At 39.5% G+C, this 59,431-nt stretch overlaps 2 long non-coding RNA genes across 2 annotated transcripts; both read left to right on the forward strand.

The window, feature by feature from the left end:
* Window positions 1-24,042: 24,042 nt before the first annotated feature.
* Window positions 24,043-25,554, forward strand: LOC143617046 (uncharacterized). The gene is made up of 3 exons (XR_013150765.1): window positions 24,043-24,095; window positions 24,952-24,986; window positions 25,125-25,554. It is a non-coding gene; the product is annotated as an uncharacterized LOC143617046 (long non-coding RNA).
* Window positions 25,555-26,405: 851 nt separating this feature from the next.
* Window positions 26,406-27,450, forward strand: LOC143617045 (uncharacterized). The gene is made up of 2 exons (XR_013150764.1): window positions 26,406-26,508; window positions 27,008-27,450. It is a non-coding gene; the product is annotated as an uncharacterized LOC143617045 (long non-coding RNA).
* The last annotated feature ends 31,981 nt before the right edge of the window (window positions 27,451-59,431 follow it).

Here is a 59,431-nt window from a genome sequence, read left to right on the forward strand (position 1 = left end):
TAATCGTAATCCCTTTCTTCAGCTGTGCACGGCTGACTGAATAACAAGTACACGTATCAAACAACTATCACTACTCGTATCATCTTTCCAGTCTTAACTACTACCCACAACGAACGGGGGTCCGGGGGCAGCGCCCCTGGCAGCGGGGTCTAGGGGCGGCAGCCCCTAGCAGGGTCCAAGGGGCAGAGCCCCTGGCTGGGGTCGAGCTGCCAGGTCAGCTTGGAAAAATTTTATTTACATTAACTGTCTTAACACATTTTCCATTAGGTTTTTAATTTATTTTCTAAGAGAACTTAACTTTAGGCGAAGTTAAACCTTAAGCGAACTTAGCTTTAGGCGAAGTTAAACCTTAGGCGAACTTAGCTTTAGGCGAAGTTAAACCATAGGCGAACTTAGCTTTAGGCGAAGTTAAACCTTAGGCGAACTTAGCTTTAGGCGAAGTTAAACCTTAGGCGAACTTAGCTTTAGGCGAAGTTCATCAGGCGAACTTAGCTTGCAGGCGAAGTTCATCAGGCGAACTTAGCTTGCAGGAGAAGTTGTCGTCTGCAGGTTCTGTTCGCTCTTAAATCCTTCGTTCCTTAACCAAATAACTCGATTTAGGTACCCATGGAATCGTCTGACCAGCGCCTACAAACCCCAACTATCAAATCGACCTAACATCGATGTTTAGAGGGTGCGATTTAGGCATATAGGTTACGGGTCCTTTTTATCAATCGATTAACCCATCAAATCATAACCATTTTCAGTAAGTTTAGCTTTGTTGGATTCGTTTTTACCATACAAACTCAGATCTACCATTTCTCAAATCAAACCGAACCTATACGAACGATTTCTAACCATAAACGTACCTTGAACGAGTCGAACTTACGAACACGAGCTGGTCTTGTTGCTTTGGTTCGTCACGACGATCTAGCACCAACTAACGTTTACTCTCTCTCGGATCCTGCTCGTTTATGGTGTGTGTGTTTTTGAATGTGTAGAGATTAGAATGGAAAGAGATGAGGTTTAGGGTTTTATGGTGGTTTAGGGGATATTTATATCCCTTAAAGCCCATGGACCTAAGGCCCATTCTCATTTAACCCATCTCAATTAATCTAACACTAGCCCGACTCATACCAACTCCTACTCTATTAATTATTTCCCTAACCCGAGTCAACTTTCCCTCTATTATTAAGTAATATAATTAATATCATTTTGGAAATTTCGGGATGTTACAGTTGTTTAAAATAGTTTAATAATTTAAAGACCATTATAAAAAGTAATTACTGAAAATTACATTAATAATGCAAAGATCCTTCGGCTAAGGAACAAGACCGCCAACTGCATCCCCGACTGTTCGCGCATCAAAGATTTCATGAGGTAAAAATGTTGCATCTTGTATCGATCGGTCAATCGACACTTTGTAGCAATCGTCTTGGACTGGAACATTGTGACATGTTTGTAGACCTTCGGACAAGTAAATCCTACCGGAAGAGAGTTCAGAGAAAGTATCTCACCAACCAATGAGCCTATAGTGGAAGGGAGTTCAGAGAAGAAATCGAGAGAGGTTAGGCCATCACCACTTATTGATCATGTGCGTGTCCCGTTTCTCGCTCTCCTTAAGCATTAAAAGTAGGAGTACAGGCAGTTTTTTAATATGTTCAGACAGTTGAAAATTAATCACCCATTCATCGAAGCTCTCCAACATATTCCCAAGAATGGGAAGTTTTTAAAACATTTGTTGAAAAGAAGATATAGATTGGGGAGGTTTCATATATTGCTCTTAACGAGGATTGTTCGGTGGTTGTGTTGAATCGGGTACCGGACAAGTTGTCGGATCTGGGTGTGTTTACTATTCCGTGTTTGTTTGGTGGTGACATGAGGAGTCAAGCGTTGGTGGATTTGGGGGCAAGTAGTAACCGCATGCCATATTCTTTGTACAAAAAGTTGGATTTAGGAGAGCTTACACAAACTCGCATGACTTTGTCGTTGGTCGATTGTTCAATTAAGTACCCACGTGGGATTATTGAAATTTTCTAGTGAAGGTTGAAAAGTTTGTTTTTCCGGTAGATTTTGTGGTGCTTGATATGGAGGCCAACGAGAGGGTCCCTATTATTCTTGGTCGTCCGTTTTTACGTACCGCTAAGGCGCTTATTAATGTTTGTGACGGAAGAATCACACTTCAAGTTGGTGATGAGAATGTTACATATGATGTTGCTAAGTCCATAAGATATCTGTGTGGTCAAGAACGGTCTCATTGATCCATGTCATTCAGTTTACTCGATAGACTCATTTATCTCGGGCATGGATCCACGTCTTGATCTTCCGTGAGTTCTGAGTTAGTTTGGAGGAGGACCGAGAGGTTTCGCGTTCTCGACATATGGTGAAATGTGAAAGACAAGTTGGTGGTGGAGCGAAAGTTTGAGAAAGTTCGAGGGGCTAAAAGAAGAAAAACATGATTGATGAATGGTCGGATCGTGATTCAATATCTTTGAGGGCACTGGAATTTTACCGAGGTGGATAAAGCTCCACTCAGACAGCCAAGTGATTCACATAGCATGAGTTCTTGAGTGAAAACTCAAGTGTAGAGTTTCTATATTTTATCATATTTTTATTTCTATTTTCGTATTTTTCTTTGAGTACGTTACAATAGTTTTCATAGTTTTGTGCTATGTCATTGAGTTATTTCAAGGAATCGTCACCATCATGGAGAAAGGAATCTATGAAAAATCAGAGTTTCAAGTAAACTTTGCACGTAAAAATGACATAAATTGGGTTTATGAAGGCTTGGTAATTTTTTTGAAAATTTTTCTAAGGCAATTAGGCTTCCAAAACTCAAAACTTTCTAGAAAATATGCCTCACCGCACCGCGCGACGAGGCTAAGGACATCTAGCCGCGTAGCACGGCCAGCTTATGGTCAGATAGGGGACACGTCGTCGCGTGCGGCCAACACCTAAAATCCAGTTTTTTTTAATTTTTTTTGTGTTATCATTCGGGTGTGAGTTAGTGTACTTAGTTTGGTATTTTGAGTCATATTTTAAGGGTTAGTTGTTCGAGTTTGTATACGTCATCGAGTCACTAACGTGGTTTTTTGTAGTTCTTCTTTGTTTTTGTTTTTTTTTTCTTAGTTATGATGGTTGAAGAAAGATTGAGTACGCTAGAGAAAAGATCGCTAAGGAAGAATTTAATAAAAAAAAAGACAAGTGTGGAGATGAAGTAGCATTGGAGCCGTATACCTTATGTTTATTTATTAGTTGCTAATTTTTCATGTATTATATATTGGTTGTTTTGGTGAAGTACTTTGAATGCATAATATCTATTGGCTTGATAATATATATTTTTAGATATTATATTATTGAATTTTGCCTCTTATGTTCGTGTATAAGAGGAGGTACTATTTGCTGAACACGTTTGTAGTTGGAGGGCATTCATTGTATAAGACTTTGGCATCATGTTTCATGTGCATGTTACCAGCTAAGTCTTTTCCTTTATCTATCTTATTTACTTTTTATTTTGTTTTTTTAGGTTTTTAGTTTTTTGTAGTCCGAATTTATTTTTTATTTTTTTTTATTGTAAGTCGTCATTATCCTTGCATTAAGGACAATGCAAAATCTAAGTGTTGGGATAGAACATTTGAGTCGTAGTTTAATTTAACTTAAAAAAATTGAAAATGTCCTTTGAAAATAGTGGATTTTGCGTTAAAATGGCAGATGATGATAATTATCGGAAATTGTTTTTTCAAACTACTAATATATGAGATAATATAATAGAAAATGTACTTAACTTGTGATGTGTCGATAGGCTCAGCCTTAAAAATGAAAGGGCAATTTGATAAATGGGTAACGAATAGATATGATTTTTAGTGGGATATACGTTTTGTCCGCGGAAAATAAGTAATGAATGGTCGGGCCATACTCACGCCTCAATTTTTTGTATGAATATGAAAATATTATAATATTATGAATTTTAAATTTGAATACGTTATCATATGATGCTTGGCTATGTTTAACGTTAGAGTATGCCAAGTAGCCGGTGATATAAATCTTAAACCGTCTAACCTTAGTGTTTTACATTTCACTGGCTTATGGTTTTATAACCTTAAGTCTTGTATTGATGGGATGCCTCGGGTCTGGAGACTATGGGTCTGTTTGCTCTTTATCATCTGGGTATTCACATTTCCCAAGTGGATTTGTGAATATTAAAAGGCAAAAAAGAGCAAACACGCAGTTTTCTGCCAAACATAAGTCATTAAACTTGATCATCTCGTACTAAAAGTACAAATAAACCACAGACTTGATCATCCACTCTGTTAGCCATGTGGGATCCCCTTGCTCGCGTCTCATTACCATTAAGAAACGGACCACAAGAGACACGCCACATGTAAACCCTAAATATGAATTCATTCATACTCACCTATGGTGATGGGTTCGGGGTATTGCTTGATAACGTGGGTATGTCATGTTATGTGGAACACTTGAGAATTAATTATTATACCTTAACCATATCTAATGGCTTCTTTGGTAAACTCCGATGCTTAAATTTATGTAGATAAACAATACCCTTGATCGTCTTAACGATTCATGCGAAAAGAGCAACAAAATTTTAAATCTGCGACTTTGAGGTTTAAGTCAAGTTGGGGTGGTCTGCTCCGATAGAAACTGAAAATAAACGGGTCTTAATTGTGGAAACCACTGATTTATATAAAGAAAGAAATTGTTGGATCTTATTTGTTACGGTAAAGATCAAGGCATGGGTTTAAGTCGACAACAATATCGGTGATCGCGGTTTTTGCGTTTTTTCTGAGCTTTAAAATAGTCTACATGTTTTTAAGATTATATTTTCCGATTTTGATTCCATTGCATTAAACTTTTTCATGGACGAAAAAAGAGTAAGTGTGGGGATTTTTGATATACTGATATTTATATATATTTCTCTTGTATATTTAAAGTATTATTTTATTAGTTTCCGTTCGTTTTAGTTAAGATTTGTATACCACTAACATATTTGTGTTTTGTATGTTCCGGGAGTTGAACGTGGTTAAAAAGGGCGAATAACGAGTTAAAATGAGCTAAAACGAGGAAACAGGACGGATCAGGATTGAACTAGAAGAACCAGCCGGTTGGACCGGCCCTTTAGAGTAAGCCACGCCGCACGGCCAACTTCCCCTTACTTGGTCGCGCGGCGCCTTGAGCCCATAATTCCGGAAAACTCCATGATTTTTCAGGTTTAAGGCTCTGTTTCACTATATAAAACCCTTAACCTTAACCAGAAAAATACCCTACGAATACCAGCCAAAATTAGAGTTTCTTGGAGCTTAGAATTGAGTTAATTGGTGGTTTTTAAGGCAAGGAATCATCCGGTGAAGCGCTACTTGATCAAGATCGAAGACTACGGCGTTTATCGCCTTTAATCTTTTATTTCTACTGTTTTCACCATGATTTCTTTTATTATTATTTTGTGTGATTTTTCGATGCTAGGCTAAACATTATAGACCGCCTAGGCTATCGATGAACATTTGTTAATGTTTGATTTTACTTGGATTATACTTTTCGTTATGGTTTTATGAATCAGTAAACTGTTTGATTTTATTAATTGATGCATATATGTGCTTGGTTTTGATTGATGAATTTCATTATTCCACATTATCCTTGGTGATTGTTTCATATGATAGGATTTTCTTAAGTCATTTACTGTGTTTTCTTGACTAGTTTATGATTGATTTTCAATAAGATCATAGGAATAATATTATTAGTCAAACGAATAAAAGTGTGCTGCTAACCTAGAAAGTTGTAAGGTGATAGGTTATTTGATAGCTCTTTGTTGATTAAGATTGCTAGTTAGTTTTTCGTAAGGTGTCCGTCTAGGTTTAATTGGTTAACATTGTCTATCGAGTCAATTGAGTTTACTAAGATACCTTTAATTTCTGCGTTTTAAGGTAGGATTTCATTTATGAAGGTACTCGTACATAATTATTTAAATAACCGTAAGTGAGTTTAATATATAAAATTGGTATGTCTTAATACTTATTAGAAACCCATGGGTGTTTTCTTGAGAAGAGTCAGGGTCCTGCTTGGGTTTTCTTTTAAGTGTTTATTTTATGATCTCAGTTCCATAACAAGTATTTTCCAATTAATTGGTAACTGTAACTTAGGGGATTCAAGCCTAGGTGGTTTTTCATCACCATCTGAATCAGTTGAACTAAATCCTCCTGTGTTTTATTACTTGTGTTTTTTTAATTAGTTATTTTATTTGTTTAATATTTAGTAATTTAAAACCCCCTGTAAACAAATATAAAAATACATAGTCGTGTCAGTTTGTCGAGTCTAATTAGTTAATTTACGTAATTTAAAGAGTCTCGTGGGTTCGATATCCAGGCTAAGTTAGCTTTACTAGAGTCAATCATTTCACTTGCCGGTTAGTAGTTTAGTCGAGTTTTAAATAGTCTAGAGTATACTTAGTGTCTAGATTAGCGTAATTTAGTTAATAATTATTTGAGTACTTTTAACACATCAAATAATTTGTATAAAATTGAATAATACGTATTATACATATATGTATAACTTTGCTAAACCGATATTTAAAAAAACTTTATGATACCGGGATGAAAAATAAAAAAAAATGGTTTTTTTACTTTTTATATTTTCGCGATTTTTTTGTTATATATTTTTTTATTTTTCTTAATAAAAAACTTTTGTGGTTCAAAATGGTTCTCAAAGTTCTCAAATTGAAAATGGTTCTCACAATGATCCGAATCCTATATATATATATATACTAGCAGGAGTGCCCGCGCGTTGCCGCGGTTTCCAGAAAATTTCCTATCTTGTTGGTTTATAGTGTTTGGTGTGGTGTATAATTGTTATTGTGCGAGCGCGAGTAACCAAATATTAGAGATGAGTGATAGGTGATATTGTGGTGAAGACCTTTGGTATATGACTTGTTTGGTATATGGATTGACATTTCTATTTTAAAATGGTTAATAAGTTGAACAACAACTTATGATTTATGCGCATTTCATCAAATTGATTGTTATTACTGTCGTGTTTTGAACCATTACACCGATGTGATGTAGTGTAACATTCTATGATAATATGTTTGAATCATAACATTATGGAAGGTTGGTGATATAAATTTTCCTTTCTTTCATAATATTTTTCATTTTGTTAACCCTCGAATGTTATAGTAGAATAGCGATAATAATATGCTAACTGGATTTGAGGGGTAAATGTAATGAGAAGACAAGTGATATCATTGTGAGGGGCATTAACGGGTTTTGTTTTCTATATTATTAGGCATTCTATTTTTGTAAGAAGGTGACTACATAGTAGAGTTTTCTTCATTCCATATTAGGTAGAAAAATGTTTCAATAGTTAACCCTTAAGAAAATATAAGCACTTATTATACCGCCTATTACAATTGTAATGCCGAATTAGATACTAAATATTAATAATTCCATAAGTATCTCAAAAGAGGATCACTTGGTCTCGTAATCTTTGCAGGCCTGGATGACAGTGTATAGATTGGTTGGCCACCATGCATCATCCTAATCATTGCCATTAGTTGTGCAGGCTGGTATAATGGTTACGGGTGCGGGTGGTGCGTCAATACATGCAATGTTATTGCCTTCTTCATTAGTTGTGTTGCTGGTGGGTGTGGATGTTGCTGAGAACTAACAATGTTATTTTTTATAATAAAAACAAAATGTATAATTTGTAGTTAAATCATATCAATAGTGAAATATGTTGTGGGTGTCCAAGTGTTTGGTCCTTTTGGACGTGTTCTTATTGAATTCTTTGTTGGAGGAGAACCCGTGTTTGTGTTACCTGTGGTGTATGAGTTTTCCTTTTCTCATAGTGTTTTTATAGTGTGGGTTTTGTTTCTTCATTGGCACCTTGTCAAATATGTGAATAGATGAAGGTATCTAGCTAGTAGAGCTTTGTACCAACCATTTTCTGAGGGCTTGGTTTCTTTATCTGTTCCTTGGACCCGGACTGAAAACATCGTTTTTATGAAACGTTGTGATGTAGCTTTAGTAATGTGATTTATAGAAGTAAATCGTAATCGAAGAGAATTTTGCGCTTGTTTAATGACCAATATTATGGTTATGGACAAATTAATTATGCTTGGTAGGGCGTTTAGGAATCCATTAACATTGAAAATTGTCAGCCAATAGTTGAAGAGAAGTTAGGTTTGTAAATTTTAAGGGCAAATGAATTAACTGGTTTGTAGAGCATGATTATATTGAGTACCATGTAAATTTATTATTTATTGAATAAAACGTAGGGTCGTTAAGAAAGCAATAGGGACATAATGGGCTCTTTTTTGTTTTGTCAGCTAGGATATATATATTTTTAATTAATGCACGACAGCAAGAATCAGGATAGTTTAGTGATCGTGTACAAGAAAGTTAAGTTTTCACAAAAATATTTTGAAAAGGATAATTACAACCATTTCTATACTTTACGTTGATATTAGGGCTCGCCCCTTCATTTTTACATGAAGAACAAATGAAACTCATTCATTCTTAACTTTTAAAAGTCAAATAGCCAAATATTCAATAAAAGTATGCCCAACAACCTGCAACTCCTACGCATATTCTTGAGATACACTCCGTTGCATTATGAGGCTTCACAAAGTCTTTAACTTCCACGTCAACATATATTGGTCTTTAAACAACAAAAGTTTGTTGATCCAAAATAATCCATGGTCTCAAGATTATCCTACATGTAGTTTTAACCCAGTTCAAAAGATCCTTCATGAAAGCTTCAACAAAATTCAATTTCATGTTAAAAAGTTTTTGAGCCTGCAAAAACATAAATATTGTATTCATTAACATGTCACAATTCCGCCTATAATAATAATAATAATAATAATAATAATAATAACATTAAACTTACATTATTTAGAAATATTAACCTCCCTGGTTCGGGGCCACCAGAACAACCATGTGTATGTAATCCAACTTCGTATGGTTCTTCATTTACAACACGTCTAGCTTCCACACAAGCTTTCAACCCTAATAAAGAAAGGCCACATTTTTGTTTTATAGAACATGTGAACCGTAAGATAAGTGGCCAACATAAAAAAAACTTACATTCCCTTTGTATCCTTTTTTAACCTTCCCCGACCGGCATGTCATATAGCAATGGCAACGGATTTTGGAACAGACACCTAAATAAAGTTAAGAGGTTGATCAACACAAGTAGAAATAATTGTAGGCGTAATTAGGTTGTGCCGGTGCTGCTGTCAGAGAGGAGTTGTGGGTTGTATCAATACAACATAACTGATTCTAAGGTTTGTGAAATTGATTTGTAGAAATGATTTGTTTGGTGATATTTATAGACTCTAAAGGATGAAAGGTTTCACTCCACCCCTTCGAATTAAAACGAAATAGGATGAATGGTAACAATTAATTTAACATCTTCAAAAATGGAGACTTAATATTGAAATTATTATTAAAGATTAAATGTTATGACCCATGATCATTCTTACTTGAATGAATGATAAATGCCAATTATATTGAAAATTATTATTATTATTATTATTATTATAAAGATTAAATGTCATGACCCATCACCATCCTCACTTGAATGAATGATAAATACCAAAGGAGTATAAAGTAATTTAACAAAACGTGAAGCTTTATCAACTTGTACTAAATGCTTTAACAATGAATTCATGTCTTGGCAAATTACTTTTTTTGCCCAATTGTGAAAAGTCATTTATGTCCTTGTCCCTGAATTGTGAAATTACGTAGATTGCCCATCTGTCATGCTTAATAATATATATATACATAGACATATATAAGCTAAACAGTTAGCCGTGCACAACTAAGAAAATGGATTACCATTATCTCCAAGCGTAACTGGATCGAGGTGAGTTTCTAGCCCCTTTCTCTATTTATGTTTTCGAGATTGTATGTGTACTCAATGTGATAGTTTGATTAGTAATATATTTGGCATGTAGAATGTGTACACCTATGAATTATTTATGTTGGTACATTATATATATATATATATACTATATGCGGTACGTGTAAGCAAGTATCAGTACGGTATGTGGACCCTACATCTGATATAGTAAGTTAGGATGACAAATCCATCTAACTTATGTTGGACATAGACGTGGCATGTGATAGCGTAGTTAAGGACTGTGGACCTTATACGTGATATAAATGATAAATGTCAACATGGATAAGTACTATGGACCTTATACATGTTTTAGATATAAGTGTCAGCATAGGAAAGGACTGCGGACCTTATACTTGTTGTACATCTAATGTGGTAGCATTAGGGAGGACTGCGGACCTCGTACGTGCTATGATATAGGTGACAACATATGGAAGGACAGTGTACCTTGTACGTGTTGTTAATGTATGATGGTATAGGGAATGACTGTGGACCTTGTACGTACCATGAATGGTGAACAAAGGTAAGGACTGCGGACCTTGTACGTGTTCATGACCTTGAGTATAGATATAGATGGCGGACTATGAACATACTCTTGGTTGGTTAAGGTAAGTGTTGAACGTGAATGTGCTATGTATGTATAGTTTGAATGTTAATAAAGTTTGTATAAATATATGAATGTGGAACAGTATAAGAATGTTATGTGTATCTTCGGATATGAATTGTATGAATATGTAAGTATGACTTGTTGCCTGTTAAAACTAGATATCACTCAACATAGCTGATTTTTAGTATATACGCAAGTAGTTGATTACGGAAAGAAATGGAGCTTGGAGTGCATGCAGGGCTATTCATACGGTGTTGGCATCCAAAGAGTCGTTTTAGGAAGAAAGCATTATGTAAATGTAACAATATTTCGCAAAAGATTTAATAAAGTCTGATATTTAGAACTGTATTTAAGTGTAAATCCAACTGTTAGTAAGGCGTCTGGGTTCGAAACCTTACAAATGTGTAATGATATAATCATCATGTGGTATCAGAGTAATGTAGGTTGATTATATCAATTTAATCACGAAATCTTTAAAGTGTAATCACAATATGTTTTCAAATAATTAAGTTCCCTCATGGATTTTCTCAATTTCATCTGACTTAGTTTTCAAACTCGATGCAAACAAGAAACAATTTTGACTTTAAAATTGTAGTTTTATCAATAAATTGCAATGAGAAATATTACAAGAATATAAACCATCAGCTTATTTGTTTTAATTGGTTTAATTATTTTCAACATATCAATATTGCAAAATGTAAGAAAAATAAATAACACTTATGTATGGTCTTACTTTCATGACCCAACAACTATTGATGCAATTTAACAACTATTGATGCAATTTAACTTCTAGAATTGAAACTTTCTTGTACTATTTTGATCAACTCTAACTGTATGTGAACTTCTTGAAAATTGATTACGGCTTAACTGATTTTCGATGGGGTTACTAATTTGTGTATGAGATTTACAATATAGGCATGGCCCATTGAATTCGTACGGATTTTTTTTTTTTTTTTTTTGAGATAATGACCATAATATCCATTTTTATCAATCCAATGACCAAAATGTCCATTTAAATTTTAACTTCTACACTTTGTCCATCTAAAAATCTTCTGAACTGCCCCCTTTTTTAGCCAATCACACGCCATCAAGTGTTATTCTCCTAACAAAATCTGTGTCCACTTTTTAAACCATGAGGCTACCAGATTTGTTTTGAAATCCGATAGTGAAGAAACACTAACCAGACCCCGGGCAGATTACTGGTAACCTGGGGGTTGGAGAGCTGTTTCCCACGAGGGGTTAGACCCTTGGAAGATGGTTCTTCTGATAACCTGCAAAACAGACACCGTGAGCTCGTCACTGAGAAGGGGGGGGTTCCTCCTTGTGACCACCCTCCGGCGTGAGAATCAGACTAGATTGCTCTTTAAATATAAAAGTATATTAAGAGATTGCTAGAGCAGATATCAGGTATATATGATAAGATAAGATGTTCTAAGATGATCATACCATTGGGGTATTTATAGCCGAAGGTAGGTTTCCAAGGGGTTTAGCCGGCCCAACACGCTACCAACTGTAACCTATGCACGTGCCTTGCCTGTGAGTGGTGGATAGGTAGCGGCTGACACAGAGCAGGCGTGTCGTGCACTCTTCCTCTTCTGCCAACTACAGGCTAGGCACGTGGTATGGCAGGAGTTGGTGGGTAGGCGGCGGCTATTGGTCACAGTGCTGTGGCGTGCTGTCTGCCATGCTGCTGTCAGTGAGCTGTCGCATTCTTGGTCAGATCTTTTGTCTGTACCTCGTCAGGTATCACACAAAAGATCCTCCATCATACGGACTGGCTCATTTAGGCGGGAGTTTTCCCCCTCCCGCCTTTGCTCATTCCTTCAGGTGACACTGGGGAGAGTTAAGTGCCTTGTGCGTGTAGCCATGCTGCGCGGGTGGCCTTCCCTAATGGCTTGTATCCGAGGCTGCGGGGACAGGCGGAGTCCTTCACCATTGGGAGGCATTTCCTGCGGGACCAGCTTGCGTACTGCGCGTAAGGACGTTACGTCTCTGAGCATGGTTGGTCCTGCGGATCCAGTTGGTCTCTGCGCAGACGTCCCTGTTTAAGGTGAGTCTTGCGGGTCCAACTGGGCTCTGCTGGGACCTACCTCTTCAAGTCCCCCCAGTCCAATGTTCTTCTCATGAGTGTTTAATAAAATGAGGTGAACTTTTGGACTTGAGCAAAGGGTTTTGAAAAGGGTTTTGTAAGGTTTTCCATGGGGATTCTTTCCGCGGAAGTCCTTGTCACTTGCAGAAATGCCCGAGTTTCCTGCTTGGTCTTTGGGTATGATGCGGGTAGGTCTGTAACCTCCTCGCAAGTCAGGAGCATTGAGTCCCAGTTGTATGTATTTTCCATGAGGTTTTGGTAGTTTTGAACATAGTGATCAATTATGTTAAGACCACCAATTCCATCTTGGAGCTTCAAACAACGTAGTTCTCGACGTTCCCGCTATGCGGGGATGTTATTTCCGTTTCCGCAAGCATTGCCCAGAAGATCCTTCTTGGTTTCAATTCCCAGCGGAGCGCTAGGTATGTGAAGGGTTTTGCCTTAACACTGTACCTGTGCTCGTCTTACGGTTACTTTACTTCCAAGGTATTCCTGGCGTCAATTCCCTGCGGGTGTTAGGTATGTGAAGGGTTTTGCCTTTACACTGTACCCGCACCCGTCTTATAGTTACTTGGTTGCCGAGGTACTTGGCTTCAATTCCCTGCGGGTGCTAGGTATGTGAAGGGTTTTGCCTTAACACTGTACCCGCATCCGTCTTACGGTTACTTGTTCACCAAGGTTTTCTTGGCTTCAATTCCCTGCGGGTGTTAGGTATGTGAAGGGTTTTGCCTTAACACTACCCACAGCCGTCTTACGGTTATTTGTTTGCCAAGGTTTATTTGGCTTCAATTCCCTGCGGGTGCTAGGTATGTGAAGGGTTTTGCCTTTACACTGTACCCGCATCCGTCTTACGGTTACTTGCTTGCCAAGGGGTAAGGGGTATTTTCCCGCTTACTTTTTAATATTTTCGAATTTTGAATTTTGAAATTCGAAGAGTTGGTGAAAAGATAAGTCCAAACCTCTGAAACGTCGTGCGACGGTTTCTTCTGACTGTGTCAGGACGTGCAGGGAGTTATGGTGACGTGACAGAACATGGTCATTCCAGTTGCTTTTTCAGGCGCGTGGGCACGGGATTTCGGGCGCGTAGCCGCGAAATCTCTGGCATACGTCCTTGTGACAGATGTTGCCAGCTTGCTTTTGCCACGCGTCATAGTTTCATTGCACCTTTGATTTCTCTCTCTTCCGTATTAAATTCATCGCATTAATTGCGATTACTATATAAAGGGGGAGAGGGTTATTTGCAATTCACACTTTTCACTTTCATCTCTTCTTCTCAAGTAATTTCCGGCGAATTTTTCTGTTCAGTAAAGCATTACCCTGAAATCTCTTTTCATCTTTCTTCCACCATGTCTTCTCATGATGCTGATGACCAGAAGACTGCTGGCGAATGCCAGTGCTCTCTTCCTGTCGATCTGTACCAGTATATCGTCAGGAAGTTCATGCTCGAGTCTCTCGAGCCTGAGTTTCCTGAACCCCACCATACTGTGTACGATGCCCCTAGTGGCAAGATCGGGGTTTATGCTGCATTCTTTGTCTACGGAAACCTTAGGTTTCCGTTGACAAAGTTTGTGTACCGTGTCCTGGAGAGGCACGGTGTGCACCTGACAGAGGTGCACCCCATGGCCATTGCCAAGGTCCGGCACTTTGAGTGGGTGTGCCGGATACTGGGCCTTAAGCCCCTCGTTGACCGTCTGATGACCTTCTACACTTGGAGGTGCATCCAGGGGTGGTACACTCTTACAACCCGTATCAAGGGTTTAAAGATTTGTACCACCGAGCGGAGTCTTCGCTCATGGAGAAGAGAGTTCTTCTTCATATCCGCTCGCGCCATCCCCATCGCCATGAAGTTCAAGAATGGCCAGGCGCTTCCGAACCTTCCCGCCCTCAACTACGAGGAGGCGGAATGGTTCTCGAAGATATCCCGGGTCCAGTCCCCGGTTTTCCGTTTTCCGGAGTCGGCGATGGTGATGCTGGGGATGAGCCGGGTGTGGAAGGCGGCGAATGCGGATAAGGTTCCGATCGTCCTTGAATATGGTTCGAACTCTGTCCCTTATGGTACGTCTTGTTTCATTTTGCTGACTTCGATTTTTTCTAACTTTCTTGTTGATTTCAGAGGGGAACGATCTTCAGTCGCTCCTGAACCCGCGGGAGGAAGATGGTCCCGCGCGGATGGGTACTCGTGCTCTGGACGAGAACGAGTTGCCCATCTTAGAGCAGACCGCGGGTCGGTTCGTGGAGGTTTACCCGCCAGGCCAAGAGATCCTGAGCCACCGACGGCCAGGTAAGCCTATCTTCTACCCTGAACCTCTCAATGCTGTGCCTGCTGCTGGAGTTGACATTTCTTCTTCTGAGGAATCCGCAGAAGGTCCTCCACTGGTGCGGAAGAAAAAGGCTGCCGTCGGGAAAGGCAAGGAGAAGGTGGCCTCTACGGCCGACCCGGTAGTCCTATCTGACTCGGAGTCAGATAGTGCAGAGGTGGCGGGGAAGCCCGGTGGTGAGGAGACCACCGCTCCGGAGGCTGTAGCTGTTACCTCCGGGGAGGCAGCGACGACGACGGTTACCGGTGTCAAGAGGCCGGCTCCATCGGGTTCGCCCCCGCTCGTCCGTACGTTCAAGCTCAAGAAACCCCGTAAGTACCCCCATAATTCGTCTAGATTTGTTGTTTCAAATAAATTTTCTAACACTTTTGCTTGTGCAGGTGTGGATGCTGACGCATTCCAGGGTGGAGTTGGAGCAAGTATTCCCCCGCCAATGAGGGAAGGCTCGGTCAGCCTTCCCGAGGCGTCGACCCAGGCGTCTGCGCCTGCTTCCGTTGGTTCCAGCCTTCCTGAGGCTGTTCCAGCTGAGAAGGTGTCTCCGCCGGCCGTGAGTGCAATTTTTACAGCATCTTTCACGGAGCCGGCGGTTACTGTTGCTGAGGAGGCGACGCCAACAATGGCTACCACAGCGGCTGCCACTATACCTGCGCCACCGGCACCGACGGCCGGACCATCAGGTACGCGCCGGGCTTCCCGCCGATCTATGCCACCTTCCCGTCTGCCTGACCTGTTGGATGGATTTCCTTTAGGTTCAGGTGATGGGTTTGGCGGCTATCGGCCTGTTATTGACCCTACAGGTACGTAGGGTTCTTTTTCCTTTGTATATTTTTGTCATCTTTTCCTAACTGCCTTTGTTTCTTTTGCAGTGTCGGATTCCAATGAAGTGTATGTTCCAAGATGGAACATACGCCGAGGAACAACCCTTCGCACCCCTGTGGATTGCGTGGATTGGGCTCGCCACGCTGCTCCTCATGGTGCGTTGGGGGAAGCCATGGCTAGCTACCAGGAGGGTAGGCTAACCAATGAGCTTCGGGTTCTCCAAGCCCGGATGCAGCCCCGCGTCGAGCTGCTTTGTCGTGAAAACGACAAGTTAAAAGCAGCTCGCGCCAAAGAAATATCTGAGACGCGGGCTCTGCGGGAGGAGAACCGGCAGTTGGCCGCTGCCGCCGCCGAGAAGGAGAGAGCATTCAAGGCCCTCGAGGTTGAAGTCCAGGCGCGACTCGAGGCCCGCTCCAAGGCTGCCCAAGCTGTGAATGAACAGCTTCGGCTGGCTAAGGAGACTGCGCGAAACTCAACTGAGAGGGCTGCCAAGGCTGAAGCTGTTGCTGAGCCGCTTCGCGAAGAGAATGGGCAGCTTAAATGCAAATTAAAGGCTCTTCAGCATGCTCATGACGCCTTGGCAATGGAAGATGCCAAGAAGCTGCAGGAGATCCTTGACCAGAGGGGGGTGCTTGACCGCACTGAAAGGAAACTCAAAAGCGTCGAAGAGGCTGCCGCCAAGGAAGTTCAACTTGCCAACCTTGATAAAAGCGGAGCCGAACGTGCTTACAAAGAAAGTCAAGCTACCCTCCAATGGCTGCTTCGAGAAGCGTTGCCTCAGGTATCTTTATCTTTTTCTTTACGCTTTCCGCTCGTAATTAGAAAATGTTCTAACTTGTATTCTTTTGTAGGTTGTGCGTCGGGTCCTTTCAGAGACCTCTTATGACGATGCGATGAGCGCAGCCCTCAACGCTTCTCATGAGGATGGGGAGAAGACTGGCTTCCTACTTGGTCTAGGGTTTGCTGAGAGAGGCTTTCCGCCCTCCAACTTCCCTTTATTCAATGTTAATACTGAAGCTGCTTATGACCAAGCTGTGAACCAGTACGCTGCCTTCCCGCATCCAGTGGTGGAGAAGGTGAATGAAGCTGCTGCTGCTGATGATGGGCTAAACATCCTTAAGGCTTTCCTTGGGCAGCCGCTCTCTGACGGTGCTGGTCCAAGCGGAGGTGGCCCTGAAGCCTGATCCTGAAGATCCCTTCCCACTGCTAGGATAGACTTAGCTTTGTATAGATTTCTTTTAGGCGGGTAGTTACCCGGCCACTGTTGTAATATATCATTGAAATATACGATTGTTATTCCTTTCATTGGATTCTTTGCTTTATAAACTTATGACTTGCATACTTAGTTTAAAATAGCAATTTTCCAAGTGTTTAGAATAAGAACCTTTGAACGTGGTTGATAGTGGGTTAAAGTTTCGCTTCCTCCTTCGTGATTGTGCGGGTAGAACCGTCCCTTGCACTTGGTAGGATGGCTAAACTTTAACTTTTATCTAACCTGCGTGTAGGTTTTTCTTACTTTTTGAGGATAAGTTAACCTTTGAACGTGGTTAATAGGTGTGAAGTTTTGCTTCCTCTTTCGTGATTGCGCGGGTAGAACCGTCACTTGCACTTAGTAGGATGGCAAAACTTTACCCATACCTGACCTGCGTGTAGGTTTTTCTTACCTTTTTAAGAATTTTGTTTTGAACCGTTCGACGCGCGGTTGTCGATAGGTTAGTGTTCATTTTCCTTTCATGATTCATGCGGATAGACCGGCACTTTCATTTAATGGAATAATTGAACTCTTCTCCTTCAACTGACCTGCGTGAAGGTTTGCCACGTTATTGGGTTCGTGCGGGTAAGACCGCTTCCCACGCAACGACTTCACGTAATGTGAATGCCGTCACCAGTGTTGGATAGTTTTAACCGTTCGACGCGCGGTTGTTGATAGGTTAGTGTTCATTTTCCTTTCATGATTCATGCGGATAGACCGGCACTTTCATTTAATGGAATAATTGAACTCTTCTCCTTCAACTGACCTGCGTGAAGGTTTGCCTGTTGAGGATAAGTTAACCTTTGAACGTGGCTGATAATAGGTGTGAAGTTTTGCTTCCTCTTTCGTGATTGTGCGGGTAGACCCGTCACTTGCACTTAGTAGGATGGCATAACTTTACCCATATCTGACCTGCGTATAGGTTTACCTTTTCCTCTTAAGAATTTTGAACCGTCCCACGCGCGGTTGTTGATAGGTTGGTGCAGTTCCCTCGAACTTTTTTCCCCTTCAACTGACCTGCGTGAAGGTTTATCATGCTTTTTGGGTTCGTGTGGGTAGGACCGCCTTCCCATGCAATGACGTTTTTTGTAATTATGCGGTGAAAACCGGCATATTAGTGTGTACAAAAGTATAAATGTAAATCATCAGCTTCGACGTTTGAAAGAGAATCATTTCCATTAGAAGTGGCTCTTGGCCTTTTCTGTACAAATTGGAATTGATTACATGCAAACTGTGTAATTGAACTCCCTTCCATGTTGGGACAGGAGTGCCATCGAGCCGACACGCACCTGTTTCGGGATCTCGTTCTTTACGCAGCATGTAGTCTCCATATTGAAGCTGATTTTTTATTCGTGTTTACCCCAGCCATGGTTCCACACGCACCTGCCTGCCTGCTTAGCTTTTATTTCGCCGAGGTGCGCGAGCGTCCCATCTCTGACGAATGTTTCGACCATGTCTTTTACGTCTATGCATTCTTCAGTGTTGTGGCCTTTTGTTCTGTGATAGTCACAGTACTTGCTCCGATCAGCATCGTGACGATGTCGGATTACTGGAGGCTTTGGCCATGGGAGCTCTTCAGTAGCAAATATGTCAGTGACGCTTTTGGTAAGTGGCGTCCATCTGGAGTTCCGGTGCAGCTTTACATTATCCCTATCACCCAATCGGTGCTGTAAGCCGGATGAGGTGTCAAAGTTTACCCTTGACTGCCAAATGCCTTGCTTCCGTTTTTTGTTCAATCGGGCGGTGAGGACGTTGTCCTCTCTCGTCCTCTGGGTGTAAAGGTTTGTGCTCTGCGGAAGGTCTCTACCCAATTGCTTCTCCGTTTCCGCATAGCGTTTGGCTGCTGTCATGATGCCATCCCATGTGGATGGCATTCCATCTTTACCCGTTAGGGTGCGGATAAGCTCTGGGTCCTGCGCGCCTTGGATGAAGGCTGCGCGAACAAGATCCTCGCTGATATTGCCCAAACTTAACTTCTTTGAGTTGAAGCGAGTGATGAAGTTTGGCAGAGATTCATCTTCTTCCCGTATGCATTTGAGGATTGTCCATTGCTCCTCGGTATACTTTCGCTGCTGGCTGAAGTGTTGGCTAAACTTCTGCTGGAAGTCTGCCCAGTCGTAAATGTGGTTAACCGGTAAACGATCAAACCAAACCCTAGCAGCCCCCACCAGCGTCATTTGAAACATGTAACACCACGTGGGTTCCGTCCAGTTGCTGACGGTTGCCCCTGCTATGAACCTGTTCAAATGGTCGTCTGGGTCGGACATACCATCATAAGTGCCTATGTTGGGCATTTGTTTGGCACTTTTTGGGGCAATTGCTTCCGCAATGTCCCTTGCAAATTTGGACGTTCCCGCATTTGCAACGTTCGGTCTGAACGTTTTGGAGAAGTCTCGTGAACTTCCACCTGTGCTTTTTGGTTTGAAGGCTTGTCCAAAATGCCTTCTCGGTTGGGAGTCCGTTTCCTTACGCTTCCCTTTTGCCCTATGGCGAGGGTTCGCGTCGGAGTCGGATTCCTCCGAGTCATTGTCCAAGTATTCTTCGAATTCGTCGGCCTGTTGGACGGAACGCAAGCGTTCGTCCAACTCAGCTTGGAATTCCTTTTGTCGTGCCTCCGCCCATGCCTTAACTTCATCGAGAGTTTGGCGGGGGAGTCTTGTTCGTTTTTCAAACTGGGTATCGGTGAATCCCAGTGGGCGATTATTTACTGCACTTGCCCCAGCTTGGGTAACTGGGGTAGTGTTCGTAAAATTTACTTCACTTGCCCCGGCTTGGGTAACCGGGGTAGTGTTTGTAAAAACTGTGTTGCCGGTATTCCCTCCAGTAGCTGGGGTTGTGGTTACCGGAGTTTCTTTAACCATCTTTCTAGAAGTTTGAAAAAACTGGAGAAAAATGAAGTTCTAGCTTTATGCACGGATGGCGCCAATGAAGAAACACTAACCAGACCCCGGGCAGATTACTGGTAACCTGGGGGTTGGAGAGCTGTTTCCCACGAGGGGTTAGACCCTTGGAAGATGGTTCTTCTGATAACCTGCAAAACAGACACCGTGAGCTCGTCACTGAGAAGGGGGGGGTTCCTCCTTGTGACCACCCTCCGGCGTGAGAATCAGACTAGATTGCTCTTTAAATATAAAAGTATATTAAGAGATTGCTAGAGCAGATATCAGGTATATATGATAAGATAAGATGTTCTAAGATGATCATACCATTGGGGTATTTATAGCCGAAGGTAGGTTTCCAAGGGGTTTAGCCGGCCCAACACGCTACCAACTGTAACCTATGCACGTGCCTTGCCTGTGAGTGGTGGATAGGTAGCGGCTGACACAGAGCAGGCGTGTCGTGCACTCTTCCTCTTCTGCCAACTACAGGCTAGGCACGTGGTATGGCAGGAGTTGGTGGGTAGGCGGCGGCTATTGGTCACAGTGCTGTGGCGTGCTGTCTGCCATGCTGCTGTCAGTGAGCTGTCGCATTCTTGGTCAGATCTTTTGTCTGTACCTCGTCAGGTATCACACAAAAGATCCTCCATCATACGGACTGGCTCATTTAGGCGGGAGTTTTCCCCCTCCCGCCTTTGCTCATTCCTTCAGGTGACACTGGGGAGAGTTAAGTGCCTTGTGCGTGTAGCCATGCTGCGCGGGTGGCCTTCCCTAATGGCTTGTATCCGAGGCTGCGGGGACAGGCGGAGTCCTTCACCATTGGGAGGCATTTCCTGCGGGACCAGCTTGCGTACTGCGCGTAAGGACGTTACGTCTCTGAGCATGGTTGGTCCTGCGGATCCAGTTGGTCTCTGCGCAGACGTCCCTGTTTAAGGTGAGTCTTGCGGGTCCAACTGGGCTCTGCTGGGACCTACCTCTTCAGATAGGCTACCAAATTTTATTCGACGCCTATCAGATTTTTTGAAGAGAATCTAATTTCAAGAAAATCTGGTAGATATCGAGTAAATCTGGTAGCCATCGATAAAATCTGTACGTGGACGATCGGATTTCAAGAAAATTTGGTAGCCTTCTGATTTAAAAATTGGATAGAAAGTTTGTCAGGAGAATAACACTTGGCGGTTTTGAAATTAGCTAAAAAAGAAGAGGACGGTATTGAAGGTTTTTAGATAGACAAAATGCGAAGTTAAAATTTGAATAAACATTTTGGTGATTGGGTTGGTACGAGTGGACATTCTTGTCATTTTCTTCTTTTATTAATCCAACAATGTCATATTATTATGGCATGGCCTCAAAGTCAACTTATTTTGCATGTATGTATGAATTATGTGTATGGCCCATATAAATCAACAACCCATTAGTTTCAATCTTTCAGGGAGAGAGCCAGAGAGGTATGGCTGCTTCATATATATATATATATATATATATATAAAGGTCTTTATCCTGGGCAGATATTAACAACAGTTGGGGTTGATGCTAATAATTAATAGGATCTACCCTGTAGCATTTGCAATAGCTGAATCGGAGTGCGCCAGTTCCAGAGATGGCTTTAACCAAACCTTGGAGATGATCATGGCCTAGCTACTAACTCCAACTTCACCTATACCACTGCCAGACAAAAGGTTAAAAAAATTAAACATTCATTCTAAAAAATTGTTTTAAATACCAAGTAACGTTTCATTGTAGGAAATCATGCATATTTGCAATTGAAAACCCGTATCATGCTGCTGAACGTAGATACGATCTGAGATGCATTCACAAAAACATGAAGTCTAAATAGAGAGGAAACCTTTTCAAAGACTTGTTATGGAAAAGTGCTAATGCAAAGACACAACATTGCATAAGTGGTTGGAAGATATCCCACCTAAGCATTGGACCAGATCCCATTTCAATGGTAGGTTAATGTAACTTTATATATATATATATATATATATATATATATATATATATATATATATAATGTTCGATCTCCTGAAAAGTTTATGTGAAGTTTTCAATAAACAGCTATTAAGGGGCAGGGATAAACCGATCATAACTTGTTCAGAGAATATAAGAGAGATCTAGTATATGATAAGTTGATAACAGATAAGAAGACTTAGCGTGGTAAACATGATGATTAGAAAATGTGAAATGTGATGCTCCTTTGACACAAACTGCCGCAAATTAAGACATTTAACCAAATCAATAATGAAGCTTCTCAATACATTTTTATGTTTATGTTTAGTGTGTGGTCAATATGAAGACTAGGACCTGTGCATGTAAGAAATGTGAACTAACAGGGATGCCCTGCAAGCTTGCAATGGCCGTTAACTCGGTTATGTTAAGAAATGATGTCCAAGTTGGTTTAGCAGATTCATAGATATAGATGATGTATATTGGTTAGACACCTGGAAGAAGGCTTACAAGAACACCATTGACACAATGGAGTTATGGACTTCATCATCTTGTCCAACAACATTTCTACCTCCCAAACATTGTGTTCAAGTTTGAAGGCGAAGGAAAGTTGGGAAAAAAGTTTGTAGATATGGGAGACTTCAAGAAAGCCTTAGTTATAATGTTTTCGTTTGTTATTATTTATGTATGAACCAGATATTATGGTTTATTTTTGGGTTGATATCTATGTATGAACCATATTTGATGGGGTTTTTTTTATATATTAATGCTATTATTTATGTGTGAACCTGTAAATGATTATGGTTTTGTTGGGAATATTGAAGTGAATGATAGTTGATCAAAACAGCAGGTCATACCATTTCAGAATGTATCAGTTGTTTATTTATGTCCAGTATTGATGTGTCTTAATTTATTTCATGTTACTGTGACGAAGAACTCATCTCCATGTTAGTGTTAAGACTTGAGACGTTGGTGTTTATGTTTACTTTTATGTAAAATTCAATATGCTTTATCTATACTATATATAATACATATACTATATATAATACATAACTCAGAGGTAAATTAAGACACTTAGATTTTAAGTAATTTATAACTTAATTAACAAATTATACAACTTACATAGCATATGAAAGAAGGGCAAAATAGTAAACTTCAATTTTAAACATGGTTACAATATTGTCTCCTCAACTTTAATTAACTTTTGTAAATTTAAGTAATAGTTATAACCTTGGTTATTTAACTTTTAACTATATATTCTTTTTAATTTCACATTTAACCAACTTCCACCCAAGACTTTTAAACGGTTATAATTTTTTCGTAAGCTAATATTTAAAAAAAACGGCACCATAAAAACGAGAATTCTATTTTCTTTAATTTAAATATGATATCACCTTAGTTTTTTTAGTTGAAAAAAATAACATTTACGTAACGGTGTTTGCGATCCGCTTTTGATGATTTTTAAATAAACAATTAGTAGTAGTTTATGATCATGTAAACTGAAACATAACCGCTAAAAATTGAAACCAAACCATTATCAACGGTCTATATTCCTGCTGCATCGTGCGGGCACCCGTCTAGTGTTACTAAAACAAATCCAATAAATGCTCAAATGTTTCTTATCCTTCGTGGCCTTTAATATGGAGTGAATGGGCCATTGAACGAAATTATTGAAGAAATAGTTGGAAATATCCAACCTTTTAAAGGATAGTTTTGTAATTAAGGTTTTAAAGTTTTTTAACATTATTTCAAATAATTTCGATTATTTGTTGAATTGACGCCTGAGTTGATATTTTTTCCAACACGTACAAAATGCATTTTTCAAACATAATTTCATATTTAAGCCTAGACAACAAATAATGCATGCAAAGCAAAGTTCGTTTTCATCGCACCTTAATTATATCTTTATCTTCAAAATGTGGCCTAAAATTGATGATTGCAATAGCCGACTTCATCCAACGGTCATAAATCATCTGCATAGGTTTGTCACAAAGTTTCGTTAATTCATGCTCACCACTCCAGTTCAGTTCAGTTCAGTTCACCAATCTCCTACTTCTATACAACCGCTATGGATGAGGAACCACACTGGAAAAACGGTGGTTATGCTTCTCGAATAGGCTACCGTGGTGATTATCGATGCTTAGGTTTTTTACAGTTAAATAAATTGTTCACTCAAACATCAGTTTTACATATCAAAGGTGGATTTGTTACATTTGTTTCTGTGCTGCATAAAGCTGAATTTTGAAATAAAATGCTTGAACCATACTGACTTTTATTTCACGCGATTAACCAGTCTTTCGTAAGTTATTTTTAATGGTACTTGTGATCTGTTCATCTGCACATTCCTCTATGCAAACCCAATCTATATACATATAATTATGATGTTTTTTTTACTAACATCAATTATATATATCAACTGATGTTCTTCTTGACTGATTGATTATATGTATTTGGGTAATTTTATTTATATGGTATTTATTCAGGTTGTATTTCACTAATATTTGGATTGGGACACACACTAAAGGATTATCATGTGCAGATTGATACATGGAGTGACCTTTTATGGATTAATTGTGCAGCTACTAAGTGTCACAAGAAAAAGTGACATTGGAGTATGTTATTCTTTTATTCTATTAACATTTACAAACTCATCAAAGCAGTTTTCACAGAACCTCAAGATCAATTGTTATTACTTAACTTTTTATATTCAGTATGCTCAGTTGTTCAATAATGAGTTTGTGCTTATTAATGATAAATAAGTAGAGTTTGTTCTCTGCACTTTACACTTTAGCAGTTTGTAAGGACCTAACAATTTGTTTCCTTGCTTTTAAGCAGGTAAAGGTGAATAAGAGGAAGAGTGAAACGGAATCTTAGAAAATGAATGCTTTGTACAAATGCCAAACGAAGGCATACGTCACCTTTAAATGCTTTGTACAAATGCCAAACGAAGGCATACATAAACAAGTTTCATGTATTATTTTACTTTAATTTCATACCAGCAATTAGATGATGGAGACTGCAAATTACATATGTATGTTATCTTAATCTTTTAAAAGAGGTCGTTTTCGAGCCCGCCGCATCACGCGGGTAATTTTACTAGTTTAAATTAATTAGACATACTTTTATAAGGATGTTGATTTTTCTTTGGTCTTCAGGTGATCAACTCTATGCAACACTACAAAATTACATTGTAAGTCACCAATAACTCATTATCTAATTCTTTTAGACATCGAAAGTGAATATATATCTGTTTACTAAGCTTCACTTGGGATGCATTGTCAATAGTAAAATTGACATGACATAAACTTTGATTTCAAACTTTTGCAAGGGTCGTTTATTTTAGAGGATCATGTAATCAGAATATGTTAAAGCAACTGCTGAGAGAAGGGTCAACGAATACAGAAACCAAATGTATTCATTCACTACCAGGTTCTAATGGGTGATATTTGGGAGCTTATGCCTATATTTTGGTGGTTATTACTAGATAAATAAGTTATATATTTAATTCTAATGTGATAACGCTTTGTTTGGTTTGAATGTGGTATATAATGACAGGTAAAATGACTTGAGTGAAGAAATGGAAAGAATAGAGAATAGAAAACGAGCTTAAGATCTTACGATGACTGAGGAGAATAGGATTGAAAATATAGCCCCACTCGTGAGCAAATATCGTCAACTTACTCGAGAACATGATGTTGCAACTTTTAAAACAACTTAGGCATTCGCTGAATTGAGTATATGTACTCTCGATTTGTATATAGCTGAACAGATTTTAGTATAGTTTGTAATAGATTCTATCTTGTAGAAAACTGTATTTTGATGAGCTTATATTGTAAAATTCTAGATTTAATGCATTTTGGTTTATTTTGTGATTTTATGGTGGATTTGGATTTGCTAGAACTCTGCAATGAAAAAGAATTAAATATGGATTTGGCACTAAATTTCAATTCATTTTTTTAAATGTTAAATATTCTAAACCGCGTCTAAAGATGATTAATAGAAAATGCCATACCCTTTTTTGACGCGGTTTGGTGTGCATTTGACGCGGTTTTCAAACCCGCGTCTAAAACCAAGCTAGCTTTTGCCTCACTATTTTTTGACGCGGCTAAAACCGCATCTAAAAAGTATTTTTCTACTAGTGAAACTAGTGGTTTTGGATTCTATGATCTAGTATAGCAGATCTAGTGCTTTTATAATTGTTTAGTGCGTTGTTTTATACATTGTTTTACTATATATGTATGTGTTTATTGTTTGATCATACGATAAAAATCGAACATCTATTTCTATTTTTTTATGCAATCTTCAGATTAATGAATATAATTATAAATTATGTATTTATATGTATATATGAATATAGCTTCATCAAATATTATATATTTTTTGTGTGCTATTATTTATCAAATGTTAGATGTATTTATACGCATGTGTAACTTTTGATTTTTTACCTTATATCATTAATTATTGGAAATGAATTTCTTATGAGTTCTAGTCTCAATAAGACTACTAATTTTTAAAGTTCATATCGAGACTATTAATTCTTAATGTTCATATCGTATGATATGAATATACCACATCAGTGTGTTATTTCATTGATACAAGGTATATAAGTTTTGCAGGTAAAAAACAAGCTACCATGACTCATCGCAAATTTGAGAAACCAATAGATGACTCGCAGGGGGTTCTTCCTAGGGCTGCTCGTCACAGTGGAGAAGGTTTAAATAACAAATGCAGTCCACTATATACTCACAGTATATCATCTCTCATAGTGTTTCAAGCTGCCATGTCGGACAGCCGATTTAACCAAACAAAGTTTTGATCATGGTCATAAGGGCCAACCAGATATTGGTTGGACGACCGTGTTGACCAACTTTTTTTCAAAGTTTGACCCCTATGGTCAGTCAGAACAACGGTCCAAATATTGTTCAAACAACCGTTTTGGCCAATGATTTTCAAAGTTTGGCGCTTTTGTTCAAAACGTTGTCTAAGTGTCTTGTGTTTTGTGGACGGCCGTTTGATGGTGTGAAATCAGATAGGGGGTGGTGTAGCTATATAGCATGACCCACAATAAATATATGTATCTGTATGCTTAACCTACTAATTTTCATTGGTTGGTTATTGTTCAAGAGATTGATGATATAATTTTACACTATATCTACTATCTTTTTAGTAATGTTTTGATTGCTTATGTTTATTTTTCGTTGTCCTATGCAGGTGGTGTGACCCGTTTGCCCCGCAAGACCCATCGTGGGCTCCGTAAGGTTGCATGTATTGGAGCTTGGCATCCGGCCAACGCTGATTTTGGCGTGACCCGTTTGCCCCGCAAGACCCATCGTGGGCTTCGTAAGGTTGCTTGCATTGGAGCTTGGCACCCGGCTACTGTTGCCTAGTGTCCCTGGAAAGTTGTATGATGCAGTTTATTGTGGTTTGTGCTGAGGATTTGGCCGTTATGTTATATGGCTGTTAAGTTTTATGTACTATGTTCCTAATAATGGATGGTCGTATGCTACTAGTGGATGGTTTCATTGTAATTATATGATGTGATGTTGGCTGGCCACATGTGTTCCTATTAAATAATTGTAATTATTTGATGTGATATATTGTTATTGTGTTATTATTATGTGCTTCATGTTTTAATAAAAAAAAAATGTTTTGATATATTTGTTTTATATCATTAGTAGCTTTAAAACCTATATATGATAAAAGTATAATCTATAATATATATAAACGAAACCTCAAATATATTATGTGTCGTGATATGGTCGATCCCACCCTTTATGGAGCCACCAGATTGTTTTATTTTTAAATTGTGAGCTCTCATTGATTTAACCCGGCTTAACCCTTATGGACAATTTACTTTTAATTGTCCATTACGGTTATCCAATGTAGAGTAGCGATTGCATCCCCTAAACCAGTCAGCTTTGGCGGGTCGCAACCTTTGAACGATTTGTAGTTACACCCACCTCGGCCTCTTTTTCTTTCATCAACTTTCACATACCTAACCTCACTCGAGTCACCTCTCTCTCTCTCTCTCTCATCATCCTTTTTACCATTCTCCTATGCCCTCTCAGCGGTCCTTGCATGGCTTTCAACAGACTTGTTAGGATGCAGATTCTTCACTGCAGCAGCTACAGCCTGAGTAATGGCGGCTTGAACAGCAGGATCCAGTTGATACCCTTCATTGTTACTTGGTCCTCGCAGAGTTTCACTCCTTTCCTCTCTTGTGTTAGTAATTGGTTCTATAGAAGGTTCTTGGACAATATGTGGCCTGCCACAACGTCCAGTACGACCTCATTGACCAACAACCTTTCTTGCTCCAGCCATTCGTATTCTATAAGGAAACACAAACGTCATCACTCAAGGAACTATTTAGTACAAGGATAATAAAGCTAACAGGTAATAACGGTGGCCAGCTGTGATTAGCTGATCATGTTACTCTCCATGTCGTATACACGTCCCCTTGTGAGTCCACTTGTGCTAGTTCTACTTAAACAGTTAAGCATTCAACCACAATCCACAAACAATCAAAAAATCTTATCTCTAGCAATAAAGCTAACTTTCTTACATATTCTTACATTATACATGAAATTAATCATATACTTTACCTTTACTCTAGCTTGCATAGGTGACACGTGGATTCCTTGAACTGATATCTTTTTTCTTTTTTTACTTAAGTCTTATTCTCTGTCCGAGTCTAAGCATGTAGGATGCTTAATTCCCTCGAACTTATGCTCTGATACCATCTGTAACATCTCAGCTACCACCGCACCATAATATTATCCGCTTTGGCCGGGACGTACCACCATCGCCTCACGGATTTGCTTTTGGTTGCCCAGGTGGTCACCCATCCTCATACTACTCCCACCTGAGCACGCTTAACTATGGAATTCTCCTCTCATCTACTATCATTAAGCGCCCAAAACACGTTATGATGGGGCGGGTATCCACCTCCTTATAAGAAGACTTAGTTCCCCTTCCCAACCGATGTGGGATGTCACAATCCACCCCCTTAGGGGTTCAGCTCCCTTGCGGGACCTAGCACCACCGGTCCAGCCCTGGCTCTGATACCAACGTGTAAGGCCCCGGTCCCGGTGTCCTACTTGGATGTTGGATTTACTCATAAACACAGTTCTAAATATCAGAGTTAATTAAAAACTTTTCTCGGAATAAAAAAAGTCAACCATTCAATACAAAACATTCAAATCTTGTCTTTAAACATAACATAAAACGTAGTATTAAAATATCATGTCAATTCTTCTTCAGATACCAGTCTCTTCAGATCATGCCATGTGTCCCCCTCAAGCCTGCTGCTTTAGTCAATTTCATGCGTGCATACTAAAAGTCAACTACGTTGAATAAGTTCAAGTTAATCAGATAACATGCATTACATTTTCATACTTCATACTTTACCTTCTTTTACATTCATAAGTATATATCTTCATTCTTATCCTCTTACTTTCCTTCTTTCATACTTTCATATTTTATCTTACTTTACATATTTAATTATATGTTTTAAATAGCCTTTCGCCCTATAACCTCTCAGATATTATAAGGGTCTGGTCCCTATCCTCTAAGATATTTTAAGGTTCTGGTCCCTAATTTCTCAGATATTATAAGGGTCTGGTCCATATCCTCTCAGATATTATAAGAGTATGGTCCCTCCTTTCCATTTACTCATACCTTCATACATATATTTCTTCATACTATCCTTCATACATACTTTATAAAACATTCACATAGCATACACTTACCACTTAAGGTAAGTGTATTAACTAATCACACCGAGTATGCACACAGCCTCGAAAACAAAACAAGAAAGTGGGGCTATAAACTCGCCTATAAGTGATTCCTTTATGAATTTACGGTAATGCCCTTCTTGAGCTGTGCAAGGCTAACTATGTATCAATTGTGACATCCCACATTGGTTGGGAAAAAGAACTAAGCCCTCTTTATAAGAAGGTGGATATCTTCCCCATTATAATGTGTTTTAGGCGCTTAATGAAAGTGGATGAGAGGAGAATTCCACAGTTAAGCGTGCTCAGATGAAAGGAGTATGAGGATGGGTGACCACCTGGGCAACCAAAAGCAAATCCATGAGGCGATGGTGGTACGCCCGGCCAAAGCGGACAATATTATGGTACGGTGGTAGCTGGGCTATTACAGATGCCCTACAAGATGGTATTAGAGACAGGGCCGGACCGGTGGTGCCAGGTTCCGCGAGGATACTGGACCCCTAAGGGGGGAGGATTGTGACATCCCACATCGGTTAGGAAGGAGAACTAAGCCTTATTTATAAGGAGGTGGATACCTTCCCCATCATAACGCATTTTGGGCGCTTAATGGTAGTGGATGAGAGGAGAATTTCACAGTTAAGTGACGTGAGGTCGAAGACTCACTTAAAAATAAACCAATTATAACTAATTAGATAGCGGTAAGTGGGTGTCTAAGACAGAGAGTTTGTGGAAAATGTGTTACTAAAGCTTTGTAATATGACTATATTCTATTAAATGCAGAACATAAATTCAAATATTTGGTTGGTTGGTTGATTTGATTAGCAAAAATAACTGAGAACAATTTAACAAGTTTAACTGAATCAATAAAAAGAATGCTCTCTTTCGATTTCAGGTTTCCAATATTGATAATGTTAATTTTTACTTTTGTGATGAACTACATATACATAGTTCGTAAGTATGTGTTTGATTGTGATAAAAGAGGACTAAGTACTTGGAATGTAAAAACGCAAGGTTGTCACTCGATAATCAGTTTTATATAGCCAACCCTAATTCCCTTCTAATAAATCCCGATTGCCAATAGCACCAAGAATTGATGGTCAAGAACACGAATTACACTATACTAACAATTACTAATCAAACTCACAATCACCATAGCAAACCTTACAATTCGGGAGAGAACACAAAGGATTTTGATATGTCTTAAAATATATATAATTTATATAAATATTTCCTACACTTTTGAGTAGTTTTGAGCCGAGGTTTTATTGAATCTTATTCTAAAGTGGCTCACAATTTGAATTTTATTGGTTTCATGAGTCACGAGCTAAATTGGAATAACTAATTAAACTTGAGACCAACGAATGAACATTCGAATAGATATTATTATTATTATTAAAATTTATTGGTTTCTTTTTACTTAAACTAGATAAATTAATAGTTTATTGTCATGACAATTGGAATTATAACTTATATGTCTACGTTTTTATGGTCAGGGAATAAAAAGAAAAGGCTGATGGGTCTAACTGAATTGTGGTCATCACTTAATTATCCAAGTATAAAGAAAAGTTCACACAAGCCCACGTGATGGCGAACATATTAATAATTTAATATAATAAACGTGCACATGAGCTGGAGATTGCAACAAACATTGTGAGCCCAAGAACATGAAGCTAGTAGGGATGACCGTATGACTAATTAGTATTCGTGAAGGAGGTGGGAGACTGTTTTTCATTAAGTGGGGGCAACTTACTTTGAACAGAAGAAATATAATATATTCACATTAAAAAGGTTCAAGGGGGTAGCAATTGTGAACGTGACGGGGTGAAGGCAAGGATACTTTTGGAGCAGAAACGGAACACTGTGTGATTTGTCTATTATTCGGTTTTACTTTTTAAAACATTATTTTCTTCATTCAAGGATTGTTAGAGATGAGTTTAGCTACTACTTATTTTGGTTTTTTTATTATTATGAGTAGCTAAACTATTTGTACTACCTAAGTTGAGATGAATATTGACGTTGTTTGACGGTTTATTTGGTTTTAATTTATCAAATGGCGTATTATTATTGAAAGCTTTATTTAATTTGATCATTGGTGTGTTAAAATATTGTTTTTATATAATTATTGCTTGTGATTCCGCTTATGACTTTGATTGATTTTGTGTCGTTCGTTTAGGGTCATTCGGTTAGGTCTTAGACTTGGTGTTTTCGATCTATTTGTGGTTAGCGCAACCATAGGAATCTTGAGTACGATTAATTATTAAAATTCAATAGGTTCACCTTCCTTGCGACCGAGAGGTAATAGGGAGTCAGTTTTTCTCGTGTCTTTATTCGTTTAGGTTAGAATTGCGCGAGAGCGAGTTTTGGTTTTATCCGGTTTAGTTTTGCGTGCAAATATGTGTCTTAGATTGGGTTAGATATTGTTATCCCTTTATCCCTATAACTGCTAGTACCAATTTTTAGCGGGTTTTGTGTCGTTGAGTCAGAGAGGAGATGCGTCATTAGGGTACCTTAGTAATCTTTTTCTCGGTGCATTTATTCAATCTTCTTAGATTTGTGAGGGTTAGTTGGTGAGACCGAGAGGTGATCTAGCGAACTTTAATGAGCCTTAGTTGATTATTTTAAGATCCCGGTGTCGTGTGATTAGTTAATTTCGTTAGCCGTTGAACCGTCAATAGGATTCTTGCCTAGGTAGTCGTTTCTCCCCATTTGTTAAGAGCTCCGTAAGTTTTGTTAAGTTTTCCAGTTAGTTTCATTGAGTTAAGTAAGTTAGTCAAATTAATTAAAATAAAATAATAAAATCAATTAAATATTATTAGGTAGGACTTGGATTAGGGTTTATAATATAAGCCGTTCTCACGTGTTTTCGAGTTCGATATCCGGAGTTTCCTCATCTTTGCTATACACGACCGGTACACTTGCCTTTTGTGTGAACTAGGATAGACTGTTTGGTTTTTAAAGCTTAGTTGCGATTCGTGTTTTAGTTTTATATATATTTTCGCACATCAAGTTTTTGGCGCCATTGCCGGGGACACGGGTTGAGGCGATTAGATAACGACCCAAGTTTGGGGACTTACCTGTTTTCTGTTTACTTGCTTATTTGTTTTTAATTGTTTTTAGTTTAATTTTAGCTTAGTTAATTTTAGTTTTTCTTTATAGTCATATGCGTCATACCCGCTCACAAGGACCACCGAAGCTTGAAACGTCTGACGAACTGAGAAAGTCCAGCCCGAGAGAGAGCGTTATGTTTCACCGACAGGTTCTGATTCTTCTTTTAGTTCTATTTCTCCCGCATCTTCTAGGGATGGGAACATGGGTGACCAACCGCCTAGGAGAGTAGTAGCTGACTATGGTAGGCCGACAATGAATCCTCATTTAAGCATCACTTTACCTAACGGTGCCGCCGCTGACAACTGGTCCATTCCTGCCCACGTCATGCAACTCATCATAACCGCACTCCAATTCGAAGGGCTAGAGAGCGAATATCCTTCAAACCACATCAACATGTTTGTTCAAATTTGCGAAACTTTCAATATCGGCAACATGAACGATGAAGCCATCTATCTCCGTCTATTTCCCTTCTCAGTCACCGACAAAGCCTACAAATGGCTTAAGTCACTACCTGCAGGATCCATCACCACTTGGGCGGGCCTTCAAGAGTAATTCATGACCAAATTCTTTCCGCCATCTAAATCCGCTCGACTCCGTGAGGAGATTTGTTCCTTCCGCATGAGGTCCGACGAGTCTTTTGGGGAAGTTTGGGAAAGATTCAAGGACCTCCTTTTTAGTTGTCCTCATCATGGTTTAGATAAGTGGATGCTTATCAAGAAATTTTACAATGGAGCCACTCAGCACGTGACAGAGATGTTGAACCAAACTGCTAACGGGAACCTCCTTATGAACAAAGATCCCGATGAGTGCGTCGTCCTTTCTGATGATCTAGCAGCGATCTACGAGGGGCACGGGGGCAGAAATTCTTCCACGTCATCGAGTGGATTACTTCAGGTCGATTCGAACACTAGCATGCAGGCACAGATTGATGCTTTAAACAAACTCGTTAGAGATATTACCGTTAAGATCGTCGTGAAGTGTGACGTTTGTCGAGGGGGTCACGACACCATTGACTGTCCTGTTAAGCCGGGTAGCACCCAGGAGGAGGTTGACTTCGTCAACAACCCCTTAAGATATCAAAACCTCGCCTTCGGCGGGAACACTGGCTGGAGAAATCAGAATAACTATCAAGGGGGACAAGCCAGTGGCTACCAAGCCCAATACCAAAACCAGCGTCGAGAGAATCTATTCGGGCAGGGGAGTTCAGGTCAAGAGAGTTCGGAACAAGTGAGGAGAGAGGAGAAGAAAGCCTCACTGGAGGAAATGATGGCAGGGCTTCTGAAGCGTGATGAGAGGAACCGGGTGACAAATGAGGCGAAATTTGCGGAACACGATGCTATGTTGAAGAACCAAGCCACGTCTCTAGCTAATCTTGAGCGTCACGTCGGAGAGATCGGCAGCTAGTTATCCGAGAGAGCACCAGGTTCACTACCAAGTAATACTGAGAAAAATCCGAGAGGGTTCGCCAAAGTGGTGACTACTAGGAGCGGTGCATGAAGAGAAAGAGAGGCTGATCCTTTGAGAGTTGTCACACCTGCGGTCTATGAAGAGGAGCAGGTGGACGAGGAGATCCAGATGGAGCCTCCCCCGGCTGAGGCACACCAGCAGACTATTCCAGCTAGTACAAAGCCGACCGATAAACCTTCATCATCATCTAACCCACCTCTGAGAGTCTACAAACCCAAATTGCCTTATCCTGGGAGACTCCGATCGGACAGAGACGAGGAGCAAAACTCCAAGTTTCTCGAACTTCTCAAGAAGCTTCACCTAAACATTCCTTTCCTTGAGGCGCTTACTCAGATGCCCAAATATGCCATATTCCTCAAGGACATTCTTTCCAATAAGGAAAAGCTTGTTGAGGTCTTGTCTATTCCGTTGAGTGTTGGGTGCTCTGCAGTGTTGCAATTCCCTGCATCTTAGGCGACGATACGGTTCGACACGCTTTGGCTGATCTTGGGGCCAGCATCAATCTCATATCGTATTCTGTGTTCAGTAAGTTGGGTCTTGGCGAATCGAGGCCAACCCGAATGAGTATCCAACTTGCTGATCGTTCCATGAAATATCCACGAGGGGTGGTCGAGAACATGCTTGTTCGTATCGACAAGTTCATCTTCCCGGTGGACTTTGTCATTCTGGATATGAATGAGGGTGATAGTGTTCCAATCATTTTAGGCCGACCATTCCTTGCCACCGCACAGGCGTTGATCGACGTCCGTGAGGGCAAATTGATTCTGAAAGTTGGGGATGATAACGTCACCTTTGATGTTAGACAGTCACTTAAGCACCCCGAGACGGCGGACGGCTCTCTGTATTTTGTTGATACCATCGTATCGCATGTGCGGGAGTTTTTCACTAACATCCGTGGAGGACCTACCTTGGACCCACAGATCCTCGATAGGGATATTTCAAAAGTCGAGATGGTTGCCATGACCGCTCAACCATTGAAGGATGACACCGTGTCACTGCCCCTAGATTCAGAGTCAGCTGTTGAGATCGTGCGAGACTATCCGAGAGACCGACCTTCATTGAGATCCCTCCTCCTTCCTTAGAACTTAAGGATCTACCTGATCATTTGGAGTATGCATTTCTGGACGAAGAGAGGAAGCTACCCGTCATCGTCGCATCTTCCTTGACGGAGGTCGAGAAGTTGAAGTTGTTGAAGGTGCTGATAGCGCACAAGGAGGCGATAGCATGGAAGATCATCGACATCAAGGGGATTAATCTCCTGTTCTGCACTCATAAAATCCTCATTGAGGATAATTTCAAATCCATCGTTCAGCTTTAATGGAGGCTTAATCCGAAAATGCTAGAGGTTGTTAAGAAAGAAATCATTAAACTCCTTGACGCGGGAATCATTTTTCCCATCTCTGATAGCGCCTGGGTGAGTCCGGTCCAAGTGGTTCTGAAAAAGGGTGGGATGACTGTCGTCACCAATGAACGGAACGAGCTTATTCCCACTAGGACCGTGACTGGTTGGATAGTCTGCATCAACTACCGCAGACTGAATGATGCCACTAGGAAAGATCACTTTCCTCTATCCTTCATTGATCAGATGCTTGAGCGTTTGGTGGTTCAGCAGTACTACTGTTTTCTGGATGGTTTCTCCGGGTATTTCCAAATCATGATCTCTCTGATGATCAGGAGAAAACCACATTCACCTGCCCCTACGACATGTTTACCTATAAACGCATTCCCTTCGGACTCTGTAACGCTCCAGCTACTTTCCAGCGATGTATGGTGGTGATCTTTCATGACATGATCGAGGATTCCATGGAGGTCTTCGTGGACGATTTTTCTGTCTTCGAGAATTCATTCGATCATTGTCTCTCCAACCTTGATAGGATGATGGCTCGTTGCGTCGATACCAACCTAGTCCTCAACTGGGAGAAGTGTCACTTCATGGTACGTGAGGGCATCATTCTAGGACATAGGATCTCGAGTGCGGGGATCGAGGTCGATCGAGCAAACATTGAAACCATTTCTAATCTTCCCCCGCCCACTTCTGTAAGATCCATCCGTAGCTTCTTAGGTCACACAGGTTTCTATCGCCAATTCATTAAAGATTTCTCGAAAATTTCGAGACCGATGACCAAGCTACTAGAGAAAGACGCTCCATTTGTCTTCTCTAAACAGTGTATCGAGGCGTTTGATCTTCCAAAAGACAAACTCGTTAACGCCCCGATCATAATTGCTCCCGACTGGTCTTTGCCATTCGAATTGATGTGCGATGCGAGCGACTATGCCGTAGGAGCCATGCTTGGACATCGGAAGGAGAAGCACTTCCACCCGATCTACTATGCTAGTCGGACCCCAAACAGTGCTCAGGAGAATTACACTACCACCAAAGAGTTATTAGTTGTGTTTGCATTTGATACGTTTAGGTCCCATCTCGTTCTGTCCAAAACAGTCGTCTACACGGATCATGCTGCCATTAGTTATATTTTCAACAAGAAGGACGCTAAGCCTCGTCTTATCCGATGGATCCTGCTGCTTCAAGAGATATAGAAATCTTTGATAAAAAGGGGGGCGAGAATGTGGCGGCCGATCACTTGTCACGTCTTGAGAGAGCCGAAATTGGAGATGCTGGGGTCATCATCAATGACCATTTCCTAGATAGAGAATCTCATGTTTGTTAAAGCCCCGGATGATAGTTACCCGTGGTTTGCCGATATTGCGACTTCCTTGTCGATGGCTCCCTCCCTAGGAGGATGTCTCACCAGCAAAAGAAGAAATTCTTTGCTGACGTAAAGTTCTACATCTGGGACGACCCGTTTCTTTTTCGTATAGGTGCTGATCAGCTGGTGAGGAGATGCGTTGATGTTGAAGAGGGGCGGCGGATTTTCAGCCACTGTCATGAGGGACCGACAGGAGGTCACCATGGTCCTGTTCTTACTACTAAGAAGGTCTTCGATTCAGGATTCTATTGGCCTTCGATTTTCAAAGATGCTCATGTGTTCGTTAATAGCTGTGATCGATGCCAGTGTGTCGGTAACATCTCATCCCGAAATGAGATGCCCCAAAATGCTATTCAGGTTTGCGAGGTTTTTGACATTTGGGGTATTGATTTTATGGGCACGTTCTTGTCGTTTAGAGGGAACAAGTACATACTTGTGGCAGTTGATTACGTTTCCAAGTGGGTCGAGGCCAGAGCCTTTCCCACTAACGACGCCTGAGTTGTAGTGAGATTTTTGAAAAATCTTTTCTCTCGGTTTGGTGTACCAAAAGCCTTGATCAGCGATCGAGGTACTCACTTCTGCAATGCGCAAATGGAGAAGGCGTTGCAACGCTATGGGGTCACCCATCGGCTTGCGACTACCTATCACTCACAGACCAGTGGACAGGTGGAGGTGAGTAACAGGGGCATTAAATGCATTCTTGAGAAGACGGTTGGGCTAAACCGAAAGGATTGGTCTGACAAATTAGATGATGCTTTGTGGGCTTTCCGTACAACGTACAAAACTCCGACCGGTTCCACACCGTTTCGGATGATTTATGGGAAAGCATGTCATCTGCCTGTTGAGTTGTAGCACCGTGCTTCTTAGGCGCTTCAAACAGTTAACCTCGATCTTTCATCCGTGGGAGAGAATCGTTTCCATCAGTTGCATGAGTTAGAGGAGCTGCGGGATCATGCATATGCACACTCGTACAATTATAAGCTGAAGACCAAAGAGCTGCATGATAGGAAGTTGAGAGGTGATAAACAGTTCAAGTGTGGGGATCGGGTTTTGCTATATAATTCCCGATTACGATTATTTTTGGGAAAGCTGAATTCCCGATGGTCAGGGCCGTTCACCATTACTAAGGTATTCTCGTATGGCACAATTGAGATTGAAGACGAAAACGGGAAGTTTAAGGTGAACGGTCAGAGGTTGAAGCACTACATAGGCGAGCCAGTAGCTGATCAGACAATCGAGGTGTTCTACCTTGACTCATTCATCGAGGCGTAGTCGTGTTGGATGCATCACTCGGGAGATGGCCCGAGTTGTATAGTGTGTATTATGATTTTCTTTATTATTTGTTTTATTTATTTTACTTTTGTTAGTTAAAAAAAATATAAAAATAAAATAGTAAAAAAAATTAAAAAAAGTTAATCAATATATATATATAATATAAAAAATAATCAAAAAAATTAAATTAAAAAAATTACAAAAACACAAAAATATGGTTATTTCTTATGTTTTGTTTTCTGTTTTATACGCCGCTACATGCGAGCGATTTTGAGCTATTGCAAGTATTATTATGCGCATGGTAGCTATGATGGCGTTTTGGAACTGGTTCTCCCGAGGTTATGGCCGCGAATGAAATGTTATACGGTCGTTCGATTCATACACAGCTGGTGAAGATTTTGCATATAAACCAGCGGAGTAACCCGTTCTCTATTTTACTTTTTGCTATTTTAAGTTTTTATTTATTTCTTTTCCTTGTTCTTATCGAGGACGATTTCGTTCTAAGTGTGGGGATGGGAGTTTATTTTACTTAGTTGTAGAAAAAAATATTAAAAAAATTGTTTTGTTCTTTCACTGAAGATTATGTCGCCTACTTAAGTTCGAGGGACATATACTTGTATATGTTTGGTCCTGCTATCTACTTGTAGACATACGGGATAACCATTGACCCAAAAACTGAAAGTGGCTGGGGCGACTGAATTTTAAAAATAAATAAATAAATTTTAAATAAAAAAATTGTCTCTTGAAAATTGTTTTTGTTCTACGTTAAGCAGGAAATGATATTATTACCGTTGTGTTAACGAACTCTTGGAAGTTTTGAAAAATATAATATAATAATAAAAGAAGAGATGGTTTGCATATCTGATTTGGGATGTCTCGGTAGGCCCAACTAGCATTGATAGTCCTCTTTAACAGTTTTTTTTATATATAATAATTTGAAAAACGGTGAAATCGAATTTTGATGCTTAGGGATGATTACCATAATCTAAAAATTTTGAGATGGTAAGAATTAAATGCACTCAAACCAGCACACCATCACATGTCCATCTTTTTACGAGCTTAGAATTAGTTATATACTCTAGGGTGATATAAAAAATAAAAAAGAAAAAGAAAAAGAAAAAGAAAAAGAAAAAAAAAAGTATTTGTTGAAAGTGTACTCTAAAAAGTTATTCCGAAAAGCAAATGATTGTGAGAAAGTTATGTATTGTAAATGCCAAAGAAGCATTCTCAAAGTTAGTAAAAGAGGCCAAAGATGCACATACTAGACGGGACTTAGAGTTTACGTGTTACCAAGGGGATAGTGACTCTGAGGATACACTATTGGGGCTCGAAGGTTCTTAGTCAATAAATATCAAATTAGGAATTTATAGGACAAAGTCCAATAATATATAGGAATAGCTCGTACGACCTCCACAAGACCATTCATCCATCAAATTTCACCGAGTGCATCTAATTAGTACCATTAACGAGTCTTTGGCTTATGGTGATTTGTCGAACCAGTTTGCTTCGACTATAGTTCTTCTAGCTCTCTTTGTCTGAGATGGGGTAGGTGTAGCCTTGATTTTTGGACTTAAAATGCTTAATGCAATTGGGGGCTTGATTGGTTAGTGGCTGGGTTTAAGTGGACAACAATATCGGCAATCGCGGTCAATATGTCGAGTTGTTTCTGTTGTTTTAATAATGTTAAATAATCGGGGAGTTTGTTGTTTTCACTTGGTTATGATCTTGCGTAGATTTCTTTTTCAGGGACGAAAAAGGGTTTAAGTGTGGGGATATTTGATGTGGTCTAAAATATATATAATTTATATAAATATTTCCTACACTTTTGAGTAGTTTTGAGCCGAGTTTTTATTGAATATTATTCTAAAGTGGCTCATAATTTGAATTTTATTGGTTTCATGAGTCACGAACTAAATTGGAATAACTAATTAAACTTGAGACCAACGAATGAACATTCGAATAGATATTATTATTATTATTATTATTATTATTATTATTATTAAAATTTGTTGGTTTCTTTTTTACTTAAACTAGATAAATTAATAGTTTATTGTCATGACAATTGAAATTATAACTTATATGTCTACGTTTTTATGGTTAGGGAATAAAAAGAAAAGGCTGATGGGTCTAACTGAATTGTGGTCATCACTTAATTATCCAAGTATAAAGAAAAGTTCACACAAGCCCACGTGATGGTGAACATATTAATAATTTAATATAATAAACGTGCACATGGGCTGGAGATTGAAACAGACATTGTGAGCCCAAGAACAGGAACCTAGTAGGGTTGAACGTATGGAATAAAAAAGGGACGAATTAGTATTCACGAAGGAGGTGGGCGGTTGTTTTTCATTAAGTGGGGGCAACTTACTTTGGACAGAAGAAATATAATATATTCACATCAAAAGGGTTCAAGGGGGTAGCAATTGTGAATGTGACGGGTTGAAGGCAAGGATAATTTTGGAGCAGAAACGGAACACTGTGTGGTTTGTCTATTATTCAGTTTTACTTGTTAAGACATTATTTTCTTCATTCAAGGATTGTTAGATATGAGTTTAGCTACTATTTATTTTGGTTCTTTTATTATTATGAGTAGCTAAACTATTTGCACTACCTAGGTTGAGATGAATATTGACGTTTGACGGTTTATTTGGTTTTAATTTATCAAATGGCGTATTATTATTGAAAGCTTTATTTAATTTGATCATTGGTGTGTTAAAATATTGTTTTTATATCATTATTGCTTGTGATTCCACGTATGAATTTGATTGATTTTGTGTCGTTCGTTTAGGGTCATTCGGTTAGGTCTTAGACTTGGTGTTTTTGATCTATTTGTGGTTAGAGCGACCATAGGAATCTTGAGTACGATTAATTATTAAAATTCAATAGGTTCACCTTCCTTGCGACCGAGAGGTAATACGGAGTCAGTTTTTCTCGTGTCTTTATTTGGTTAGGGTAGAATTGCGCGAGAGCGAGTTTTGGTCTTATCCGGTTTAGTTTTGCGTGAAAATATGTGTCTTAATGTAAGGCCCCGAACCCGGTAGCCCTACTTTAACGTCAGATTTACTCATAAACGCAGTTCTTACATTCAGAGTTAATTAAAACTTTCACGGAAACATCAACTTAAAACATTTGTTACAATCTTTACTTTGATACCATAACACAAAACATTATATTTAAAACATCACTTCTTCTATCTTCAGATGCCAGCCGTTCAATCCATGCCATGTGTCATCCTCATGCTAACTCTTTGGTCAAATCACCTGCGTCCATGCTAAAAGTCAGCTACGCTGAGTGAGTTCTAGTTAATCAAGCAACTTGTCATACAACCACTACATATATTATATACGTATCCGAATACACATAGTCCACTGTCTAACCTGTTACTGCTTAACCACTTAATCACCCCCACATCTTAGCCACTTAATTACCCCTACAACTTAGCCACTTATGCCACTTTATGCCACTTTAATAACGAATCACGTTATGCCATTTTGCCACTTTAATAACGAATAACGTTATGCCACTTTGCCACTTTAATAACGAATATCGTTATGCCACTTTAATAACGAATATCGTTATGCCACTTTAACGCTCTTACTAGACCCCTATCCACTTCTATCTCACTCTACATCTGCTTCTCTATAACTCACTTCCTATCAGTACATTATTTACATAATAAGCAAGTCACATTATAGAAATCATACACACTACTAACCACTTGACAACCACTATCCTTGAAGATACGTGCAATATCCGAAGATCGTTCACACATCGTCAAGCATTACATAATAGCTACCTTTATAACATCTATAGCATACACTTACCACTCAAGGTAAGTGTATTCACACTTCACATCGAGTATGCACACAGCCCCGAAAACATAACAAGGAAATGGGGCTAGAAACTCACGTGAACTCGGTTACTTATTCAGCTACTGGTTATTCCTTCTGTTGGTGCATGTTTTGTGGCCGTCGCTTGGCGAGTAGTTTAGATTGTTTATGTTGTATGCTGTACACCTAGATAGTGGTCCACGCCGAAAGTCATCCATTCGAAAGAGCATTTTCAAATGGATACTCATTCGATCGAACCAGTCTCTGATTCGATCGAATGAGTCTGCTATTCGATCGAATAGGACTCATTCGATCGAATGAGTCCTGATCGAATAGCAGTGGGTATAAATACCCAGCTTTCAGGCGTGGTTTGTTAAGGATTTGCGTGCCCGGCGCCCAGGTGCTGTCCGGATGAGGGGGGAGGCCATGCTCAACCTCCCCCTGCCATAGATCGTGATTTCAGTGTTTAACAAGCATGTAATCTTTCGTTTTTATCAATGAAATCGTTTGTTTCGTGTTTGTTTCTATCCGTCTTTGGTTATCAAACCTTCCGTCTCGAACCGGCTCGGATCGTCTCGGTCCCGACTGAACCAACAATTGGTATCAGAGCCACGGTTACCGCTAGAAGGGTCTAACAACCGATCTAGCAAGCCGAGCTCTTGATTTTATGCGTTATGGACGTTAAACTGTTGGTGTGTTCTTCGTGTTCTTCGCGTTTTCTGGGCTGGCGATGAAGGAGTCGAATCTGCCATTCGATCGAATAGGCCTATTCGATTGGCTGATTCGATCGAGTAGGCCTTCCCGCTCAAAAGTGTCACATTCAAACGCCAGTTTTCCCGCCCATTCGATTGACTTCATTCGATCGAATCAGATTGTATTCGATCGAACTGGTTTTCCCGCTCAAAGTGTCAAATTCAAATAGCTGATCGAACCAGTTCTTCATCCGATCGAATCTGTGCTTCATTCGACCGAATGAGCCCTATTCGATCGAACATGTTCCAGACCAAAAAAAAAAAAAAAGTCTGGAACGCCCGCTTACACGAAAATTTGCCCAAGCCATTTTTATCAGTCGGGAAGTCTTCTGAAAAAGTTTGGCAAAAATAAAATTTTTTCGACAAAATTTCCGGGAAATTTTCGGTTAATTTTCGGGTCAGTGATGAAGATTTTTCTGGACATCCTATACAAGTTGATTACAATCCAGAAAAAGTTTGGTGTCAGTGAAATTTTCACTGATATTTGCCGGCAAAGTCAGAGCGTTTAAATGTTTAATGGTTAAAGCGGCAAATTGGGGCAATGAACAAAGCACAATCACCTGAAGGAATTATCGTTTACAAGTTTAATGGATAACCCCTTGTTCATTGAGCTTCTACAGTGGTGATTGTTATAAGAACACAGAAGAACAGAGAAAAGTGATTACTGATGAGTTATGATGTTATTGGTTTGGTATGTACACATTGGCTATTGTTTCTTTTTCTCCGCTGTTCGAGGATTGAGCCTGAAAATGTTGGCTACGAGCAACATCTGGGATGCTTCTTTAATAGGGTTCAATCTTGTACCTGAAAATGTTGGCTACGAGCTTCAGAAGAGGCTTCTGTAATAGGGTACAAGTATGGTTGAATCTGAAAATGTGGGATACGAGCTTCTGGGTGTTACTTCTGTAATAGGGCACAATCTTTGGCGGATGGGGTTGAAGAAATGTAGATCATTCAACATGTCAGACCTTGAAATATGAATAACAGTAATCGAGTTAATATGTGGGGTAGTCAGGAGCATCTGACTATTTATGGGCCAACCAAGTTTAATTTATTTTCCGCATTCTGAAGATTCTGCTTTGTGGAGAGAATCTGAGTTTGAGTTATTGTGGGGTAGTCAGGAGCATCTGACTATTTATGGGCCAATCATGTTAAATATTTATTTTCCGCATGTGAGAATTCCGCTTTGTGGAGGGAATTCTGTTGAAGAATGGTGATTCGCAATCACGAAGTTAATGATGTGTCTTTGTCTCCGATGATGAATCTGCATACAAACTAATCTGTTAAGGGGGAGTAGCTGTGGATCGGAAGCCTCTGTCATTTGCCCAATACATTATTAAGTCAGCGGAAGACGATATGAGCTTACACGTCTATATATTGGGATACACGCTAACGCTGAGGGGGAATTTCTATAGTTGGTTGTTTTTAAACAGATTGTTTTGTCTGAAGATGTCAGCAATGGAGAACACTTTGCATCATTAACTGAGAGTTCAGTCCAAGGGGGAATCTGCTGCAATGATGGTATTCTACCACGTGATTATCAAGCCAGAGCAGAGATTGACTGAAGATTGCAAGAGGTGTTTACAGCAATTCGCAAGCAACGTCCAAGGGGGAATATGTTGGTGCATGTTTTGTGGCCGTCGCTTGGTGAATAGTTTAGATTGTTTATGTTGTATGCTGTACACCTAGATAGTGGTCCACGCCGAAAGTCATCCATTCGAAAGAGCATTTTCAAATGGATACTCATTCGATCAAACCAGTCTCTGATTCGATCGAATGAGTCTGCTATTCGATCGAATAGGACTCATTCGATCGAATGAGTCCTGATCGAATAGCAGTGGGTATAAATACCCAGCTTTCAGGCGTGGTTTGTTAAGGATTTGCGTGCCCGGCGCCCAGGTGCTATCCGGATGAGGGGGGAGGCCATGCTCGACCTCCCCCTACCATAGATCGTGATTTCAGTGTTTAACAAGCATGTAATCTTTCGTTTTTATCAATGAAATCGTTTGTTTCGTGTTTGTTTCTATCCGTCTTTGGTTAACAAACCTTCCGTCTCGAACCGGCTCGGATCGTCTCGGTCCCGACTGAACCAACACCTTCTCGAGCTGTGCGCGACTATCTGTTTAATAATTGCAATATTAAATACTACTCTAGCCACTCTCGTTGTTACTTAATTAGTCTTACAAGTCTAAGCCGGTTTTACTTCGTTATATCATTACTCGGTTAGTTAAATCGTTACTCGTTAACCTTTATAGGTATCTTTCATAAATTATCAAGGTCCAAGGGCCGATATATAATTATATCCTTCTTATTTAAGTCCAGGGACCATTCTGTAATTCTTTCAAAGTTCTAGTTCGTTACCCTGTCTTTAACGAATTGGACCATATAACGAATTGGTTTGATTAACGAATGAACCCTATAACGAATGGGGTTCATCTGTCCTTCGCTTAACGAATGGCCTTAACGAATTAAGGCTAGTTCGTTACTTCTTCTTAGCGAATTGTCGTAACGAATTGTTTCAGGAACTGGAGATAGTTCATTATTCTCCGTTAACGAATTGATATAGCGAACTGGGTTAGTTCGTTATTCATTCCTTAATGAATTGGCACGCGAACTGCCTCTGGTTCGTTATTTCCTCTTAATTAAATGGAGTAACGAATTGCCCTCTAGTTCGTTAAGTCACCGCTAACGAACTAGGGTTTGGTCAGAATGTTAGAATATTTTGAAATCCTCGTACACACATTCTCCGGCGTCGCCGTTGCCGGAATAACGGGATCTCGCCGGAAAAGCGAGATCTCACTTGTTTCACCACCGTTTTCACCTTTTTTTCGTCCTGTTCGATCCATATCTGAGCTAGGGTGATCCCTAAGCTCATCTTAGGCTCGGTTTATACCCGATTCCACCCGGATCTCGTGACTTCAACGGTTTAACGATGTCAGCTCGTTGTTTCGTGACTAAATCTAACGGGTTTGGATCTCTACAATATCATACTATCATTACATCGGGTCGGAAACCGATTCTCCTTCTTCTTCTTCTTCTTCTTCTTCTTCTTCTTGGTTTCGGCTTAGAGAGAGTAGGATGAGAGAGAGCTAAGTGTACTGTAAGTCCCGAATCTGGATCACTACAATATGATATCAACCAAACGAGTAATAGTGCGGAATACCAATCCTCGGTGATTCAAGAACACGAATAGTAACAAGTAAAATAACACGGAATTGCTTCAAAACACACGTATATATTGAATACGTCAGGTGCTTAAACACTTACAATACTTGATAATAATGAGAATGAACAACCATAACCCTATACATCACACCTCTATATATAGGGATAACAACCAAAGGCCAGCCCAAACAACACCAAGCCCACCGAGAACATATAAGTGTTCTCGGTTTACATGTGCACCCAAAACCCAAGCCCAAATACAAGAAACAAGTACAAACAAGCTCAAACCACAAAACTAGGCCCAACAATCTCCCCCTTGGTTTGCAGCTTTTTCTCTAATCTTGCTCCATGTAATCAACGTCAACATCCTTCAAAGCACCTGCCCAAAACATGCAACGAATGATGGTGGCTACCATACTTGTGAATTCTTTTGCAGCCTCTTCAAAGATGCCATCAGCAACTATCTGGAAAGTACTAAGGGTGTGGATGTCTCTTTCTCCCAGCTTCAATAAGTCTCTTGGTTCGACAAATTGGTACTGCCCCTTTCCCTTCTCCAGCTTGATAACGACGTGGCGGAAACACTATCGTATATCCAGAATTCCATATTATCCAAGGTGCCATCTGGAATCTTATCAGGAACAGGAATGTAAGTGGCTATGTTTGTAGCAGGCCACATGACGTTAACCATAGTTTTTCCAGTCCTCGGATCTTGAGCCCCTTTGGCTTTCTTTAGAAAGGACTCAGCAGTCTTCATATTCGAAAAGCCTCGATCAACCTCTCGTCTTAGAAAGTTCTAGAACTCAGTACCTCTTTTATCATTAGTTGGATTAGTGAATGGAGAATTGATTAAATCACTTAAATCCACTTTCGTCCAGGAGCCAAAATCTTTCGTTTTCTTATAGTACTCGGTGATTCCTGACTTCCTTTTCACCCACCACATGTTTTTATCCACATCAAAGTCCCATGATAGAACTCCCGATCGATCACCATATTTACTATTAAAACCCTTTTGAAATTCAATAACAAATATGTCTGGATGATCTGAGGACTTGACATTTTGATTTGAGTTTTTCATGACCAGTAGCTTTTTCTTACCTTTTTCAAGCATATTCTTCTTCATTCTATCAGATTTCTTCTTGGAAATAGGAGGGGCATTCATGTATTGCCTTAGAGACTCTGATTCCTCTTGCCTGCTAATATCAGTATTGTCGACTAGACGAGTAGTGGAATATTTATCTTGATCAGCAGCAGAAGTTTGATATACCATATCTTCATTACTTTTAAACTCATCTCAAAATTTCTGAACAAGCTTTTGTTGGAGATCGAGATACATAGTTGTCAAACCTCCCATGCCAGACTGCAACTCTTTAATCTTGGAGTCTTTATCTGAGTTGCTAGCCTCAAGTTCCTGGATACGAACTTCTTTAATCACTGAGTCCTGTTCGAGTTCAAAGACTCGACGTTGTAGCACCTGAACATCCACATGAGCATTCTCGAGAACCACTCCTTTTCCCTTGTTCTGAAAATAGTTTTCCTGCATGGCAAGAATTTGAGCAACCTTTTCAGAAACACCAGAACTTGACTGGCCTTGATCAAATTGGACGGCGGGACTAGAGGGAATATCTACAGTATCAGTGTGTGGAATCTCTGCTTCAAAATCAAAATCATCACCAAAATCACTTGACAATAACTCCATGAAAGACGGCTCAGCAGTGGATGCAACTGGTTCAGTTTGCGAGTCTGGAGCATGCGTTTCTGATTGATCGGTGTTTTGTTGAGGGCTGGTGGTTGATGTTGGTGCTGGTGCGATTGTTGGTGTTGGTGTAGCATTGGTTGTTTCAACTTCACTGGCCAACTCTCTTGATCTCGAATCATCTCCTTTTCGTTTACGGTGGATGAGATCAGCAGTTGGTTCTTCAACATAATCTTCCTCAGCATCTTCAGTAACTGTCATAGGAGGCTTCCGAGCAGTTGACTGAAATAGAACTTTAGCAGCTTTAAGAGCCTTCAATTTTTCATCATCTGTAAGAGTACTTGACCTACGGTGCTCTTCTTCATCTTCCTCATCATCAGAAAGTTCAAATGTTGCAACACGTGGTTGAGCGGGTGCCACATGCTCATCAGCAACCTGAGCCAGAACAGGTTCAGCTTCTGTCTCAGCGAATCTTCCAAATTTCACCAGAGGATGAAGGCCCCGATAAACAATCTTGGCCCCCTTTCTGACTTGTTTCATCAACCCAAAAGAATTGGGTCCCAAAGACTTCATGTCCAAGGTCTCAACAGATTTAACCAGTGCAGTATAATGAGAATCAAAAATCATCTGTAAAAACCTTGGATACATTAAGAACATCTCCTTCTTCTTTGCTTTTAGATTGCTCACATTTCATTGAATACGAACTTGGAATAATTGTAATTCCAATCCATAATCAGAGCAACAACAGCAGATGTTTGAGTGTGACTGATCTCATCTGATCCTTCCTTTCTTCCCGAGATACATGTGAAGAACGTGTGGAAAAGGTATTTCCAGTACGGGTGAAATAACTTCTTCATAGACGGAGGATAGGTACCCTCATAACCCATTCTTGTAAAAACTTCAGTAATCTCATCGGCATCATACTCTGTTGGGTAATCAGGATGATCCCCAAACAAAAGAACTTCTCTGATAATACTCTCTGTGATAACAACGGGCATCTTTTGTATCTTGGAGTCAATAGACATAGCTCCATCTGGTCCATGAAGATTGATTGATGCATTGTCCCAAAAATCGGAGATCATCTTCCTACATATGATAGGATTTTCTCGTAGCGCATGAGAGATCCGGCAAGTGTTGAGTCCAACAATCTTCGATTTGAACTCCTTGTGAGCCAGTGGCGGATCGTACAGGTGACCAGCTATATTATGAGTCTCTACAAACTTCAACGGATTTTGATCAGTTATATCTGCACCAAACTTAACAAGTTAGATAATAATTAAATTTTCTTGACATGGATCAACACTTTATTCATAAATAGTTATTGGACCAATGAAATCCTAAATAAAAACTCATCAGGTAACCCAAACTACATTAGATCGGTCCAAGCTCACACCACTGTGAAGGTTTGGGCTCAAAAAGTAAGAATTTGGCCCAGCAAGAGGGATCTCGGTCAACAATTTGGTTCTCTGTCAACAATTTAACCGAGAGCAAAGGTTCTCGGTCACGATTTGGCCGAAAACGAAGTTTTCTGCCATGAAGGGGGGTTCTCGGTCAGTTTTTAACCGGGAACAAAGGTTCTCGGTCAGGACTTGGCCGAGAACGAGATTTTCTGTCATGATAGGAAGTTCTCGGTCAACGAAAGTCAACCGAGAACTCCATCACAGCTGTGAACAGAAAACCCTTTTAGATTCCTCCTCGGGAAACGAGCAATCCCCTTCAATCCCACCGAGATCCCTGAAACCACCATTAAACCTGCAATAAAATGGTTAAGATCAACCGAAAACCCCTAATTAACCACAATTAAGTCCATCAAAGACCCTTTTACTCATAGCACCAATGATCAGAGTTCATCAAGTCATCCGTAAAGGCAGTTTGTAAGGCCACAACAATATATCTTAGAGACATGAAACCATATCCAGTACCTGCTAATTACCGAACACACTTGAAGCTTTAATTAGTGAAAGAGTTTAGATCTCGGCAAGAGATAATTGAAGAAGATGATTTCGACTGATAGAGTTTGGGTTTTTTTTTTAAAATAGTAATAAAAGAAAATAAGATCTTGAAAGAGTACTTATACTCAGATTGGATGGGCCGAAAACCTTTCATTGGGCTTAACATAAACCAAAAACCGAAACAGCCCATTACTTTCAAAACTTTCAAAACAAGCCCAATACATTCAAAACAGCCCAAAACAAGAATCATGACCCATTTGGAAGGTCCAAAACTTTCAAAGCCCAAGTTTAAAGAAATGGTTTATACAAACGTTTCGAGGAGAGTAATTGCGAGGAAAATCAATATAAAACATGACAGACAAAATAAAAAATAAAAATAATAAAATGAAAAATCTTCAGCAGAAAACAACTCCCTTTATATTAACGTCGGGATCAAATTTCAGTTCTTACATAAAACTGCCGCCCTTTAATGAAAATATCCGAACAAGGAATCATATTGTTTAAGAGGCTGTCACAAGGATTCATGTTCAGCGTTATTATGACACAAAGAGACAGGTTGATAGCAGGTATAACATACTTAGCATTATTTTCATTGTATCAGTGATATGATTAGGGTTCAGTTCGGCATAAAGCTTAGATGGACATCACTCATGGACCTGTGGTGACTCCTATCTATTTCCCCAGATCACCCCAATTTGACTCCAGCCCCTAGTGCTTGATCAAAAGTTTTTATGAACGCAAAAATTTAGGCTTTAAGGTTGAACGTTGGATTTAGTGCCAGTAAACTGACAAACCTTTCATTCGAGACATGACAGGACTTACTTGTGTGCCCCCATCTCTGTAGTTCTAGTTTGTCCCTTTAAGCCTTTATAGAAAATAACTCATAAAATAACTTAATAGTAGATAAGTAACTCATAAATAATTTTTTTTAAGTAATTATAAATGTAATAGCACAATATTTTTGGTGATCAAGACACTAACGGGCTCGTGTATGACTGGGTAATTGCTTTTCTGCCTATCATTCGGAGAGATGTATCTGGAGACATGCACCTGTCTTCAAAATGACCCTCCACATTAAGTTTAGCAAATTTAGTTTATATCACTTTAACTTTAACGCATCATGGAAAGCTACCGTACAATATCAATGACTGTTCTAGGGCCTTTTTAAGCTTAATAACTTCACCCGTTAGGCACACAAAAACAATTTATCTATCATTTTCCAAAGATTGGATCAATTTTTATTTGAAAATATTTTTGATGCTTCTAAAAGCTGTTAATTGAATAGTAATATCATTTCCCAAGGAGTTAAAATAAGACACGTGTATTAGGTATTCAGTCACCCCGGTCAGTATCAAGCTTTTAGGTAAAAGGCTATCATGTATGACCACAAGTGGTTAACCAGACCAATCATGCATTGGTATGCATGTCCTTCCAGCTCAAAGTTACCGACATGATTTTAACTGAAAGAGCACGAAACACAAAAACATATCATAATCGCCCCGGGTGCTTTCAGTCGTTAGGTAAATAGCTATCCTGTGAAACTACAAGTAGAATACCGGACCAACCATATACAAGTATATGTCCTTGAAAAACATAAAATTATGAGCAACCGACATAATTATGAGCGAAAATGAATCTTGAAAAACTCAAAATATATATTATTATTATTTTTTCTTAAATAATGACAACGCACACACACTATTTTTGTCTTTTTGATTTATCTCCCCCTAAATTTGTGCAAAAACTAAACAAAAGTACAAATTTATCCCCTAAAAGACTCAATCCTCGAAACGAAGCATTTTAAGAAAACTTACAAGCACATTAAATTTTGCTGTTCCGACCGGTTTTGTAAATAACTCCGCCACGTTATTATCGGTGTGGACCTGTTCAAGATGAATCAATTTTCGATCGAAACAGTCACGAATAAAATGAACTTTAATATCGATGTGCTTGGTTTTAGAATGTTGAACAGAGTTTTTCACAATAGCAATGGCCGCATCATTATCACAGAAAATAGGAGTATCAAGAAATTCCAAACCGTAATCCAGCAACTGATTTTGCATCCAGATAACCTGAGAGCAGCAAGCGGACGCGGCAACATACTCTGCTTTGGCGGTTGAGGTGGACACTGTTTGTTGTTTCTTACACTGCCATGAGACGAGGCGGTCTCCGAGAAACTGGCAACCGGCTGACGTGGATTTCCTGTCAATGTCATCTCCACCATAATTGCTATCAGCAAAAGCATAAAGATCAAATTCTGATTGTTTGGGATACCAAAGGACTAACTTCGGTTGTCTCTTCAGATATCTAAAAATACGTTTAACAGCAGTTAAGTGAGAGAGTTTAGGATTAGCCTGGAAACGAGCACACTGGCAAACTGCAAACAAAATGTCCGGACGACTTGCCGCCAAATACATCAGAGACCCGATCATCGATCTGTAGTATGTTTGATCTACGGGACTCCCATCAGGATCAGATGACAGCAGTGGTCTTTCCGCCATGGGAGTATTGGCACTCTTTGAATCTTGAAACTCGAACTTTATTAGCATATCCTCAACATACTTCCCTTGATGAAGTAGAATCCCTTCTGAACTCTGACGAACCTGTAACCCCAGAAAAGTTGTCATTTCACCCAACGAGCTCATCTCAAATCTTTTCTTCATAACACCTTCAAATTCTTTGCACAAGTCAGCACTGGTGGAACCAAAGATGATGTCATCAACATATATCTGGACCAGAATCAAATCCTTTCCGACGGTTTTCCGGGACAAGGTTTGATCGATCGTTCCCCGCTTGTAACCATGGTCAAGTAGATGTGCAGTCAGTGTAGCATACCATGCCCGTGGAGCCTGATGTAACCCGTACAGAGCCTTGTCTAACTTGTAAACATGATTTGGTTTCTTAGAGTCAACGAAACCCGGTGCCTGATCGACATAAATTTCTTCTTTGACCTCACCATACAAAAACACTGTTTTAACATCCATCTGATAGACTGTAAAGCCCATATACGATGCATAATCCAGAAAAATTCTAATTGCCTCAAGTCTAGCTACAGGAGCATAGACTTCTGTGTAATCTAACCCTTTAACCTGGCGAAACCCGCGGACCACCAAACGTGCCTTATTACGAACAATAACCCCAGTGTCATCTTATTTGTTCTTGAACACCCATCTTGTATCAAGAGCTTTCTTTCCTTCCGGCAGCTTAACTAATCTCCACACTTTCAACTTATCAAACTGATTCAGTTCTTCATGCATAGCATGACCCAACTAGGTTCTTGAAGGGCCATCTCAACGTTCTTCGGTTCGATTTGAGATATGAAACAGGAAAACATACAACTATTTATGTGTCCGGTCTGACTTCTAGTGGACACACCTGCTTCAATTGGACCTATGATGTTCTCAATCGGGTGATTCTTTTAGATTCTTGAAGGAATTGAATGATCGGAAACATCACTGCTAGATTGAGGATTTGTTACATTCTCCCTGGAATCAGTAAGAAGGTTTTTCCATCCAGACGTTGCTGTACTGTGAAAGTACGAGGTGCTGGCAACGTATTCATCTGGAATGGCGTCAGGAAACAGTGTGCTTCCAAATATCTGACGAACAGAACTCTCCCCCTCAACATTAGCAGTATTCTCAGACGAAATTGGCGAACAGTCTGCTTCTGAAGACTATTCAGGCTTATTGTCGGTTGAGGTAGAAGTACTAGCCGGCTCAGCAATCTCATCATCCAGTAATGGAGATATATGAGACAGTGACTGAGAGCTGACTTGCACAGCTTCCACCGTGGGCCCATTTTGAGATTCTGTGTTGATAACTGGAAATACATTGAAGGGCTTAAAGAATTCATTGTAGTCGAATAACCAATCGGGACCAACACGGGCGTCAGTCTCATTTTCTTCTAACCAACCAACTTCATAGGATTCTATAATCTGTTTAGTGGACTTGTTGTAAACCCTGTAAGCTGTATTTCCCGCATATCCAACAAAGTAACACTCATCTGCTGCAGCTCCAAACTTTGGAGTGTTTTCTAGTTTTAGCAACGTGCACGGACACCCGAAGGCTCTGAAATGTGCGATAGTGGGTTGATGACCATAAACAATCTCATACGGAGTCTTCATCTTGGACTTATTGATTATTACCCGGTTTTGAACATAACATGCTGTATTAATGGCTTCTGCCCAGAAAAACAGTGGCAGTTTGGAGTCACGCAACATCGTTCTTGCAGCCTCAATTAGAGTTCGGTTTCTTCTTTCAGCAACCCCATTTTGTTGCAGTGTCCTTGGAGCACTATACTGACGAAGCACCCCCTTTTCTGAGCAAAAATGATTTAGATTAGCATTCTTGAATTATGTTCCATTATCACATCTAATTCCTTTCAGCTTTAGGTTCAGTTGATTCTCCATTAACACTACAAATTTCTTGATCAAATCGGCAGTTTCACTCTTATTTGACAAGAAAAATACCCATGTAAAACGTGAGTAGTCATCAGTAATAACAAGACATAAGAGCTACGAGACAAACTTAAGACATGAACCGGCCCAAAGAGGTCCATATGAAGAAGCTGAAACACTAACGAAATTGTATTAATTAACTTAGGTTTATGAGATTTTCGATGATGTTTTCCCAAAGCACAAGCCACACATTTTTCAACAGTCACAAAATCCTTGATTGGCAAACCACGCACTAGATTGTTTTTAGCAAGACGGTTCAGGTTTTTTAGTATTTGCATGACCAAGCCGACGATGCCAAAGCATCGCATTATGTTATGACACTTTTGAAAATAGACAAGTTATTTCATCAGGAACATTTTTGTTCATGTCGATCACATAAGCATTATCTTTTCGTTGTGATCGAACAAGAATCCACTCTTCTGGTATGATTATACCAGGTTTCAGAATTAAGCACTCCTTTTTAGTAAAATGAGTTGAAAAATCTTTGTCACAAATTTGTGACACGCTTAAAAGACTATGCTTCAATTCTGGAACAAAATTAACATTCTCAAACTTTAAAACACCGTTACTTACAGTACCCTTTTGAGTGATCTTCCCTTTCTCTCTTCCTGCAAAGGACACATACCCACCGTTTAATGTTTGAATGTCGTGTAACTGGGTAATATCTCCTGTCATGTCCCTGGAACAGCCACAATCAACATACCAAGGTCTGATGATATTCCTCCATAGCTGTCCCTGCACGAAACGCGGGATTAGTTAGTTTTTGGTACCCAGTCCATACTTACACTGGGTGACCCTAATTCGTCTACAGTTGTTACGGATTGCCATGACATGTCCTTTTGATCATCAAAAATAGATTTTGTTGACTCGTTGGCCGGAGATTTAGGCAACCATCTATGTCTATGTGACGTGGAGTTATAAGTACGAATGGTTGTCATGATCTCCGGTGTTTTAGACGTAGAATGATTAGATGAAACCGTTTTCTTCTCCTGTTTAAGTTTAGCAGTTAATTCTACGATTTCTTGTTTGGCATCACGATGGTGACAACTCTTAATGCTAAGATCAGACTTAAGTTTCTTAATGTCTTTGTTAAGAGATTCAATTTTGTCTAAAAATCCTTTTTCATTTTTCTTAAGTTTGAAACTCTCAGATTTTATTCTTTCCATATCTCTACTTAGACTGTCATTATGAAGTTTATGCATTTCTATTTTCTCACCACAATTTAAAGATCATGGTTGAAAACGTACCTCAGACGAATCTGGAGAAGTGAATGGCATGTATGCAAACTGGAGATCCTTGACCTTCTCCTCAGCAATGTTTTCTTCTTCCGAGTCTTCAACAGTTGCGAAATTTGCTGTCTGATTTCCAATGTTTAGCGCAGCCATTTAACTTCCCAATAGAACTTTTGAGCAACCATACTTCTTTCACCGTTTCCCGAACTTCCTCCAGTTTCACCCCGAGCATTTCCAGCTGGAACCAAAGCCCTTTCCGTATTCCCATCTTTAGCCGGATTGGTGCATTCACGAGCAAAATGACCCGGCTCATGACATTTGTAACACCCGAGAGTCTCCTTGTTAAAACCCACTTTTTGATTATTTGGCATGTTCCAATTATTTCTACCCGTCTTTTTAGTAAACTTCTTAGCACGGAAAACCACCATGGCAATTTGCCACGCGATGTCCATTTATTCAACATCATCAGGATGAATCTGATCAAATTCAGTAGCAGCCATGGGTTGGACCAAGTCTCCAGCCAGAAACACATGGTAACAGTTCATAAATCCTGCCATTAATGCGATATTCTCTTGAGTTTCTTTCGGTATGGTGGGGATCTGACTGAAGTTTTGACTAGGAGTGGTCTTTCCTGATTCATTTGTAGACTGACCAGACTTGGTGAAAAATACTGGAGCTGAGTTGGGTGACTTGGATGACGATGATTGACCGAGAGTAGATGAAAACATCTGAAAGTTTCCCTGTGGTGGTTGTTGAGTACGCTTGAACAAAGAGAAACTATCTTGTGACATGAGAGTACTGTTTGACGCAACGTTATATCCAGCAGCACTATAAGAACTAGCATGGTTTATTGCCCATTGTTTATCATCCATATCACAGGCCTTAATAGTAGCAATCATCTCAGTTATGCTCATTCTATTAAGATCTTTAGTCTTTTTGATAACTGCAACATTCATGTCCCAATTCTTAGGCAGAGAATTCACCAACTTGTTGTTAATCTCTGAGGTTTGTAGAAAAATTCCAGCAGATCTCATTTCAGTTACAAGAGATATGAATCTTTGAAGTTGGGACTCCAGTGTCACTCCCAGAACATGATTAAACATGTTAAATTTTTGTCTTAGAAGATCTTGGCGACTTCTTTTCATATCCCCATTACCTTCATAGACCTCTATCAGGGCAGCCCACAATTCCTTAGCTATTCGGAGATCTCTAAATTGAAGAGCAATCTCGGGTGAAAGAGCCATGCTTAGAGTTGACAGAGCTTTTTCATCTTCTTCAACCTTAGCAAAATCATCATCATCATAGTCAACAACCGGCTTTACAAGAACCTCATTTGAATTTTCTCTTTGATAAGTAATCACTTGGGGTCCCCTCACAATACTTCTCCAAATTTTCGCATCTTTCATTTTGGCATAATGTTCGAAACGAAATTTCCATTCACTAAACCCCTCGTGGGACAATAAACGAGGTATGTGAGTAGCAGTACCCATGATTGAATCAAGTTCTTGGTGAAGTAACGAGTTGGTTGAGTTGCTACCATTGGTTAAATGGGCCATTTCAAAATTGTTACTGATTTATTTTAGGTCCAATTAAAATGTAAGTCCAATATGAGAAGCCCAAACACAGACTGGGCAGAGAACAAAGACTTTGGGCTGAGAACTAAGTGAGAAAATGTGACCGAAATCTCTGGTTGACCAAACTTTTGACCGAAAACTCCCCTTGACCGAAAACTCCTCTTGACCGAAAACTCCCCTTGACCGAGAACTGCCTTTGTTAACCAAATCAATTGACCGAGAACTGACAGTGGCCGAGAACAAACAGATGCCGAGAACTGATTAATATCAGAAGCTATAGTGGCCGAAAACCAAAGAAAGTCTTCAACAAACTTGTAACAAATTTCCAAAAATATGGGAATCGATCTTAATTTCAAATCAAAGTCAATCTTAGCAAAAATAAAACCAGTCTTCTTCTCCGATCAGTTTCTCTCCGGAAACACACCTTGTAACCTTGCAAGTGATATTCTTGAATCGTTGATACCACAATAACGAGCCTGAATTCGTCAAAGGCTCTGATACCAATTGTAAGTCCCGAATCTGAATCACTACAATATGATCAACCAAACGAGTATTGGTGCGGAATACCAATCCTCGGTGATTCAAGAACACGAATAGTAACAAGCAAACTAACACGGAATTGCTTCAAAACACACGTATATATTGAATACGTTGGGTGCTTAAGCACTTACAATACTTGATAATAATAAGAATGAACAACCATAACCCTATACATCACACCTCTATATATAGGGATAACAACCAAAGGCCGGCCCAAACAACACCAAGCCCACCAAGAACATATAAGTGTTCTCGGTTTACATGTGCACCCAAAACCCAAGCCCAAATACAAGAAACAAGTACAAACAAACCACAAAACTAGGCCCAACAGTTTTTGGTAGTGTATGGAATATGTGAAATGAAAGGATTAAAGGGTGATTTAGGGCTTAAATATTATGGATCATGGGCTTGAGCCCATGGTCCATCTTCCTTCCTCATTAACCCAAGTCCATAACCCATATCCATTACCCAACACTAGCCCGACCCATACCAACTCCTACCTTATTTATTATTTTCCGCTAACCCGAGTAAACTTTCTCACCAATAATAATTAATATAATTAATATTATTTTTAAAAATTTTAGGATGTTACAAGTCGTCCCCCCTTAAAGAGGTCGACGCGTTTAAGACACGAAACCTGTTAAGTTTAAACTCAAATATATTAAAACTTGTGTCATGTTAGAAATTACCAGCCATAGTTAACTCTAAATTCATTGGTTTTTCTCTTTCATTTACTGGAGCGAGTACACCAAATTTCGCCCCACCGGCCACCACACCCCCGGGTTTCTGCAACAACGCCCGTCTTACAAAACTAAATAAAAAAAAACACAGAAAACATAATTGGTTTTGATGGCCACATTAGTCCGAAAGGCCCAAACCGTCCTGTGGCCCATTTGAAAACCCTAAATCGGTGATCGCATAAGTCCACATGATCGGACGGCGTCCAATGGTATCAAATGAGTCGATAAAAACCCTAACCATAAGAATAAGAAGCACATCAGCTGCGCCTTTCCTCTCATTAGCCTTTCAGGTATCATTCTCTCAATTATTATTTCTCTAATAATTCTGCTAAAGGAATTCGTCTGCTTGCAAATGCTTAATTCTATCCTCTTTTTCTATTCAATCAATCCATCCTCTTTATTATTGTTATTGTTTCACCAGTAATTATACCTGCATATTTTAGTTCTATATGTTAAAAATTGTATCTATATTTGCATTTTATTTTCGTTTGTCTGAAATTCTATGTGATGTTGGTGCCGATCTAGATTTAAATTGTTTTTTATTTAACTGTGGTTTTTTTTTGTACATTGTTTTTAGTTTTGATGGATGTATAATAAAAATTCGTGTCTCGTTGCTATGTTGCTGTTTTATTTGTAAGTTTACTTTATTTTTAATAATTTTGATATTATTTTCTATTTCGTTTTATTTTTTTATGATTTTAAAGCTATTTTGTTGATCGATCTAGCTTTTTTTTAATGTGTTTTTTATAAATTATTTCTGATTGGTACATATTAAGATTTCTTGTCTCATTGTTAATTTACTGTTTTATTTGTAAATTTAAGTTTTTTCCGTATAAATTTCACAATATTTTCGTTGATTTTTTTTAATGGTTTTTAAGACTATTTTGTTGAAATGTTTGTTAAAGTTTTACATCTGTGTGTTTTGTTACTGGTAATGTTTTTTCCTGATGATATATATTTCTACTTTACTTTTAGTGTTCTTAATAGTTTTAAGATGACAAATAGAGCCTGATCTTGTTAGCATGTTGGATGTGGTCATATTGTTTATGGTGAATAAAATGGTCTCCTGAAACATACAATTAATCAAGGCTTGAGTCTCAAAGGGCTTGTTTACCAAAACTCATTTTGTGGTTTTGGTAAGAAACACTAATCAGCCTGAGAATTGGCATAATAAACATTTTGCCATAGGCCTTTGGTACAGGAGCATTTTTTTCATCATTGCATAATTTGGCCGTTACCATATGCTGCAAGTCAGTAGTATCTATTTGCGTTTGTTATCTAATTTTTAATCATATATATATATCTATATTATGCGACAAGAGTTTCCCAACTAAACTAAAGGGGAAATTTTATAGGGTAGTAGTTAGACCTGCAATGCTATATGGAACAGATTGTTGGGCCATCAAGAAGGCA

The sequence above is a fragment of the Bidens hawaiensis genome, unplaced genomic scaffold (genome assembly GCF_021521415.1).
Source record: "Bidens hawaiensis isolate Kalapana, Puna unplaced genomic scaffold, B.hawaiensis_p1.1 tig00051605_1, whole genome shotgun sequence".
Taxonomy (NCBI): domain Eukaryota; kingdom Viridiplantae; phylum Streptophyta; class Magnoliopsida; order Asterales; family Asteraceae; genus Bidens; species Bidens hawaiensis.